Raw genomic sequence first — 72089 nt, forward strand, 5'->3', positions numbered from 1 at the left:
ATGGAGCTTCAGGCTTTGCATGCTGATTTGGTGAGTTCTAGATGATCTCCACCGCCTTCTTTTGATGATGAGTCTTGATTGCCCTTTGGCAATTCGTCACAAAAAGGGGGAGTACATATGGATGGAGATAAGGGGAGATTTTGTCTTTTGGTGCTTTGGAGTTTTAGATTGTATCTAGGTGCTTCATGATGTATTTTTTTTTTTTGGCTCATGACGTATTTATCTTGACGTATTTATTTTTATGTGTTGTATATGTTATGGGGAGACATTATGTTTTTTTATTTATGTTTCTTGTTTCACATTGTACTACATTACCTATTGATTTATATTATGAGGTTATTCATGATATATGTCTTTTATTTTCTGTTTTGTGAAATCAAGAATTTATTTTGTTTTTACTTGTATTTTCCACACAAGCATTTATGTGTTTGTTAAGTGTTGCAGGAATATACAGGTTGATTCAGTCGTGTTGCTGTCTACACTTGCAACTGATAGATAGTAGTTAGGTTGAATTGTTTATTGGGCATTTTATTGTAATGGACTATTTTGTAACTTTGAGCATTCTATTTTGGTATGTGTTTTGTCACTGTAAAGTTGTGATTTACAACAATGTCTTATGTTGGCTTTATTCCATGACAAAAATTGTTGTAATTGCCTCAATTTATTTCCTTGTATTTTGTGGGATTTTATTGTATAGGGTTTAGTATCAAGTTGGTGAAGACTCTAGCTTAAATGAAGAATCAGTGGATCTCGTGAGTGTCTCGCTAGAAGCTAACCCGTGAGAGAGCCATGTGAGAAGCACATGCTGGAAGCTGAAGAGTTATGCCAAGCTGAAGAGTAAGGTCTTCCCGCGAGATAGTCGCAAAACATTCTACCTGGAGGATTTTAATGAGTGACTTTCTTACCCTTCACCCGTACTATATATACCCTCATTACCCACAAATGTTTAAGAGGGCCATTCAAGAAGAAAAACCCTAGAGAGGTTTTCTAAAACACACACACCCATCTTTTGAGAGAGAGCTACTCATCCTTAGTAAGAAATCATTGTAGCCTCTTCTCCATCCCTCTCCCACTTGAGAGGAGATTTGTACCCAAACAAAACCAACACCTATTTAGAGTGTAGAAAGTGTTTTGGAGCTGCTGGGAAGTATTAGAAGAAGTCAAGGATGGCAAATGCAACATGAAACTTGTTACGGGATCTGGAGAACTAAGACAAGACACGGTTCCGAGAAGCCTTGTTGGAGTAGGAGCTTGGAGGGCTTGGGTACATCGGGTAGATTAGGCTTGGAGGGTCTTTTGCTAACCCATGTATCTCAACTGATTGTCTAGTAGATCGATTTTCGCTTGGAGGGTGGCGGAGAGATTTTTCACCGAGTTCTTCGGTTTCCTCTTCGATAATACGTCTCGGTGTTATCTGTGTTTGCATCTCTCTTCCTTACTCTTATTCATTTCATTTTTACTGTTGTGTTGCTTTAAATATGAATTAGAGTAGTTGTCTTGCTTATACGCTTGTGTTTACACTATTCTGCACTTAGTATTTAGTTAGTGTAAAATCAACCAAGCCGTAACTTTAATTTGGGGGTCTAAACTACTCGTGTGTTTTCGACACATATATAAACTTTCAATTGGTATCAGAGTGGGTACACTTGTTTTGTTTTCATTACCTAAGTGCGATCCTTAACCCCTTGTGTGTTTTGCTATGGATAATGCTTTACATGCTTGTATGGATGTTGTTGATTGAAACATGTCATGTGTTTGTGAAAATGCCTCTATGAGTATTTATCCTTGTGATTGTGATGCCATATTACATGAATCTATGGGTGTTGTTGATATTCCTAACATCAAACTCTTGAAGAAAAATGCTAAGAAGTTTCATAAGGATTTGAGCAAATTATTTTGTGAAAATGATGATTTGATTTCTAAGCTCAATGAATCCAACAAATTGGTTGAGAAATATAAAAAACTTGCTAAAATTTCTCTTGAAAAGCTTAAAAAGTTTGAATGTTTAAATATGGACTTGGATGCTAAACTTGTTTTGTTTAACAAACTTGTTGATGATCTTAAATGTGAAAATGAATCTCTTAAGATACATGCCAAGTGTTTGATTGCTGAATCTGTTGCTAAAAAGGAAAATAATATATGTTGCAATCATGTTGTGGTACCCGATATTGTGCCTATTGTGTGTTCTACCTCAAAGGAAAAATCGGTGTACATTCTCCCACATAAAAGAAATCAAAAGGTGGAGAGAAAGGTTGTTAAGTCAAAGCCTCTGTTTAGGTCTCAACCTAAGGCTTTGGATGGATCTAAGTTTGTTCCAACTTGCCACCATTGCGGTGTGAGTGGTCATATAAGACCTCAATATCATAAGCTGAAGAGAGAACAAAACCATGTTACTAGATCCCTTCCTAAAAAGCCTAGTGAACCTAAATACATTATTTGTCACCATTGTGGTGCCTTTGGTCATCTTAGACCACATTGCTCTAAGTTTCAAGCTCTTAAAAGAATAAAAAGTAAAGAGAAACTTGAGCTTCTTGGAAGTTGTGCTTTGCATGATAAACTGGATTTGAGTGAAAATAGCATGTTGTTAAAAAAAGTGTTTAATGCTTTTAACTCCTTGACTATGTATATCTCTGATTCTCATTCTTCTAACCCTCGTCTCACTTCTCTTGAGACACTCACTCCAAACAATCATTCCGTTTGGATGAGGAAAGGTTCCTATGGTTAAGCTTTTGCTCTTTTGGTCCTTGATCTTATTCTTTCGATCTTTGTAGGACCCTTCATGCATTGATTGTCATATTTTCATGCATTTTGTACATCTTGCATTTTGTTATATGCACTGTTTTGTTTTGATCTTACTTTTATGTTTTAGTTTTGTGTGAGTAAAAATCCAAAATCACATAAAATGTGAAAAATTCAAAAAGTTTGATCGTATATGTTTGAGTACTTTTCACATGTGAGTTTGGCCTAGTACCTTCGTACTAATGGCATAGTGCATTTACGAGCTTAGCTTGTTTTGTATGCACGTTTATCTTTGTGGAAGAAATCTTGAAAATTATGTGTGATTGTTATAAATAGATTTTCAAGTTTGTCATGAATGATTAGTCAATAGTCTTGATTATCTTGATACTTGCATAGATTTGTGTCTATATCTCTTCCTACTTTATTTTTTTGTTTTTGCAAAAGAGCTCACTAAATGTAAATCTCCAAATGAAAAGAGATATCGAGCTGCAAAAGCCTGTCGTACATACTAGTATTTGACTAGGAAAAAGGGAAAGCGACTTTTGTTTTGAAATGTATGGTGCTCAAAAAGCCAAAAGCTAAGTCTAAATGTTGGTATATCAAAAATATCAAGCACCGATCTCAAAAAGATATGTATTATCCAAAATGGATCAAATGTTATGATTTATTCAGAAGCCAAATGAAAAGCTTCTAAATTGTGTAATCAATTTGTGGGAGGTCATATATGTTCATTTCTATAATTGAGATAGATCACTTGACTTAGTACTAGTTGTGTATGACTTGATTGAATTGATTATTGAAGTTTCACTCTGGTCTAAGGAATATTCCACACTTGATCCTCACCCACAGCACACAAGACTTTGATTCAATGAATGCTTATCTCATTTGTGTAACTGTACATGTTCAAATGTGATGTGTGTGTGTGTGTGTGCCCGCTCAACCATATGTGGATCAAACCAAAAAAAAATTTGTTCTTTTTGTTTGCTTTTGGAAGTGATTTGTATCACTTATGTTTTTCAAAGTTTTTAAAATGATTTTGTGTGAAAAACATGTCTTTTGGGTGTTTTCGTGACTTATTTCATGTATAGGCTCAACTAAGAGTTAAATGATCCAATTCTCAAGTTTTTCAGCTTTGGACAGAGAGTTTCACGGCTGTTTCAAAAGTAATGCTTACCTGCGAGATACCTGCGAGAGTTCGCGGGATTCTAACCAGCGAGATACCAGCGAAAATTTCCAAATCAGCTTTTTAAAGAGTATTTCGTGGGTCATTTGTTTTAAACGCCTCCCATCTTCTCCCAAACCCCTGTTTTAATGTTTCTATATCAAAACCTAACTAATTTCAAGTGTTTTACATTCTATAAACATCTCTAAGGTAATCTTTAACTCTTTTCGTTGATTTTGATCCTTAGATTACGTTTTTGGGGGTTTTATATTCATAGTTGGGATTTTCTCAAATGGGAGTTGGAAAACTTAATTTTTGTTAATCTTTTTGATTGGGCTTTGTTTTGAATGATGATTTGCTTTGGATTTTGGCCCCTTGTGGAAAAAATAACATGTATTTAGGCAAGTTTTTCATATGTTCTTACATTGTTTACCATATATGTGTAGTGTGTGCACCTAAGTGTTTGATAAAATGCCCAAATGGCATTTTCTCGTTGTTTTGGACTCCGATGAGTACCAAATTTTGGGGATCACCATAATTATTCATGTTTATCATGTTTTGATCTTTGGTGGTGTGTTTTATACACTTTGCCCCGTGAGTGCTTGTTCATGCATTGATCATGCATCTCACATGCACACTAGATGCACCTTTGCTGCACAAACTTGAACACTTGACATGTTTTTGCATTTACTTATGCTAGTTAAGTCTTTTTAGACCTTTTAGCATATATAACACGTTTTTGTGACAATGTCATGCCTAGGTCCTTAGCATGTCATGTCCCTTATGCTTTGTAGCATTTTTTTAAATGTTTTTGACTTTTGTTTGAGTTTCATTTTCTCATTCATCTTGCACCCCTCATGCATCATCTTCATATTCTTTTCTTTCCCTCCTTCCTCTTGCTTCATTTGTCTATTCGTTACAAAAAGGAGGAGACTATACCGAAGAGTATACCAGTGTATTTCGTCACTTCTATATGACTCATGTGCACATTCTTAGAGGGAGAAATTCTACCTCGTGCACATTCGTAAAAGGAGAAAGCCATAGGGGAGATGCATATACCAAGGGAGAGAAGACATTTTTTTTGAAAATCTTGATTTACTTTATGTTTGTTTTCTCGTTGCTTTATGATGCTTTGAGTTACTTTTAGTATCTATGCTTTGTATCGTGTTTATGTGTTGGAACACACTTGTGCCCTTGTAGGATTGTTCCTAGATGCATATATGTTTTTATGCATTGGTTGAGTGTTGGACATGCAAATGAAAATTTGCAATTGAGCTTATTAGCTTGCATGTCTGGATGTTCATTCCTTGTGTGAATGAGCATTGTGATCACTATTGTATAGTGATTGCGTGTTTGGTCAAGCCATGGTCTATTGCTTTATTCCATTTTGCTTAATCGCATTTTATTTGTTACATTATACTTGTCTTTTTATCACCAGATTTACCTTGAGGGTCTAATGTGTTTTGTGCAAGTGTTTCAAGTTACAAGTATACATGTTCCAAGTTCATCCCAGCTTCTAGATTTAGGTGTGAGTAAGTTTTGCCATTGTTCCCAAACTAGAGTCTGTTATAGGGTGTTTTGTCACAGAATAGCCAAAGAGGGAGATTGTAAAGTTGTGATTCACAACTATGTTTTATGTTGGCTTTATTCCATAACAAAAGTGTTGTAATTGCCTCAATTTATTTCCTTGTATTTTGTGGAATTTTATTGTATTGGATTTAGTATCAAGTTGGTGAAGACTCTAGCTTAAATGAAGAATCAGTGGATCTCGCGAGTGTCTCGCTGGAAGCTAACCTACGAGAGAGCCATATGAGAAGCACATGCTGGAAGCTAAAGAATCAAACCAAGCTGTCGTTTTCGCGAGTGTCTCGCGGGTAAGGCCTTCCCACGAGATAGCCGTAAAACATTCTACCTTGAGGATTTTAATGAGTGACTTTCTTACCCTTCACTCATACTATATATACCCTCATTACCCACAAATATTTGAGAGGGCCATTCAAGGAGAAAAACCCTAGAGAGGTTTTCTAAAACACACATACCCATCTTTTGAGAGAGAGCTGCTCATCCTTAGTGAGAAATCATTGTAGCCTTTTCTCCATCCCTCTCCCATTATCATACCTTGAAAGGAGATTTGTACCCAAACACAACCCACACCTATTCAGAGTGTAGAGAGTGTTTTGGAGCTACTGGAAAGCATTGGAAGAAGCTAATGATGGCAGATGCAACATGGAGCTTGTTACGAGATCCAGAGAACTAAGACAAGACACGGTTCTGAAAAGTCTTGTTGGAGTAGGAGCTTGGAAGGTTTAGGTACATTGGATAGATTAGGCTTTGAGGGTTTCTAGCTAACCCATGTATCCCAACTGATTATCTAGTGGATCGATTTCCGCTTGGAGGGCAGCGGAGAGGTTTTTCGCCGAGTTCTTCAGTTTCCTCTTCGATAACACGTCTCGGTATTATCTGTGTTTGCATCTCTCTTTCCTACTCTTGTTCATTTCATTTTTACTGCTGTGTTGTTTTAAATATGGATTAGAATAGTTGTCTTGCTTATACGCTTGTGTTTACACTATTCCACACTTAGTATTAAGTTAATGTAAAATCAACCAAGTCGTAACTTTAATTTGGGGGTCTAAACTGCTCGTGTGTTTTTGACACATTTCCGAGCTTTCAGTCACGGATTGTCAAAGGGGGAGTTTGTTAGGTTCTAAGAAATTAGGAACTAATATATTAGAACTGTAATGTGTAATGTTGGCAAACCATGATCAAAACGTTTATTTTAGATTTAGGCTGCTCAAAGTGTGTTTATGTGTAAAGTTGGAATCGAGTGTATTGCAGGATTTATTGTGTAAATCTACAAAACTCGATTGATCAAAAATTAGACTCGATCGATCGAACCTCGTGCAGATTGTTTTTCTGCAGAATTTTCCAACTCAATCCCAAGCCCATATGACGTGTAGGGTTTTATGTTTTGCCTTAAGTATAAAAGGAAAACTCAAGCCACGTTTTTATGTTGTTGTTTATGCTGTGTGTATAAATCCCTTCTGAGATCTAGAGGCATTTGCCTTCATACATACTTAGAGTTATCAAGATCAAGATTGATGTCGAGAGCTTGGTGATTGTTTCAGTTGCTACATAAAGTGTTTAAAGAAAAACAAAAGTGGGAGTTCTTATGGTTGCTATGAATCCAAGAAAGAAGTAGTCTGTGGACTCAGAGTTGTCATGTAATCATGATAGTAAGTTATCTACTCGAGATAGAAATAGGATGTTAGTGGTCTAAGTCACTATTGTAAAACTTCAATTCTTTCATAGTGGATCTGTTTTACCTTGAGGATAGCTTAGTTAAATCCTCCCCAGGTTTTTTACCAATTTGGTTTTCCTAGGTTATCATTTCGTTGTGTTCTTTATTTTTTACATTGTTTACATGATATGATTTACTTGTGTTAACCTAGATTTGAATAATTTACCTAAGTAATTTAATAGTTTTTAGACCTCTTAATACAACTGGATTAACCTAGTTAATTAGCCAAGTGATTAACTTAGTCAAATTATGTAAATCTAGGTTATCACAATCAAACAATCATCAAGTATATAGCAGCAGAAATATAAATAACACAAAGATATGATGATCTAGGAAAACCAAACCAGTAAAAAACCTGAGGAGGATTTAACCTAGCTATCTTCAAGGTAAACTTGAATCCATTATCTTGAAAGAATCGAAGTTCATACAATAAGACTTACAAGCCCTCACATTCGACTTCTTATTACTACCCACCAGTAGAACTTACTGACATAACCACGTGCAAGATCCGAGACCACGGACTCCTTCTTTCTTGGATTCTCCAGCAAATACAAGCACACCCGCTTATGTATCTTTAAGCTCTTATGGCAACAACTGAATGATCATCAAGGTCTTGAAAAAATCTCCTCTTAATAATCCTAAGCTTGTTTGAAGGAAAGCTCTTCACAGATCTTACAAGAGATTCACACAAACAGCAATATGAGCAACAAGAGCTACACCCAAAAACGTGGGTAGGGTTTGCCTTATATACCTAGGGCAAAAACATAAAACCCTAAACGTTTTAGTAGTTAGGGCTGAGTTGGAAATTCTGCAGGAAAAACATTCTGCCCGAGATTCGATCGATCAAGTCTAAGTTTCGATCAATCGAGCTAGGCCGAAAGTCACTAATACTTTCTGCAGCCACTCGATTCCAACTTTACATACAACACACACTTTGAGCAAGTCTAAACAACTTGTTTTGATCATGGCATTACACATTAGAGATCTAAATACATAAATTCTTAAATCTTTAGAACTTAACAGTAATCACTTGGCTAAATAACTAGGTTAAACAACTTGTGTTTTAAGGGGTCTAAAAATGTACAGATCATATATCAAACTCTCCCCGGTTATAACTATGGATTTCATAAGAAAATAAAAAGTAATAGCTATGTACTCTCAAATCTTCATGTGAAACGTAGGAGGAGATTGGAACTTGGCATTGGCAGGCCTAGGATAGTGATAGCTATAGTGTTCTATTTTTGGTGCAGGCCAATTTAATTTTAAATTCTAAAAATGTAGTAACTCATGATTTTTGGGCTTTTACCAAGAATTTGATAACTTTAGATATCAATATATTACTTCATGAATCACGACAATTTATATATTTTACAATTAGTATGAAATGTTGTCAAAAATGTATTCATTCTTGATAAGGTTTTTCTTCCTTTGCATATAATGTGGTGGTGAAAGCTGTATGATTGCACATTTTTGCCAAAAGTTTTGTGGATTGGATTCATTTATGAATGGCTAAATTATAGAAGAGGTATATCATGCATCGGATATAAGTCTTCCCTCTTATATAGGGGTGGATCCCATATTTATGGGGACTACCCCCATGTGAGAGGGATAACTCAAACATCGGATGCATGATGTATTTTACCCAAATCATAAATGAGGGGTAACTTGATAAGTTCAATTTTTTTTTTTTTTTTTTAATGAGGGTTCAAATCAAAATTATGAAGGCCAAATTGTAAAAAACTTTTAAAAATACATGTTAAAGTAATTTAAAATTTTAAGGCTTCATCCACCCCCTAATTTTTCTTTTAACATTTAATTTATTTATTCATTTACCTTTTTCTATTTGTTTATTTGCATCAATTAATATAAAATAAAAAAGGTAATCAATTTTACACATTCAATACCCAAAATCACCCACATCAATTAAGCTAAAAATGTGTGATTTTGCAAAGTTGTTACAGCAAACTGTGTAAATTCAAATTGACACTATTCACTTTGCATTTTATTTTTTATTCTTTTTTCTTTTTTACGTATCTTGGGGCAGAACGAAGAGAGTGGACTATGGTTATTGTGTGTAAAAAAAGAAAAACAATTAAAAAAATCAAAAAATTTTGATATTTTAATGTAAATATAGTATAAAATAGATAATCTAATATAAAGTGTTTTGAAAAGTATTTAAAATAAAAAATAAAAGAAGTAGGTTTTTCTACTAAAAATAGACGGAATTTTTTGCACAAGCTAATGTGGATGCTCTAATGTAACAAACTTGTAAATTTACACAATTATACACAAACTGGTGTGTGTCATTTTTAAGCAAAACTATTTAAATTCTACACATTTTTCTATTATACATAAACTGATGTGAATGGTCTCTTGCTGATTGATAGCTGAGATGGTAAACAAAAGAAATTTATATTTTGTGGAGGTGATAATATTAAGTTAAATGCCTTAAAATTTAAGGTAGGACAGAAATAATACTTAGAAGTAAAACCAATACAGAACCTACAATATATTTCTGTTGGGTCTAAAAGGCGAAGAATGGTTAAATAACCCCATAGTTACCAACTATACTTTATCTTCAAATTCGAAAGCTATCACAAACAATAATCCTTCATACTGCATGGAAACTAAATATTTGAATTCTATGAGCATTAGTTCAATTATCAAAGTACTACATCATAAAAAGGAAGTAGAAAAGCAAATGACTATCTCCTTGATGCTATTACCCCTTGATTCAACTTATGCAAAGTTTTAAAATATTTAGATTCTAAGTTTTTTATTACAATTGACAGAAATCAAACGAACTAAGTTATTGTTTAGGAACAAAAGAAGAAATGTAATCAAAACTTAGTCTTGATAATTTTTTACTTATAAAAAGGTTTCACATAATTACCTTCACATGGTAAAGGTTCTACAATTTTTGACCATAAAGAAACTCACCATCCTCTATTTCTAGTAAAGAAGGTGGCTTTAGAAGCTAGTGTGATGACGGAATATTCGTACTTCAAATGACATTAAGAGAGAATAGCACTCAAGAAGGGCCTCGCGACTGGCAAGTCGCCAAAGGTAGCACACGTGTGAAGTATGCAGGGGAGCTAAAGAGTCACGTCAGCTGTTGCACTACATGACAAAACTTCCAGTCTGGCCAGGCTGTTAGCTCACGACTCAAACTTGCGACTCATTCCAGTCACAAGCTCGAGTCGCCAGAACACCCTTTTTGTTACAAAACTGATTCTTTGCATTCCATACACACCCCACTATAAATACCCTTATACCCACGAATTGTAAAGAGATTCCAGAGAGAATTTTGAGAGAAAAACCCTAGAGAAAAACGAGTTTGACTTATCCACAATCTTCATCATTTGATTCTCCAAATTTCTCTATTCTCACCCTCTCCATTGATACATCCTTGAGAGGTACATCAGCCAAATTCTAATCTCACCATACCCATATCTATGAGAAGGCTTTTTGGTGCTTGGGAAGTAGTTAAGAAGGGACCAATTAATTTTGGTTGATGCAATGGACAATTGCGGGATCCAGTAAGGTAGAGAAGACAAGGTTCAGCATAACCATGTTGGAGCAAGAAGCTTGGAGGGCTTAGGTGCACTGGGTAGATTAGGCTTTGAGAGTCTTCTGCTATTCATGTATCCCAACTATATTCTCTAGTGGATTATTGACCGCTTGGAGGGCGGCAGAGAGATTTTACGCTGAGGACTTCAATTTCCTCTTCGATAACACATCGCTATGTTGTCTTTGTGTTTGCATCTCTCTTTCCTTAATCTTTGCCTTTTAATTACTGCTATGGTTGTGATTAATTTCGGTTTAGATTGTTTTACTAATTCTGTTTTAGCTTATTTTCATATTCCGCATATACATTGTTTAATAATAAGCTTATGTTGGTAATTTGTAAGTTGGGAGTCTAAACGTTCATAGGTGTTCTATGCACATTTTGAACATTCAAGGTTGTTAGCCAACCACCATTCTAAAGCACCAAGAATTGATTTTGAATCCTCTACATATATAAAAACACCTTATTCCTAGATAACATCTAAAGCTCATTTCATAGTGTTGGATGTTTTCAGTACTTCTGAAAAACACGTCCACTATGCCTCTAGTTTTAACCTTTGAATCATTACTGCCAACACTAGCAATAGAACGGCCACTACCTTATCTATCTGTAGATACACTCTTATCAATGCTGCTTGAGCATAGTTTGCAAACCCTCATGAATAGAAGTAATGTTTCTAGCAGGTTCTAACTCTTGATAGATCTTTTTTTCTTATCAAAAAAGTTAAAATTCTATCTGTTTCAACTTGAACAAAGGATTTAACACCATTTTGGATGTCACTTGATCCATCTTTTTTCAGGAAAAAAATGATATGTGCATAGCAATGTACAAATATCTTGCCACCCAACATGATTAATTTACGCTTAATCATTAGTACTTGCATAAGCCAAGGTTATTACTTGCATTAGTCAAGGTTATAATATACACCGTATTTAATTAACCAGAAAAATAAAAAATCAAACAGTTAATTAGAAATTTAGAACACCATACCAGAAGAGAAAATAAAAAAGAAAATATTAACATATAAAACTAAAAAACGTAGGTACATATATAAGGATATCATCGATCATTATGAACAAATACTGGAGCTAATTCCTATTCCTAGACTAATAATTTTTTTCCCAACAGTAGTGTTCCTCAGAATCAATTAATTTCTAGAGGCCTAATTTAGACCTTCCAACGTTTGTTGCATTTGACACAAGTGACATAAGTTGTCATGGGTTCATCAGCACTCCGGGTCTGCATTTGGTAATAAGTACACTTGCGCTCGCGACACTGGCTACACTAAAACATATCAGTGGTGGCCTTTTCTTCCTCATCAACATCATGCACACATCTTTCAACTGTATCTGTATATTCTCACTCTGCCTTTTGTTACTAGCCATCTCTCCAACACTCATGGTTACAAGATTCTCTGGCTTGATCTCTCCAAGAAGTACCTTCCTCCTCAAGTCTAGGTTCTTTGGGTCTTTGAGATTGAACAAGTTGGATTGATAACTAGCCTTCTTGATGGGATTAGACCACCCAATCCTTTCAAACATAACAGACTCTACTGAAGCAGCGACTTGAATCGGGTCTATTGCTAGTGATATGCTCTCATCAGTTTTAGAAGAAACTCTAGAAAAGGCCTCTGTTAGAAGTTTCCTATCCCTCTCATGATAACCAGAATTTTTGTTGTTGATGGGCTTGGAATCTTGATGAGTCTTTTCTGTTTTTGCCTTCGGATTAGGAATGCGAAACTTGATTATCAGCCTCTTTCTATTTGGAACCCTAGAATCCTTTTCAAATCCACCATCTTTGTTCTCTTTCATGATAGATGCCTTGGAATCTTGATGATCAAGAAAAGCCATACCCACATCTGTTTCTAGCTTGGGAAGTTGAAACTTGAAAACTTGTGCCTCTGTGAAATTAGGCTCAAACAATTGAACCTCGTGTAGATTAATTTTTTGCAGATTTTTTCAACTCAGCCTAAGCTCGGTTTGAAGTGTAGGGTTTTAGGTTTTATTCCAAGTATAATCAACCAAGTCTTGATGCAAATCAAAGATGAAGGGGCTCTAACATTTCTCGGCAAGTTGAAGGGAGATCCCAATAAGAGATCCAGAGGCAATTACTGCCGCTTCCACCGTCTATCATTATGATGATTATCAGTGCTACCTTCTTTCTCTCTGCCAAGAACACAACCAAATTAGAAGTACTATTTTTTAGCAACTTTTTATAATTTTAGAAACTCAACAAGAAGGATCATTACATGTATTATAATTATGATTGCCTTAAAATTCAAGGAATTCGAGTTGGACTCGGATTTGGATTAGCAAATTTGAAATTGATGAAGCAGGGTGGTGATGTGTTATAGCCGTTGGGACTTGGGACTATTGGGCATTTGGTTTAGAGTGTTAAAATGAGAGAGGATATTTAGTGAAACATGTTTGCCGTTTGGTTTGGGCTGGAGGTGAATTTTAATTTAATTTAATTTTTCTTTTGCTTATTTACCTTTTTTTTACTGTTGGAAATAGAGTGGTTTTGACGTTTTAATATTTGGATCGCACCGTGCAATTACACTTAAAAAAAAAAATTTAAAAAGGTAAAATATTAAAATGTAAAAGAAAAAAATAAATCACTTGATGATTGACTTAAGTATTGTACCGGATCTCAATCCAAGATTTAATACTAATTTACTAGGTAGCTTTTAAATTTTTAATGGGTACCCTACCCGCTACAATTGTGTTTCATTAGGTTTTTTAATTAATTTTCACTACATAAGAAAACATTGTTTGTGTTTTATTGGTCAATACAACATATGTTTTAAATTAATTGGGAAACCTAATATACTGTATATAAGTTTTGCCTTGTGTGTGTAAATATATATTTCCTTTGTGATATTTACACTGTTTGTTTTGACAAGAAAAAAAAATTACTCATTTTTGGAAACTTTTTTATAGAAAACATACTAGTTTTCCTTGTTTGGATGTCACTTTGAAAATGAGAAAGGAAAGTTTTTTTTGGTGTGGAATATAATTGTGATAGTTTGTTGAGGATGATGTTTTGGAAAACGTTTTCTGTTATATTGAGTTTATTTTTAGTTGACCACAAAAGTGTTTTCTAGTAATTATTTTTTTGTTGTACTAAGCACCAAAACATACATATAATTTTTCCTGGAAAACATTTTCCGCCAAAACAAACAAAGTATTAATTTTTGTTAACCACTTATTGGTATTTTCAGTCTTAAAATCACTAGGGATGAATTTGCTAATGGCTTTTATAAGTAAAGCACATCAAAAAATAGATGGTGTCTAAGTTTGGAAACGGTCTGGCTCTGCATTTGATAAAGGGGTGGAAGCATTACAATTCTATCCATTTCTGGTTGGAGTACATTAAAAGATTTATTTATTGCCAAAAAGTTAAACACGTCTTGCTAAATGTTTTTATGATATCTATGTATATTGTATTTATATTAGCTTCCATCATGTTAGGATAGGCTCTGTGAGAACAAATCATAAATTGTAAAATTTTAGCATTTGAGAGCTTTTGAATTGATCGTGCTTGTTTCTTTTCATTGAATAATTAATTAGTTAGTCGCCAGCTGAAAAAAAATTAGTTAGTCAATTTTAACAAGAAGCCCTCTTGGTATAAGGGAAATACGTTAATGACTAGAAATTTATACCAGAAGGTAAACATAATTTTCCTTTCTTAGTGCTTCTTCTTTTTTTTCTTTTTTCTTTTTCCAAACGAATTAGATGGATCACAAAACCCACTCAAGAAGAATTATGTACATCATGAAGCCCAATCCATAGAGTGATGAAATGCATTAGTTATGCGAGCCTATCTCGTGAAGCGAGAAATAAAGTGGATCACGAAACCCGATATATGACCTGAAGTGATTGAGATTTGAGATTAATGAAAGACTCGTTACAAAAAGCCCAACACGTATGGGTAATCATCCATAAGATTATTGGGCTTTTTAAGAATTATGCTCAAACAATACTCAGGCAGGAAAATTTCAATGGCACATAATAATTAGAATAACAATTAGAGCACTCACATCAGCTGGAGTATAATTAAAAAAAAAAAAAAGTCAACCTTATACAGTTTTGGCTAGAAATGACCCACCTTATTCTTTGATGGAGTATAAATCTCATTTCATAGGGTTGGATGTTTTCAGTACTTCCAAAAAACATATCCATTATGTCTCTAGTTTTAACCTTTGAATCATTACTGCCAACACTAGCAATAGAACCACCACTACCTTATCTATATGTAGATACACTCTATCAATGCTGCTTGAAGCATAGTTTGCAACATAGTCATTATAAAGCTCACAAAACCCCTCATGAATAGAAGTAATGTTTCTAGCAGGTTCTAACTCTTGACAGATCTTTTTTTCTTATACAAAAAAGTCAAAATTCTATCTGTGTCAACTTGAACAAAGGATTTAACACAGCAATGGGCATTAAAAGTTTCACTTATGCCAGTACTTGCCAAACTTTAACTGCATCTTGCGCGCTAATACTCTCATGTAGTAATCATTTTCAGCAGGACTGAATATATTTTTAGTTGGATAGTCACTATCCTAATGATTTAATCTTAATCACTAGGCAATCAATTCTATTCTACATTCATATCTTTGTACCCAGGGAACACGTTTCTAAACTCTAAGGTAGAAGCCAATATTGCATAGGTTGTATTCCAACGTGTGAACATTTAAGATCAGTTTCTTTGAAGGTAATTGCAATTTCTAGTGCAATCAACTACTTCAAGCTTTCATGAACACTGAGCCACCATTTTGGATCTCACTTAATCCATCTTTTATCATGAAAACAATGATATGTGCATAGCAATGTACATAAAATATCTTGCCACCCAATATGAGCTTCCTTTTAATTCACGCTGAATCATTATTACTTGCATTAGCCAAGGTTATAATATACACCGCATTTTTAATCCCCTAATCAGGCAAGGCTTGAAAGACGGCATAAGAAATTATAGCTCCAGAGTTTGGAAGTGATATATCACATATAAGTTTAAGATACTCGTGCAATTTTCAATTAGGGTCAATAAAATGACAAGTGAGATACATGTACCCATTTGTTTTCTAGATTTTTGAAACTAACTCAATTGACACTGTAAAGCATAGCCTTCAAAAAAATTTATCCATCTCATAAGTGGCAATGCAATCATTCCTAGTACTAGTTCGTGATATTTTATGTCGATATAGAGTAGCAGTCTTCATACATACATTTAAAGATCTTAAGCTATATTAAAAGGGTATTCATGTACTGACCATATGTGCAGCTACTTCCCCAACCTCAACATGGTCGTACTTGAAGATTGCCAAGTTACTGCCCCTAAACTTGCTGGAACTACCTCTAGGACACAACTACTTACTATCTTAGGAGTCTTTCCATGCTGTCAGCACACCAACAAAGGTTGTCTCTACATTCAATTGCTTGGTAACCATCATACCATGCTGCTGCTGCCTGTTTTACACATGCACTTCTTATGCGCATGTTTCAACCCACCACTGACCATATGCAAACACACCTAGCAATCCAATCATATGCCCAAACCACACAACCTTAACCAATGCACACCAAGTGGAGGGCCTGGCCATGCCAATACCACCATCCCAAATTTAATCACAACCCTACATCCTTTCACCACACCACTCATATGTAGCCCAATCATGCTTTGCCAGGCATGCCACAGCCCAAACTCATATCCCACATGAATTAACATGTTAACACTTGTTAGAAGTGTGCGGTTAAATGATTAAATTTACCATATCCCATTAGCTTAAGCTTTTAGGAGAATCGGTAATTTAACAACTCTGTTTGGAATGCATGAGAAGGCCAAAACACGAGAAAATACATGGTCTGGGATACGTGTCGAACGACACTTGAGGGAGTAGGGAAAGTGCCAAACAACATTCAAGAAAAGCCAAACAGTACTTCCCTCCCTTCCCCAAGTGCTGAGTGGCACTCCCTTGCTGGATCAATCCAAGATTCATGGGGCAGCTTCCTCTTATTCCCCTGTGCACGTAAACCAACCTTGATGAGGCAACCCTAGGTCTAGATGGGCGAGAACTTAGAAATTTCACATGATTGGGAATGCTATTTACAAGTTAGTTGTTAGAAGATGGATTAGAGTTAGTTTGGACCCTTGCACATTAATCACATGTGTAATCCATATAAACACATGCTGAATTAGTACTTGTACATGGGAGAGTAGTGAAACAATGATATGGGGCCATGTGAGCCAATTAGATAAGGGTTGTTGTGGTATAAACAGGGGCTTGTAATTCTCATTGGCTCATTGAATAAGGAATTCTTAGTCGTGTTTTCTCTTTGGTTAATTCTCTTTGGAGGTAGAGATTCCCCCGAAGCAACCTCATCTCAGAGAAGATGGCTCTCTTGAAGTCATACACCTTCATTCATTCATCTCCCATCACATTCAAGAATCCATTCATAAGCCACCGTGGCTGAACCTGCCCTTCCCTAAATACCTCATCCAAACCCTCACATCAACAAGTATTCACCTCCACTCCACCATGTTTCCACCTACCCAAACCAAGAATCCTTTGAAACCCTAATCCATCTATCTTCCCTTATCAAGAACATACTTGAAATCCCTTAAGAACACCCAGGCAGCTAGCCCTGCCTTGCACACACCCACAGCCTACCCATTGCTCATCAATCTGCCCACGGCTAACCCACACAAAGCTGCCTAGGTTCATCATTGAACTTTATTGCCCACAACACAGAATTGGCTTGCAACTTGTCAAGGCATGACCATGAGTTCAGCATATTTACAAGGCCACGAATAAAATGACATCTCAGCCAACTCATGCAAGCATGCACCACAAAGAGGTCAGCACAGTGCCAGTCTGATGCCGCCCAAAACTTGTTGCTCAGCCCATGGGTTTGTGGGGCTAACATGAGTGCAAGATGCCACCGCATATAGCCAGTCATCTCAAGTATCAAGGATCTAACACCTAGGCATCATATAAGGACACATCACAGAGATAAACTTGTGGCCTCAAACTTCTTGAGTTACCAAATAACTAGCAGACACAATGACACATTGGCTGTGCCAAATATGGACATAAACCATCTTGCTAAGTGGTTAACAGTGGTAAACTGTAAATTGCGACTCAACCATAGTGATTTTAAGGAATTCAGAAATAAAATAGATTTCTTGAAGAGATCTTGAAGGGTTCTGATGTTTAAGTGTTTAGATAAAGAAAAGATCGAATCTTGAATATGTTGATTGGTGTTTGGTGTTAAAACAGGGAATAGAACAAGAAATATAGATTGATAAAACAATAGGCATTCACACCTAGGTTTCCTAAGCAATCACACTTAGGTAGGAGAAGCAATCACACTCAAAGCTTAAAATAAGCTGCCAGAATTTTATTAAAATCAATCTCTCTATCAATATTATTGAATAAAATAAAGTCTTTATATAGGCTATTGCTAAGTCCTTTCCTAGAAGGATTAGTGCTCCAAAGAACCTATTCCTAGAATGAATAGAATTACTAATAACAAACAAAAAGGATTAAAGATCTACTAAACCAAATAGAAAAAGGACTCAAAACATAAAATAAGACCGAGTCTTTGGTGCAACCAAGAACAGCCCATTCCAGATTCTGAAAATTAATCAAACTGCCCTTGTTCAACTGAAACCGATTCAACAGTTTTCTAACCTTTTTTTTTTATAAGTAATAAGTATATTGATATAAAAAAAGGAACATCCTAGTACACAGGAAGTGAACAAGGGAAAGGAAATCAAATACAAAAATTGCAAGAGTCTAGGAAATCAATAAAAGAAGGGAATGATTGTTGTTGCAAAGCAAACAACCAATCCCTTAAAGTTCTAAAAAAGAGAAGCTTGAGGTCTAGAATAGATCGCTCAATATCTTCAAAACATCTACTATTTCTCTCCCTCCAAAGACACCACATTAAGCAATGAGGAATGATGGACCAAATGTAACCATTTCGATGACGACCAAAGCTGCCTTGCCAACACCCTAACAGCCCCAAAACAGTGTGTGGCATAACCCAAGTAACTCCAAATAGACCCAAAACCATAGACCATAGATCCATAGCAAAAGGACAATGAAGGAATAGATGGTCAACTGATTCACCATTTCTCTTACACATGTAGCACCAATCCAAAATCCACACCTTCCTTTTTCGTAAATTATCAATCGTCAAGCATTTCCCTAAGGCAACAATCCAAACAAAGAAAGCTACTCTAAAGGGAATCTTCTGCATCCAAATACTTTTCCAAGGAAAACCAAAGAAAGTGTTGCCAACTAAAATTCTATAATAGTCTCTAACCAGGAAGCCCTTATCTTTGCTATGAATCCAACACATTTTATCCTCACCTAGCCCCCTTAAATGAGAACCATATATGGTTTCCATGAAGTCTGACATAGCCTCAAGATCCCGCTCACGCACCCCCCCTAAAGAATCTCACGTCCCAAAAGAGGACACCATTGGCGGACTTCATAAGCTCAGCCACACTGGCATCCTTATTCCTGCAAAATCTAAACAAGTTAGGATATCTAACAGCAAGAGAAGACTCTCCACACCACTGGTCTTGCCAAAACTTCACTCTAGACCCATCACCAATATCATATAGAATATGGCGCGAGAAAGAAGGCCAACTGTGACTGATATTTTTCCATAAACCAACACCATAAGGGCCAAACACAGACCTGGTACACCAGCCCCCCCACACACATCCATACTTTATCTCTATCACTTGTCTCCAAAGGGCATCTTTCTCAATCCCAAATCTCCAAAGCCACTTTCCAAGTAAAGCTTCATTGAAAAGTCTTATCTTCCTTATTCCTAAGCCACCTGAAGAAATAGGAGAACAAACAGTAGCCCATTTAACCAAATGAATTTTAGGACCATCTACAAAACTGCCCCATAAGAAATTCTGCCGAAGCATCTCAATTCGGTTAGCCTCTCAACAGTTTTCTAACCTAAAAGAACTTAATACTAAGACTCAATAATAACTGAAAAATAACCTAGAAATTCTCTCGTCCACACGACACTGGTGGAGGAGATAGCAGATAGAACTTGATGTGGTTCTCCAAAACTATCAATTAAATGAAACTGTAGTATCTAGGGATGCAATCTAAATACACCCCTGAATGCCTTAAGAATGAATTTGTGTTTAGATTAGAAGCTTTCTAGCTTGAGAGTATGAATATGTGTCCCTCAATTTGCACCTGGCAGCCTGCAATTTTACTTTGCATCATCCAGCCACCACCTCGTATACAAACTACAAAGCCATTCAATGCTAAGTTGAAGAAATTCTGATTTTATCTTCCCTAAAGCAACTGCTTTCAATGTCATCTCTTCATCAAGACCATTCCAACGAGCCACAACTCCATTTTAACCCCACAGAAAAATCTCAGTTTCTTCAGCAACCATAAAGCAGAAAGGGCAATGTGCTTTAATGCTACTTCCTGAATCTCAACTAGCCGTGAATTCTCAGTGTTGAAAGGATGGAGTACCTAGAGCTAGAATTTGTGTTTAATAGTTATAAGCTAACCTGCACCTATTCTTTTGTTAAATACACTACAATTCCACAGTACTATGCTTGTAGTGTATTTGGAATGCAGAATTGTTCAGCCAAGGATTAACTAGAAACACTTAATAGACAAAGAATAAGAGACAGCATGCAGTAATCTGAAATGTCCGAAGTGTTTATGTCACATAGAATCTCTCATCACATACAGCCATGTTTTGAGTAACTAAAATTAGTAAAAGAACTTTCACCAAAAGAATAATTTCCAAGTGTACATAACCCAATCAGGTTCATTTCTCATGCTTGATAGATTACACCTAAGGGACTAACTTTTTTTTTTTGGGATAAGTAATAAAGATGTATATTCAAGAACACTACCTCATGCAGAAAGTCATAAGGGACTAACAAATCATAAAAAACCAAAAACATTGGATAGCATTTCCACCATAGAATAAAAAATAATGACAATACCGCTGAGCTTCGCTCTGAGGGCTAAAACTAATAAGGATATGAGAACTTATAAGAATATTAAACCCACTATGGATACTTATCAAAAAAAAAAAATGAAAACCCACTATGGACATTTGCTGCAGGTCATTTGTTGTCGTACCTGATTGATGACAGAGCAGGACAGGCATTTAATTAGAGGCCAAAATTGCACATCTGCACAAACTCCATATCATTGTCCACATATTTGGTCCAGAGATTCTTATATTGGTTCAGAGCAATGTCAAGCCAAGGTTTCATGTTGCCATTGTAATGAATGACTGCAGCATTGTTGATCTCATCCATGCTAATGCTGGGATTATAGCCAAGCCCCAGAACGTGCCAGGATTTGTCCAATGACTTAGTTGTTGAGTAAAAGGTGATCAGGCCAGGTGGAAGAGTACCCGACCTCCATAAGGTGTCATCTGCATTCTGATAACAGAATTCATAGAGGGAAAAACACTTAGACAGTGACTTGACAATTCTAGTAACATTACAACTGTACAACTATTTTTTTGATAACTAAACTATATAACTAACTTGTTTAATGATAATTTATTAAAGACAATAGATATAGTACACATGCATTATATAGCACCACCTAAATTAATATCGACACAAATAAGTCCAACAAAAAGAAAACAATCACTTACCAAGTTCTGCCAGCGATGGTACTGCTCTGTGCATTTCTCATGCCTCCAACTATCAAGATCAAATATATTCATCCCATAAGCCCAAGCACAAGCCTTAGGATTGAACTTCTCCATAATACGAGGATGCGAGAAATTCAAATACTGAGCATAGCGATGGAAAGACCCAAAGCAAGTCTCAACAGCCCCATTCACTTTCCCATCCAAATCAATCTTCCACAACCGTGTTAAATCTTTCTGAACCACAACATCATCATCCAAAAATAGGATTTTGTGCAATTTCGGATACATCTCCGGCAAATAAAAGCGAAGGTGATCCAACATTGACAAGTACCTTGATCTCCTAACTTTCTTGTTATGTGCTTCCTTAGTAGCATTCTCTGCCTGGTTCTCAAAGTAAAACCTCTGCAACTTTGCTGACTCCAGTTGCCTCAATACTGGCACATATGATGCATTCAAGAAAGTAAAATCCTCTACCGCCTTCATCTCCAAGTGGGCACCCCCTTCCACCGGCCTCATCTTAAACCAAACCTTCATTGCTTCAAGATTCATCCGATCAGTAACAACATGAAAAACATGTTTCCAAGGCTCCTGTGCATTCTTCACCACAGATCTCACTACCACAGATACAGCAATCACATTATCTGAAAATATCGCATAATGATACAAACTCGGATCCTCAAACTCTGGCTTAGGCTCTTCATCATCCGTATAATTTTCTGGATGTGAAACCCTCTCCTCCACAAGCCTCATTGCCAAACAATGCAAGCTCTTTGGAATTGATTTGGCTGCAATGTAGCTCGCAAATGCCCCATTCTTCTTTGCCTTAATCAGCAACTCATTAACCGCAAAGATTGTATCTTGCAACTTCTGAATCTTCAATTGATTATCATAATTCTCTTTTGACTCCGCAATCATCAACCGTGCAGTCTTAACTTTGTCCTTCACCTCCTTCTCAAACTGCTTTAGAACTTCTTCATCTACCGGGCCATCAGACTCGAACAACGATGCCCGGGAAGGGGGCTTTATCTGAAGATCAGTGAAATTTTGTGCCAGATCATTAAACATCGCCAATTGCCTAGAAATCTCAAGCTTAAGCTTCCTGGCATACGCAGCATACGCATTCACAAGCGTAATGTGATCACTCGCTTGCTTATATATCAAATCCAATCTTGTTTTAAGGGGGTCAGAGTTCAACGCTAAAAATGTGCGATGTACATAAGCATTTCCGGTAGTCGGGAGCCCCTGCATCCAAGGTTGAATCAAATCGTCAATGCATGCAAAAATGTTAACTGGGTTTTGCTTAATGTTTGAAATCACCATCTGGGTCTTGCTTAATTTTTGAAATTACCACCTGGGTTTAGCTTAATTCGTGAAAATGCTATCTGGGTTTTGCTAAATTTGTGAAATTGCCATCTGGGTTTTGCTTATTAAATTGTAAAATCTCCATGAGGGTTTTGCTCACTTGAGAAAAACGGTTTAAAAAGTGTGAAAATGAGAGGAGACTTACAGAGTTGTGGTCAGGGGTGGAAGGATTGGTTAAGACAACAGAGAGAGTAGCGATGAAGAGAAGAGAAAACATGGCGGAGACGAAGATCCGGAAAGAGAAGAAGCTCCGGAGACTGAATCCACTGAGACAGAATCCTCCTCCTCCGCCGCCGCCGCCTCGGCTTCCTCTGACAGCGACAGCCATTCAGTTCAGATCCAACTTCCCAGATATCGATCTCTTTTGCTTTTAACCTTTGTTTGTGCAAACACTTTAACACAAAGTTTTGTGTGTGTGTGTGTGCAGTGTGAAAGAGAAGAAGCTAATTATTAAAGAGTTTAATTTTAATGTGTGAGACTGAGATCTGAGTCGAGTTTGAGACAAAGATGGAAAGAAAAGTGTGAAAACAAATGAATGAATAAAAGAAAGGAAAGATAGAGAGAGTAAAGAATTCCAAGTTGGAGCTAGCAGAGTCTTGGATCATGCTTCACGCGCAATGAATAATGATGATAAGTTATTAATTGCTTCCTGCATCAGCATCTGGTAACAAAACAGGACTACCCATATCTTGCCAAGTCAGCATCCAGTTTCACTCATGCGGGTCCTAGCTGACGTGGATAATTGTCTCAATTTTTTTTTTTTAAAAGCAAATTTTACTCCTAAATTATATATAAGAGTTTAACTGTTACCTAACTACTGTAGTTTTTTTTTTTTTTTTTAATGACCACCTACCTAGTTTATTTTAATACTACTATTACCTACCTGGTTTATTTTAATTAGTATTAGATAAATAATAATGAGATGTGTTTTATTTATTTAAATAAATTAGTTTGTATTATTATTCGTTTTATTGATAGGTTTGATGAGGTTAGTATTTATCTTTATGTATTTGAAAGATGGGTCTGGTTTCTGTCCAGTGGCCAGTGTCATTGGACACATTGGATACACGACACGTGTCCAATTTTGAACATGTGTTGCGTATCTAACGTGTCCAGTGACCACTGGACAAAAACTGAGTCCTTGGAAGACTATTTAGAGTGTCTTGTATAATATAAATTCAAATTATGACAATGAATAAAGAGTTGTCATGAATTTTTAAGAAAAAAAATATATTTTGTTAGCTAGTTTAATGCAGAGGTCCTGACTCTTGACTCTCTCAAAATAGTATATTTATCAACCTAAGAGGTCTTAGTTCCTTCAATGCAACAAACACAAAAAAGGTATATATCAATCGGTATTAGAGCAGGTTCTGATAGAGGACCATTACATGAAAAGATTGGAAGCCATGGTGAGTAACTTGGCTTCTGTGAATTCAAGATAGTAGCAAATGTTTAAAGAAATGAAATAGATGCTGAGATGCTCGTTGTGATGCTTGCCCGCCTTGATCAAATTGCAAGTAATCAAAATTTGGATCATGCAAAAAGTTTACATAACTGAGGTGAGACTGAAAAATCCAACCATGAATTAACAAGTTCGAGTTATTGTTAAGAATTCAATGTGTCATTTGATATTTTCCTAAATCACTCATGTGTCAACTGTCAAGCAACTTTATTGATTTGTATCAAGCTAATTAAATTGATTCCCAATGGGCTTTTAAAAGTTTTGATCGGAAGCAAAACAAGATATTCATATTATAATGATATGTTTCAAAGTACATTTATTTATTGGTTTACCTGAGTGTTAGTGTACCCTAAATTTCGAAGATGATTTTAGGGGAAATTGCACTTAAGCCACTTGTGATTTGGTCTGATTTAACAGTGCCTACCTATGATTTAAAACTTGTCACTTAACCCACTTGAGCTTTAATCTGTTAGCAGCCATTACTCATCTCTCTCATTGCCGTTAGAAAAACACATTTTATCTCAAAAACATAAAAGAAATCAAATCAAACACCTCTAAAGAAAAAAAGCAATTCTAAAGCCAAACCGTTCAACCCATTCCATGCATAACAGGAGAGCAATGAAGTTCAAGACACCACATTTCTCTCACCCATCTCATCAAAAACTCTCCTCCCATCTCCAACATTCTCAGTTTTCATGTACGTATCAACAAGAGCAGTCCCAACACTAACATCATCCACAAACCCAGATTTTATACATTGACAATGCACCTGCCTACCCACATTTTGATCAAACAAACATCCACAAATCTTCAACACATACAACATGGTCGACCCATCAACAAGTAAACTCGAATGATGAAGACCCACAAAGATATTGAGAGCCTCTTGGTTACATGGTGGCCCATTATTTGAAACTTCAATTTTTGCTCTCCTAAAATTTCAGAGACCTAGAGTTTTTTGTTACAATTTAAAAATTATAAATAAAATAATTAGATGGCCCCAACCCCAAATTTCATGGCCTAGGCTTTCCTATCAAAGAAAATCCAAACACCTGGGTTTTAAAAATTACCCGAAAAGAAATTACTTGGCCTAGACTTTCTCATTGAAGCAAATTCAAAAATCATCAAATCAAAAAGAAAGTCAAACCAACCCAAAAAAAATTGAACCCACAAATCCATTAAACCCAGAAAATTCAAACGTACTTTAATTTCTTCAACTCTTTCAACCATTTCTCCTCCAAATGAAATTGAGTTTTGTGTTTTTACTTCTTTAGTGGAAATGGAATCCCACTCAAGCCCTTTCTCGTTGTAATCGTAGCCCTAACCTTAAAAAAAAGAAGAACTTGAAGAAGAACATGAAGAGGAAGAAGAAGATGATTTACAATAACATTAACTCCACTTACCTTGCTTACAAATCCATTTTGTACGTTGTCTATTGTTGTTGACTTGTTTCTCTATTTCTTTTGTTGGAGATGGGATATGAGATTTGTGAAATTTTAATCTAGAAGATTTTAGGATAATTGTGTTTTTTTTTTTAAATTATTATGTGGAGAAGAAGAAGAATGAGAGAAAAGAGGAGAGAGAGACGTAAAATATAATGAAAAAGACACATTTACCCTTATTTTTAACGGTAGAAAGGGAGAGGTGAGTAACGGCTGCTAACAGATTGAAGTTCAGGTGGGTTAAGTGACAATTTTTAAACCACATGTAGGCACTGTTAAAACAGACCAAACCACAGGTGGGTAATGTGCAATTTCCCCATGATTTTATGATGATCTTGCAAGTGTAAAATGATATCTTGAGGGCCTTATTTTGGATTTGAAACCCTAGATTACATAGTGTAAATGATTAAACCCTTGCTAATAGGGGTTAAGTCATTGGCCTTCATGACCTCATTAAACAGATCCAATGCTTATTTTGGATTTTGAAACACTAGATTAGATACGGTGTGAATTGTTAAACCCTAGCCAAAAGGGGTTAAGTGGGACTTCAAATGTAGTCTCGTGGCTAATAGGGGTTAAGTTAAAGTTAAGGTAGAATAAGTAATGCGGCCATGGCTAATCGGGGTTAAGTTGAACTTAAGGTAGAATAAGTATTTATTAGTCTAGTCACATGCCTAAATTCATGTAGTTGGGGTTGCAATTGGGTTTGGGTCGTTACCGTTTTAGGACTCAAGTTATAATTAGAGGTTTTCAAAATCACATATAAATCCAAGATCCACCTAATAAACATCCAAGTTGGGACTCAGCATACACTCACATAACACAAAAGTAAAACAATCCAATCCAATCAAATTCACTCATTTTGGAATATCATAACCATAGACTTTAGCACGCTCATCTAATTCAAGCAAAATATGAAAAATGTGCAAGGATATTGTAGAAAGTGAAATTTTCTACCAATCACAAATTGCCACATCAGACCACTAAATTGCTAATTACAAGAAGCCACGTATTATTTAGTGGGTGTCACTATCATTATTCAGAGGCCAATGACAATATTCCAAGTGTCAAAGAATGAAAATTACAAAGAATACCTGAGAACCAATCAGATGTTAGCATGTGTTAATTTAAATGGCATAAGTAATCTAATTAAAAGTTGCCATGTGTTATTTTAAATTAAAGCACTATGGTTAATCAAATAATGTCATGCGTCCCTTGGAGGATAAGATATAAAGTCCCTCCATTTAAATTATGACACATGTCATTAATGATAGTCAATCACATGTCATCACATCTTCCCAAGACTCCTATAAATAGAGACTCTTCTAAGTTTTATAGGGAGATTTTCACACATATTCAGAAGTCTCGAAACTCTACCGGAATTAAGCTCCAAAGCCTCCAAGAATTTCAAAAACTTCAACCTTCGAATCTTAACAGCATTCAAAGAGAAATCATTCAAGTCATCTTTCTAGATCTCAAAGTGCATCGGAATCAAGTCCAAAAGTATTCAGAAACTTCAAAAGATTGCAAGTTAGTAAAGATCTACGGATTTAAGCCTCCAAAGCCATGAAGAACTACTACAATCTTCGAAGATGAAGAACACACAAAGAACGCATGAAGAATACAAATAACATTCAAAGAATACATGAGGAACACAAAGAACACATGAAGAACGTGAAAAATGAAGGATTCCTAACAAACACATAGTTAGAGATTCATTGTAATTCTACTTCAAAGATCTTTTGATCCCGTTCTTAATCAAATTGAAAAGCATTTGGTGTTTGAATCAAGTTTATACTTGAATCAAAGATTTTCATGGAGAACGAATCAGATGAGTATTCTTTTGTAACCAGATTCAATTTTAGAGAATTCTACTTACTCATACATCAATACAAATTTACACTTGTGAAACATTGTCAATTGTTTGATTTTCAAACTTGGAGATTTTGTGTTTATAGATATGTCTATGGGCAGGTCAATGAGTACGTCATACAACATCCAAAGCTCTATATGGGTGAATGTCAGAGTGGTGAAAGTTGGGATATAGATTGGAGTACACGATCCAATTCAAGGTCCTAAACTCAGGGAAAAATTTATTCGTTAAGCATGTTCCTACCCAATGGGATTTTACTATATTGTTCAGGTCTTTACATGTTTGTTTGTATATGCCAATTCTCATGTACGATGGTGGAGTCTTGTGGTGGACCAAAATACTTCTAAAACCTCTAAAATGACCAAATAGCTCTGAAACCTCTAAAATAACCAAAAATGCTCTCAAAACTGCTAGATTGAGCAAAAAAAAAAAACCTCAAAAACTCTAAAATGACCAAAATATCTCAAAAATTTTAAAATGATTAAAATACCCCTGAAATTGCTAAAATGACCAAAACGCTCTCAAATCCTCTCGAATGATCAAAAAAATTGAAACTTTTAAAATGACCAAAATACCTCAAAATTGTTAAAATGACCAAAATACCTCAAAACCATTTGAATGACCAAAATACCTTGAACTTTTAAACTAGCCTAAAATATTTGAAACCTTCAAAATAACCAAAAGTTTTGGGTTATTTTTGTTCATTTTGAGGTTTCAAAGGTATTTTGGTCATTTCGATGGTTTTGGCTTATTTTTGGTTATCTTAGAGGTTCAAGGATATCTTGGTCATTTTAGAGGTTTTAGGATATATATTTTGGTTATTTTAGAGACTAAGGAGTATTTTGGTCATTTTGGAGATTTCAAGATATGTTGATCATTATAGAGATTTCAAGGGAATTTGGGTCATTTTTTAGGTTTGAGTATATTTTGGTTATTTTAGAGGTTTTCGGGAAATTTTTGGTCATTTTAGAGGTATCATTTTTTTTTTTGTGGTCATTTTGAGATTTCTGAGGTATTTTGGTCATTTTAGAAATTTTGCAGGTATTTGGGTCATTTTAGAGGCCTTAGGTTTTCTTTGCTCATTCTAGAGGATTTGAGAGCATTTTGGTTATTTTAGCGATTTCTAGGGGTATTTTAATCATTTTAGAGTTTTTGTGGTGTTTTGGTCATTTATGAGGTTTCGGGGATTTTTTTCTCATTCTAGTAGTTTCAAGGTTATTTCGGTAATTTTAGAAATTACGGAAGTATTTTGGTCATTTTACAAGTTTTGGGGTATTTTTGGTCATTTTAAGAGACTTCGGGGCTATTTCGGTAATTTTAGAGGTTTCAAAATATTTTTGGTTGTTTTGAGGTCTCGGGAGTATTTTGGTCATTTCAGTGATTTCGAGGGTATTTTGGTCATTATAGTGATTTCGTGGGTATTTTTATTGGATTTATGGTATTTTTTTTGGGGTAATTTTAGAGGTTTCATGTGTATTTTGGTCATTTGCTAGGTTTCAAATTTATTTTTGAGGTTTTAAGGGTAGTTCGGTTATTTTGGGTCTTCCAAAGGTATTTTGTGGTTAAAGGGTAATTTTGACATTTTAGGTGTTGAGGCTATTTTTAATCAATTTTTTATTATAATAATTTTAATTGTTTATAAGAACGTTTATGAATCAAGTATATGAATGTTACATTTTTGGATTATGATTGGAATGTAATTAATGAATCAAACACTTTAATCTTGTATTGTTGTAATGTGATTACATGAATCTAAGATTACAAGAATGTAACATTATACTTTGATGTAACATCGAGCGAATCAAACGCGCCCTTAGTGTGTATTCCCGTTCACTATCATTATATTTTATCCTATGTATTTCACTTAGGGTTCGTTTGGTTTTGGAGATGGAAAAGTGGGAGAAAAAAAGAAAAAAGAGAAAGGGATGGAAAAGTGGGAGAGTAGAAGAAATTTTACTTTCCCCCCTTTGTATTTAGTTGAGAGTGGAAAAATGAATAGATGGGAAAAAAATGAGTTTGTATAAATTTACTCATATGCCCTTGTTAAAAAATAATGTCCAATTAAAACAAAAATTTGGAAAAAAGAGACAGGCAATTATCCAAATTTATTAAAAAAGAAAAATCAAGCCCACAAAAAAAGTTTAAAAAAAGAAAGAAAACAAAAGAAGACACTATCACGCACAAGAAAGAAAGAAAAAAAATTAAAAGAATAAGAAAAATGGAAGAAGGCACTATCACTCCTAGAAACACCCCCCCCCCCCAAAAAAAGAGTAACGTTCAACACGTAAGAAGAGTAGAGAGGGTAGTTCAGTCATTAACTGCAACTATTCTTATCCCCTCTATTTTCTCCTCAAATTTGGGAGATAGAATTTTGATAGATTAAAAGAGAAAACACATAAGTCTCACTAATTTTCCGTCCTCCTCCCTTCTCTCCAATCAAATACTCATAAAATCAATTTTCTCTTCTTTATTTTCTATTTTCCCTATTTCACCCCAACCAAACATACCCTTAATTTTTTTTTTTCTCATTTACAAATTGTTAGTGAGGTTTAGATTTAGTGCATCTAGTGCACTAGACCCGTTCAAATGATAACACATATTCAAAAGTGAACACGTTATTATCTCAATGAGTCTAGTGCAACTAGGCACTCGACCAAAATCTCACCCACAAATTGTATAGAATTGTCCGTCATTATAAACCATAACACATATTTAAAAGTGGACACGTCATTATCTCAACAAATCCAGTGGACACGTCATTATCTCAACAAATCCAGTGCAACTAGGCACTCGACTCAAATCTCATCCACAAATTGTATTGAACCGCCTGTCATTGTAGACCATAGTTTAGCCCCATTTCGAAGGTACACATATGGATGTAATCCCACACTCGGTGACCTCAAACCATCACAAACTCCACACTACAACCTCCAAAAAAGACACCCATCTGAAAATCTTCCGGACCCACATTAATGTTGCCGCAGAGGCCCATCCGAAAGCCATCCCTCCACGTCTCCAACTCCCATTCTCGATCAAAGAGAGAGAGAGAACCAAAAACTGGGGATGATGTAAGCCGTTGATTATTACCACGTCATGATACATAGTGACATGGCAAAATCAGGTAGGTGGTGGATCACTTACTAAAATAAAGAAATTCCCACCTAACACAAAAATAAAGTGCTAGCCAAATTTGACTCGCTTGTTTCTGTGTTCTTTTATGTGAACAATAAACACGTAATTGGTTTGGTATATAGCCAATAGTTGGTAGGACTACCCTTCTCGTTGATATATTTCCAGATCTTTGCTCTCTTGGGTTTTGCTTGTTCTTCCTCAATTTCATTCCTTGTATCAATCAAAGAGGAAATACTTCAGGTTTGGATCATTTTGCCTTTTGGGTATTAGTTTATGTATTGTATAGGCATGATATTTGTGCTGTGTAGTTAGATTTCTGATCTGGGTTTTCTTTTTTATGTTTAGTTTATTGGTTTATTGTCACTTAATTATTAATTTTTTGTGTTAATTCTGTATTGGGTATGTGTTGTTTGTGCATGATCTTGGTGATTTGTGGGGTTTATGTTTTTCTTTGTTTAAAAATGATTGGTTGATAATTTTTTTTTTAGAGATGTAAGATTTTATTTATTATGACTTATTATTTGGATCAGTTCTGTAATTAGATTTCTTTTGGTTGTAACTCACCAGTCATCTGTTATATAATGGGGTTTGGATCTGTGGCAGTGGGTCTTTGCTTGTTTGGTCAAAATTATTTTTTGATGAATGGTAATATTTGATCCAAAGAACACATTTTCAAACACCAAAACCACAGAAGAAAACTGCTTCACATGCAGCAAAGGAACAAATATCCCCAACCACTCAACATGATCTGTTTTCAGAACAGACACAGATAAATTTCACCCCCCCCCCCCCCCCCCCCCCCCAAAAAAAAGAGTAACGTTCAACACGTAAGAAGAGTAGAGAGGGTAGTTCAGTCATTAACTGCAACTATTCCTATCCCCTCTATTTTCTCCTCAAATTTGGGAGATAGAATTTCGATAGATTAGAAGAGAAAACACATAGGTCTCACTAATTTTCCGTCTTCCTCCCTTCTCTCCAATCAAATACTCATAAAATCAATTTTCTCTTCTTTATTTTCTATTCTCCCTATTTCACCCCAACCAAACATACCCTTAAATTTTTTTTTTCTCATTTACAAATTGTTAGTGAGGTTTAGGTTTAGTGCATCTAGTGTACTAGACCCGTTCAAATGATAACACATATTCAAAAGTGAACACGTTATTATCTCAATGAGTCTAGTGCAACTAGGCACTCGACCAAAATCTCACCCACAAATTGTATAAAATTGTCCGTCATTATAAACCATAACACATATTTAAAAGTGGACACGTCATTATCTCAACAAATCCAATGCAACTAGGCATTCGACTCAAATCTCATCCACAAATTGTATTGAACCGCCTGTCATTGTAGACCATAGTTTAGCCCCATTTCGAAGGTACACATATAGATGTAATCCCACACTCGGTGACCTCAAACCGTCACAAACTCCACACTACAACCTCCAAAAAAAACACCCATCTGAAAATCATCCGGACCCACATTATTGTTGCCGCAGAGGCCCATCCGAAAGCCATCCCTCCACGTCTCCAACGCCCATTCTCGATCAAAGAGAGAGAGAGAGAACCAAAGACTGGGGATGATGTAAGCCGTTGATTATTACCACGTCATGATACATATGACATGGCAAAATCAGGTAGGTGGTGGATCACTTACTAAAATAAAGAAATTCCCACCTAACACAAAAATAAGGTGCTAGCCAAATTTGACTCGCTTGTTTCTGTGTTCTTTTATGTGAACAATAAACACGTAATTGGTTTGGTATATAGCCAATAGTTGGTACGACTACCCTTCTCGTTGATATATTTCCAGATCTTTGCTCTCTTGGGTTTTGCTTGTTCTTCCTCAATTTCATTCCTTGTATCAATCAAAGAGGAAATACTTCAGGTTTGGATCATTTTGCCTTTTGGGTATTAGTTTATGTATTGTATAGGCATGATATTTGTGCTGTGTAGTTAGATTTCTGATCTGGGTTTTCTTTTTTATGTTTAGTTTATTGGTTTATTGTCACGTAATTATTAATTTTTTGTGTTAATTCTGTATTGGGTATGTGTTGTTTGTGCATGATCTTGGTGATTTGTGGGGTTTATGTTTTTCTTTGTTTAAAAATGATTGGTTGATAATTTTTTTTTTAGAGATGTAAGATTTTATTTATTATGACTTATTATTTGGATCAGTTCTGTAATTAGATTTCTTTTGGTTGTAACTCACCAGTCATCTGTTATATAATGGGGTTTGGATCTGTGGCAGTGGGTCTTTGCTTGTTTGGTCAAAATTATTTTTTGATGAATGGTAATATTTGATCCAAAGAACACATTTTCAAACACCAAAACCACAGAAGAAAACTGCTTCACATGCAGCAAAGGAACAAATATCCCCAACCACTCAACATGATCTGTTTTCAGAACAGACACAGATAAATTTCCCATTGAACATTCTAGCATTTTACAAAAAAAAAAAAAAAAAAAAACATTTTGCGGAGGATAGATGTGACATCCTCTTTATCCACGACATCTAATCCCCAGTTTGGTAAATCCACACTGATTTGTACACTCAGATCTATTAGATAAGACCAGATTCTACTAGTAAAAGAACATTTGAAAAACAAATGATGTTACACTCTCCAACTTATTTCTACAGAAAACATATAGGATGTCCTCTCCATCACCCCGTTTAACCAGACCTTCCCTAGTTGTTAGGCTATTTTAAATAGCTAACCAACAAATGAAAGGAGTGTTTAGGGATAGCTATGTGATGCCAATCTATTTCCACAATCAACCTCTTCATTGTTTGATCCTAATTTCATTCCAAGCTGAAGAGCTAATAAATTTCTTAGATTTGGCAAGTAACCACCGTACAGAATCCTCATTTGCTAAGTCAATTTGTGATAACCCAGACTGAAAATTCACCATTGACTCAGATCTAGTTGTAGGGCAGAACCAGTAACACCCTGTTTCAGTATACTAGAAATTTTGGCATTCACATTACTTGCAGCTTCCAAGATCTTGGCCTATTCTGTTGGGTTTAACAATTTGCTATAGGTGAATAAAAGTTTGATTTATTTATTTATTTATTTTAATCTTACTATGAGAATCAGGTTGTTCAGGACAAGAGACTTTACCAATTGGTTTATCATCAAACCAAGCCACCGATTGGTTTTTGGTGTAAAAGGGGATTGAACCCCAGATCTCTTATTCAAGGATAAAAGACTTTACCAATTAAACTAACTGGAACCTCCTCATATTTGTTCATTTTGAGATGCAAATATGCTGGTAGTTTTTATTCTTTCATCTGAATTTTATGGGATATTAAGGGTTCGTACATTCTCTGTTGTTATATTGGACATATTGATTTCCTTTTTCTTAAGGGAACACTCAATTTGATATTTTTGAAAGAAGGACGGAAAATCAGGAAAAAATTAAAATAAATAAATAAAAACTAGAGCCCTCCAACCAAGCCTCTGACCCAAAGCCCATCGTTGCTATTAAGCCCAAAATAAACCCTTCAGTTGGCCAAAATTCAAACCCAAAGCCCAATGGACGTTTTAAGCTCAAACATAAACCTGTCTTTAAATGGAAACCCAAACACTCCCAGCCCGCTTTGACCCACTCACACATAAATCTGACCCACTCACACACTTTATCCTCCTCGCCTGTCACTCCTGCCCAGATTACCTCATCGGCATCTTCTCTTGCTATTATCGCTGATAACCCATCGCTGACCCTCTTTGAACCGTTAAGCACCGAGACGATTCCTTCAATGATCGTCAACCTTGATGCCTCCGTGAATGAACCAAAGTGCTCCGACGTGGAATCGACTTGCTCCGAGACAATTCCCTCGGTGCTCGACAACTCAGAGGCCTCCGTGACTGAGTCTATGTGCTCCGATGCTTCCGTGGATGAGTCCCTGTGCTCCGATGATGAAGCGGCCTTGCATCGTGACATTCAACGGATCATCCATGAGCACACAGACAACGTCATCAAGAAATGGGGGGAATTCTGAGCAATGGGTTCTTGAATTACGTGATGGGAAGAGGGTGGCTATCCCGATCAAAATTTCTTTACCGCCGGGAGATGTCGTTTTTGGAGTGGATGAATCAGACCAGTGGCCGACGGTACCGATTGTGTCAGCGGAATGTAAGGAGCCTAATCCAAAATTGGATAAAGGAGATTTTTGCTCCGAGGATGCTTCTCAACTTTCTGATTCTTCGCCACCTCTTAATGTCGAACCACTGGCTATCTCTTTGCCTAGGGGCGTCATGGATATTTCTGAAGGGTCAGCAACTCAGAATGAGGAGAGTTTGCTAGGTAAGGACAACTTCTCAGAATGGTTTCAGGAAAAGTTCAATGGCTTTGATGATTTTCTTGGGACATCCCTCAAAGGTTTGGAAGAGCCAGCAACCAATTTCCTGTTGGCTGTTGAAACTGAGTTACAGAAGAGGGCCATTAAGGAACAAACTGAAAAAGCCCTGAAGAGCTCAGGTTGGAAAGGAATAAGGGAATTGCGGGGTTTATTTAGCTCTGTCAACTATGGTCCAGCTTCTCCAAGACGCATTGGTTTTGGTAAGGATAGGGCTCTACTTACTCTCCAATGAATTTGAAAATTTTATCTTGGAATGTTAGAGGGTTGAACGAGAAGAAAAAACGGCTCAGGGTGTGTAATTTTCTACGTTCTTGGAAGGCAGATATCGTTTGTTTGCAAGAGACAAAGTTGGAATGGATTACAAGAGGAATTGTTAGAAGTATTTGGAGTTGTCCTTACATAGATTGGCTTTATTTGGGTTCTGAGGGTGCTTCTGGTGGTATTTTGCTCATGTGGGATAGAAGGGTGGTTGAAAAGATAGAGGAAGCAGTGGGGTTTTATTCGATTTCATGTAGGTTCAAAAATGTCAGTGACCAATTTGAGTGGGCTTTCTCAGGTATCTATGGTCCAAATTTGAACAAGAATCGTCTATTTATGTGGGAAGAATTGGCAGGCTTGAACAGTTGGTGGAATTTGCCTTGGTGCCTGGGAGGAGACTTTAATGTCATCCGCTTTCCTTCGGAGAGGTTAGGGGCAGGAAGATTTTCTCGCTGCATGTATGATTTTTCGGATTTTATATCTCATCATGGGCTTATGGACAATTCTCTGGAGGGAGGCCTATTCACTTGGTCTAACTCCACCTCAGCCTCTAGAATTGACCGGTTTCTTCTCTCTCCAGACCTGGCAGACTATTTCTCTCATTTCTCCCAAAAAAGGCTTCCTAGAGTGTTATCCGATCACTTCCCAATTCTTTTGGAGAGTGGGAGTCACCGCAAAGGGCGTATTCCTTTTCGTTTTGAGAACATGTGGTTGAAGGCGGAAGGGTTTTTAGATAAGGTGAAGGCTTGGTGGGAAAATTACCATTTTCAAGGGACTCCTAGTTTCATTCTAGCCAAGAAGTTGGCTGCCCTAAAAGCGGATCTTAAAAAGTGGAATGAAACAGATTTTGGCAATATCACAGCCAAGAAACAGCATTTATGGAGCAAGTTGAATGCTCTAGATGTAAAAGAGGACTTTCAACCTCTTACGGAAGAGGAGAAATTGGAAAAAGCATCTTTTCGCGCCAATCTTGAAAAGGCAGCCTTATTAGAGGAGACTAGCTGGAGACAAAAGTCCAGAATGCTGTTTTTAAAGGAGGGCGATTCCAATACAAGGTTTTTTCATAGGATGGCTAATTCTAATAGAAGGAATAATCATATTGAAAATCTTATGATTGATGGGGCCTTGTCTTCCAATCAGGATAGGATTTCTGACCATATTGTTCATTTCTATATGAACCTTTACTCTGAGCAACAAGAGAAGCTTCCTTTACAGGAGGTTCTAGACTTTCCAAGGATTTCTGGGGATAATGTGGACTGGTTAGAGAGCCCTTTCGAAGAAACTGAGATTTTTGAAGTCATCAAGGAGTTTAATGGGGACAAATCTCCTGGGCTGATGGTTTTTCGATGGCTTTCTTTCAAGCTTGCTGGGGGATTCTCAAACCAGACATCATGGTTGTGTTCCACCATTTCCATGATACTGGTCAGTTTGAAAAAAGCTTGAATGCAACCTTCATTGCTCTCATTCCTAAAAAAGCTGCGGCAGTGGAGGTAAAAGACTTTCGGCCTATCAGTCTTGTTGGGGGGGTTTATAAAATTCTTGCTAAAGTTTTGGCGTCTCGTCTTCGTATGGTTTTAGGAGAGATCATCTCAGCTCCCCAGAACGCCTTTGTTCTAAATAGGTAGATTCTTGATTTCGTTCTTATTGCTAATGAATGCCTTGATAGTAGATTGAAGTCTGGTCAGCCAGGATTGTTATGTAAATTGGATATTGAAAAAGCCTTTGATCACGTGAATTGGGGACTTCTTTCTACCTTGCTTGAGCGTTGTGGTTTTTCTAATAAGTGGAGGCAATGGATTTCTTTTTGTATATCAACGGTTCGCTTTTCCATCCTCATTAATGGTACTCCCCATGGGTTTTTTGGAAGTTCTAGGGGGTTGCGGCAAGGTGATCCTTTGTCCCCCTTATTATTTGTTATGATTATGGAAGCAGCCGATAGAATGTTGGATAAGGCTGTTCATGAGGGTCGTTTGTCAGGCTTTAGCGTTGGAGCTTCCTCTGGAAGATCTTTGATGATTTCCCATCTTCTTTTCGCAGATGATACTCTGATTTTTTGTGATGCTAATATTGATCAAATTTTGATTCTCCGTATGGTGCTTATTTGGTTTGAGGCTGTGTCTGGTTTGAAGGTAAATTTGGGCAAGTCTGAGCTAGTGGCTGTGGGGGCTGTTCATAATATGGATCTTTTGGTGGCTGTTTTAGGTTGCAAGCAAGGTTCTCTCCCAATGAAATACTTGGGTCTTCCTTTGGGGGCAAAATTTAAGGACAAGTCTATTTGGAATCCAATTCTAGAGAAGATGGAAAGAAAATTAGCAGGGTGGAAAAAATTATATCTCTCCAAGGGAGGTAGAGTCACTTTGATTAAAAGCACTCTCTCTAACCTCCCTACTTATTTTCTTTCCTTATTCCATATTCCTGCTTCTGTGGCCAACCGTATTGCTATACTCCAGAGAGACTTTCTGTGGGGTGGCTTAGGAGACGAGCCCAAATTTCATTTGGTTAATTGGTCTACAGTATGTTCTCCGCTCTCTTCAGGTGGGCTGGGGATTAGAAACCTGAGAACCTGCAATGTAGCGTTATTAGGGAAGTGGTTATGGAGATTTGGGCAAGAAAGGGATGCTCTTTGGCGTCAAGTGATAGAGGTGAAGTATGGTTGTGATGGGGGCGGTTGGTGTTCTAGCTCTTTCTCTAGCCCTTATGGTGTTAGTTTGTGGAAAAATATTAGAAGAGGGTGGCACTCCTTATCTCGGTTTATTCTATATGAAATTGGAGATGGATCAAAAGTGCAGTTTTGGCTTTATCGTTGGTGTGGATCTTCTCCCCTTGCAGACCGTTATCCTGATTTATATAGGATTTGTTGCAACAAAGGGGCAAATGTAGGGGATCTTATGAAGTTCACCAATGGAGTACTCCACTGGGATCTTCAGTTCTGTAGGGAGGTGCATAACCGTGAATTGGAAGCTTTCAGGAGTTTCACGGTCAGTGCTTACTACCATCTTCTAGCTGGCCATAGTGAGCAGTTTTTCCCTTGGAAAAGCATTTGGAAGTAGAAGATCCCCTCTAGAGTGGCTTTCTTTGTATGGACAGCAGCCTTGGGGAAATGTTTGACTATTGACAACTTAAGGAAAAGAAAGATTTGCATTTTGGACTAGTGTTTCATGTGCAAGTGTAATAGTGAAACTATTGACCATCTTTTCCTTCATTGCACGGTTGCTCTAGAGTTGTGGGATATGGTTTTTGGGTTATTTGGAGTTTGTTGGGTTATGCCTTTCTCTGTTGTTGGGCTTTTGGCTTGCTGGCAAGGTCGTTTTGGTTGCCATCGTAATGGAGATCTTTGGATGGTTGTTCCTCATTGTTTGATGTGGTGTATTTGAAAGGAGAGAAATAGTAGGTGTTTTGAAGACAAGGAGCGTTCCACGCCTGATCTCAAGCTTCTTTTTTTTAGAACCTTACTTGATTGGTTTTCTGTGTGGAGAAACCATCCTTTTTCTTCTATTTTGGATTTTCTTGATTTTTGTAATGTTCGTTTTTGATTTGTTCACCTCTGTATACTCCCTGTGTACTTCGGTGTTCCTCTCTTTTTGATTTCAATGAATCTATTACTTATCAAAAAAAATACATTCTAACACAAATCAGTATTTACCCCACTCCAAAAGACATCTTCACTAAAAAAAGGGGCCATAGAATGGATCAATTCAATAGAAAACTTAAGAAAAGTAGCAGGATCTGCAAAACACAACCGGGAAAAAAAAAACATAAACAAACTTCAAGCAATTAAACAGAATACTTGTGATAAATTTCACCAAGTAGAGGTAGTGTCAGCTCTGCCCAGCAGATTCATGAGCAGAAATTTATTAGAACTATTATGAGTTCCATTCAAGTAAATACCACCAAAACTAAAATCTTACATTTTGGCAAGCTTGAACCATTCAGTATGGAAGGATCCTCCACATCAGTCCTTTCATATGTATGAGCACCAAAATAGTCTCGCTGAGCTTGGACCAGATTAGCTGGCAATCTTGCCCTTCTGTAAGTGTCAAAATAAGCAAGACTGGCAGACATGCCCGGGGTGCTAATACCAGAGTTGATAGCAAGGCACACAACTCTTCGCCAGGCAGACTGTCGCTGATGATTTCCTTAGCAAACTCTGGATCCACGAGAAGGTTTGCAAGGTCAGAGTTCCTATCATATGCCTTCTTAATTCTATCAAGGAATATGGCTCTGATGATGCACCCCCCTTCCAAATCCTAGCCAATTCCCCAACTCCAAGTTCCATCCCTTCTCAATACTCTTTGCACGGATCAGATTCATCCCCTGTGCATAACTACATATCTTAGATGCATAGAGAGCTTGCCTCACATCATTGATCAACTTCTTCTTGTCCACTACTTGGTCGGTCAAGATATCACCAAAGCCACCTGATTTGAAGACTTCAGCAGCTTTGACCCTTTCCTCCTTTAACCCGCTGAGGAACCTTGCATCCAAAGAAGATTCAATTGTGGGAGCTGCAACTGATAGTTCAGCAGCNTCTCAAAAGACATCTTCACTAAAAAAAGGGGGCCATAGAATGGATCAATTCAATAGAAAACTTAAGAAAAGTAGCAGGATCTGCCAAAACACAACCGGGAAAAAAAAATACATAAACAAACTTCAAGCAATTAAACAGAATACTTGTGATAAATTTCACCAAGTAGAGGTAGTGTCAGCTCTGCCCAGCAGATTCATGAGCAGAAATTTATTAGAACTATTATGAGTTCCATTCAAGTAAATACCACCAAAACTAAAATCTTACATTTTGGCAAGCTTGAACCATTCAGTATGGAAGGATCCCTCCACATCAGTCCTTTCATATGTATGAGCACCAAAATAGTCTCGCTGAGCTTGGACCAGATTAGCTGGCAATCTTGCCCTTCTGTAAGTGTCAAAATAAGCAAGACTGGCAGACATGCCCGGGGTGCTAATACCAGAGTTGATAGCAAGGCACACAACTCTTCGCCAGGCAGACTGTCGCTCGATGATTTCCTTAGCAAACTCTGGATCCACGAGAAGGTTTGCAAGGTCAGAGTTCCTATCATATGCCTTCTTAATTCTATCAAGGAATATGGCTCTGATGATGCACCCCCCTTCCAAATCCTAGCCAATTCCCCAACTCCAAGTTCCATCCCTTCTCAATACTCTTTGCACGGATCAGATTCATCCCCTGTGCATAACTACATATCTTAGATGCATAGAGAGCTTGCCTCACATCATTGATCAACTTCTTCTTGTCCACTACTTGGTCGGTCAAGATATCACCAAAGCCACCTGATTTGAAGACTTCAGCAGCTTTGACCCTTTCCTCCTTTAACCCGCTGAGGAACCTTGCATCCAAAGAAGATTCAATTGTGGGAGCTGCAACTGATAGTTCAGCAGCTTGCTGTACAGTCCATTTACCAGTACCCTTCATGCCGGTTTTATCCAGAACCTTGTCAACTAAATATCCCTCACCCTTATCGTCCTTAATTCCAAATATATCTGCAGTGATTTCAATCAAGAAGCTCAGAAGTTCACCCTTGTTCCATTCTGAGAAAACACTTCGTAGTTCCTCATTTGACAACTTTCCAACTGATTTCAATACATCATATGCCTCTGCAATCAGCTGCATATCACCATATTCAATTCCATTATGAATCATCTTTACAAAATTTCCAGATCCACCTTTTCCAATGTAAGTCACACAGGGCCACTGTCTGGAACTTGAGCAGCCACCTTAAGAAGAATGTCTTCGATATACTTGTAAGCCTCGAAAGACCCTCCAGGCATCAAAGAGGGTCCATTACGAGCACCCTCCTCACCACCTGAAACTCCCATTCCAAGATAGAGCAAACCCAATTCAGCTGCAGCTTTCTCTCTCCTCTCAGTGTTCTCATACCACTCGTTACCACCATCAATTATACAATCACCTTTCTCCATGAAAGCAGAGAGGTCTTTATGGTTTGGTCCACTGGTGCCCAGCCTTAACAAGTATAATTATGACACGAGGCTTCTGAACTGAGTTTACAAAAGATTCAGGATCATGAAAACCAAATACAGGAAGATTCCCTTCCTTTTTAGCTCGTTCAACAGTCTCATCAACTTTGGAGGTAGTTCGATTGTATACAGAAATAGGGAAGCCTTTCTCAGCAATGTTGAGAGCCAAATTTTGGCCCATGACAGCTAGGCCAGTAAGGCCTATTCTTGTAGGCTTGGGGGGTGCAGCCATATTTTTTCCTGCCAAAAATGTGGGACGCCAGTAAGACAAATCCAATATTTTGATTATAAAAAAGAGTGATCCAAGAGCATTAAGAAAAAACTTGTTTTGATTCTTTAATAAAAGCCTGAGAATTACTGTAGTTTATGAAGAATGAAACTTGATAAAATCACATGAGCAATGAATCCAGGAATCTCTGAATGAACAGTACAATCCATTTTCTTCAGTAAATATATGCATAAGAAGAAAAGAACAGAAACAAATCACATGGCCCTACTCAAAACATGAAAAGAAACCCATTTGGACATCAATGGAGGAAATTAAAAACTAGAAAGGTCAGTACATCCACTGAGGGAAGCTTACAACAAGCAGAAAGGAAAACAATGACATACAAAGACCAAAAGCTTTAGCCTGAACTAAAGATATTACATCAGATTTGCCAAGATATTTGGAGTACAGATTCTGTTGAATTCTTTGTACTTTTCTCAATGAATTCAACCCGCCCCTTATACAATCAACATTTTGATAATGCTTAAATAACTAGTTTTTTTTTTTTTGATCATGAAATGCCATAAAGAGCCTTATATACATCATTTGGTGTTATTCTTTTTCTACTGCATATTCCTATCTCTTTAGCTTACACAACCTATTGAATGCCTCATTGTTCCTAAAAATTCCTCGCGTATTCCACCATGGAGGTGCGACTAGTCTGAATGACAAGCTAGCTTGTTGCCTGATTAACCAAACGAGGGAGAAAGACACTGGATATTTCTTGTATCTTATAGTAAATGAAATGGTGTGTTCCGAAGGGTAGGAAAAGCCTCGTTCATTTATGCTGTATATCATTTTATTCTGCCTTAACTTCGCTTTACTTTAAGATTCTGATTCTCCACAAAAATAAAAAACCTCAATACTCGATTCTAAACTGTATATTTAGCCCAACCCGATTTTACAATCAACCCAAACTGGTAAACCCATGGGCTAAGCACGAACCCGAGCGGCCCAATTGGTTATCCCAAATTCAAATTTCACCAAATTACATAAATGCCACACCTTTTCCAAAAGTTACAAAAGTCCACTCTACTATTAGATATTACATAATTGCCTACACCTTTCTCAAAATTATCCACACTGCCTCTTGGCTGGACCAAAATTACAACAATAGCCCTCGACTTTATAAAAATTATCAAAATCTCCTCAAAACCCTCCAAACTTAACAAATACACCAAAATCTTCCAAAATTACAGAAGTACCTCTACAAACCAAAAAATTGCTAAAATGTTCTTCTAAACCTTGGAAAATGCTCCACATCCCTAAATAGCTCCAACAAGTCTAAATCATGCTCAATCAATCCTAACACTCAATGGTTACCTCTTTAAAGGTGTGTAGTTATGCATAATAATAGACAGTGCACCTCCAATTGAGCACTCCATTGATCCTAGCCGCTTGATCAGAACAATGACAATAATCTGCCAATTGGACATATTGAGAAATGAAAAGGTCCTTACAAGTTACAACAGGCGTGTTGCATGCTAAAAGCAATCAAGATTGGACACGCATGAATTGCCTCTTCCTTCATCTACCAGGGAAATCATTACCATCGGGTCCGTCACTAAAAATACAACATTCCCCCTAAAACATGATTTTCCCTATCAGGCAGATTAGATTTCAAAATGAAGGGCAATTGATACAAATGTGCTTAATGTTTGATTACACATCACCTACTTGGCTCAGCCTTGCCAAGACAAACTCAGCAAATGACCAAATTAGGACGATACAACTAAGACAACAGTGACCCTTAATGTGCACAAAATATATTAATTAAAGTATTTCCATATGCGCATTGTTAGTCTTAGTTTTATGTTATTTCATATCTAATTCTAAATTATTTATATTCTCTAAGTAATGGAGGCTTAACATTCTTATAGGCTTTATCTAAGGCATTAGAATGGACTCTAACTAAAGTGGGTTTCATCAAGTAAAAGCGCCATCAATATGATGAGTCAAAAGAGGAGTGGGAGTTAAAAGGGGAAAAGAAAGAAAAGAAAAGGAGAGGTGAAGTATAAGAATTTAGTGAATAGAAAGAGGTATAAATGTAGAAGTGAAAACTACAAGATGGTTCAAGGGTTTTTATCTTTCAATTAAAAAAGCTCCTGTGTGGCTTTGCTCTGTCAAGTTAATTTGACCTGACCCATAAAAATGTGAGTCAAATATGGATTCATATAAGATTTTGAGATTTTACTATTTTACATATCATTAATTTGATTTTTTTTATTAAATATAATTGTATTTTACATTTAAACTCTCCATTATAATTACATCATTTTTTTAAAATTATTAAAATATATAATTTCATAAACAAATCCAATCATAATAAATGCTATTAATGGTTATCATAAATCATATTATATTAAACTTTCATGTACATATATTTTCATAGGTTGGAACATTTTTCCTTGAAAGAATATTAGAAAATCTTTGAGTTTGGAATAGATTCTCTTCATTTCATGTATAAATAACTTTGTATTAAATACACTTTTAAATATACCAAATTTAATTTGAAAAACCAAATGCAAGACGTTTGGGTTGGGTTTACTTTTTATTGTTTTTCCAAGTCTTTCATTCCTTTTTTTTTTTTTTTTTTTTTTTTATAATGAGGAAAAAAAATCTTATTACATACTCCCTATTACACACTTCATATACAATACCTTTTGAAATCATATTTCAATTAAAATGGTGAAACTGTGTTTTAAAAACATGATTTTACTATTGTAGTAATGTGAGTACGATAAATATATGTAATAGAGAGCATCGGACTATCATTACTCTTAAAGTTTTCTAATTAATTTTATTTACAAAAATAAAGTTTCTCTTCAAACTAGTTTGAAAAAAAATCTTTCAAATTTTTCGTATATCTTTTTTGTTGAGTGTGAATTTTAAAAATATAACCGTTATATTATATGTTATCATTATATCATCAAAAAGTTTTTTTATTTTTTTTATTTTTTCCTCGATCAAGGTGCATTGTAGTTTAGGAAACGACCTCGGCAAATACCAATGAAGCGCGGAACATGGATCACTATTCACCGCAAGTTCTGAATCTCCCAACATTCACTTCGTATTCCCTGTTTTTCACATCAATTCAAGTTCAAAGGTTGGGAAGACTCTCTCATTCTCTCAAGCTGAACTCATTGCATGTTCATTTTTCTATGTTCTACTATGCTCTTCTTTTGGTCAAACTGCTTAATTTTTTTCTTAACACTCTCAAACTCTGCTTGTGTGTGTGTGTTTTCCTTTTTAATGTCTGGGTGAGTCTCACTTCAGTTCAGCTCCTTGGTTTTCTGTTTGGTAGCTGTGAAGCTGGTGGAAAGAAAAAAGAAAAGAGAAAAAACCAATCTTTTCTTGTGCTTTGGTTGCTTAAAAGTTTAAAAATAAGAAAAGTTACTCACCCACATTCACAACCAGCATTCTACGGGGAACCACACATGGGATAATGTAAAGATCTCAAATATTAGCTTGAATTGAATTGCCAAGAGCAAAACATATTTCACCAATCATATGTTGCAAAAAGTTTCATTCTTTGCTGGTGAAAATGAAACAAGCATTTAAAAACAATTAGATTTTTTTTGGTACCAAATGTTTTCTTGCAATGAAATGGATTTCAATTCTTGTTATCCATGAATTACAATTGTAGGGTCTCGTTTTACAACCCAAGCCCAAAAGATATGGGATATGGGCCNAACAAGGAGCAAAACAATGTCAGGGTTAAAGAGTCTAAATCTATTTTTAGGAAATCTAATTCTAAGGCATCCCACTTGGCTCTCCCTCTCGGACTTGGCAATGAAGACCATCATGCCACACCCTTGAAGCAATTAGGTAGTCACCTTTCATCTCCTTGTTAGATTTGGGGAGACACAAGATGAGCCTGACAACATCAGATTGGGATTCGAAGTAAAATCCCACCCTTTTTTATTTGTGACACTCATACATGTGGACCACATCATGCCAAGTGAGCTTCAAGCCTAAATACTCGTTCAGAGCATCAACACTTCCTAGGACCCTAAAAAGGTTAGGTGCACACTGGTAGTGGCATACCTTATGATTCAAGAGGTAGTCCCTTGTTATTCTACCCATAGGGAGTGTTATTCCCCCTTCTGTGAAGCCTATCATGGGGATTATGACTTCTGCCTCTTCTTGGTCTGTTACTATTTATTCTAGGGGACAGTATTTCAAAGCAATTTCCTATGGTATGTGATATTTTTCCTTAAAGGCCTTTATTTTGGCAAGGGAGTCCACTAAATGCTTAAACCTACCTATCTCAACAAACTAAAGGGGAACCATCGAAATTGATAAGTGGACAAATAAGAACTGGAAGGCCGAGGAGATTGGTCGAGAAGAAAAAAGAAAGGTTTAAAGAAATTAAAACTTACACGAACTAAGATATATGATAATCCCTAAAACCTTTAGAGAAACTCTCAAAGATTTCTTGGAAAAAAAGGTATGGAAAGCTTAATGACTTAGCAAGCTTTGTGAGTTTGAATGCTTAAGATTGCTGAAGAGCTTCAAAGTTTGAAAAATGAAGGGAAAATTATTTCCCTCAAGGCTTTATATAGAAGGCAAAAATGAGTGGGAGTTATCCCGCTCGAAATTCTAAAGAGAAAGGTCAACCGTTCAATCTAAGTCTCACCATTAGATATAAGGGACATAGCGCCGCCTGGAGCAATTAATGACGCCTCACGGGCTCTGAAGCATCGGTAGCAATTATGAGGCACATAAAATCGTGCCCCCACACGTGTAAACTCAAGGATTTAATATTCCTAACTCTTAGCAAATCAAAACCCCACTTTTTCTCCTCGGATGCGAGGGAAAAACCAAAGTTTTAAGGGGCTATTGTAAGGATAAATGCCTAAAATTGTATATTGGGCTTTGGGCCTCATCCAAGGACGTGAGTATGTCCGAGGAGGGGCAAATGGCCATGAGAAGTTCCAAGTCTAAAGTCTAGTAAGGAAGGAACAGGGGAGAGTGGTCCGAGGAGTAACTCCTCCTCGGAGTGGATGAATACAGTTCAAATTTGAATTCCAACAACCTAGGTGATTCTCCAGAAGGCTCCCACAATAAGGACGTGCATCATACATGTCTAAGAGCAATAAGAACTCAGAAATATCTAAGGAAAAGCTACTACACCATATTAAATACATTGCATCTACTTTTATGGCCGCATTTATGTGGAGAAGACCATTTAACAGTGTATTCTTGACTGTCACAATTCACAGAGAGCCAAAGTAGATGTCTGATGGGACAGGTACTCAAGTAAAGTTTCAGATGATTAACAAGTGTAAGATCAAGATGGTTGAAAGAGAATTATATAAAAGGAAAGAAGCTCCAAGAGAGGGGGATCCAAAAACTAGAGAAAAGACTACTGTAGCAATCAAAATTGCATTTGTAATCAGTTCTAGTTATTTCTATCATGACTTACCTCTCGGACAATGAATTTATCCAATCCTATATGTTATGATTCTTGTTTGATCATCATTTAAATCTATACTAGCTGTTATTAAATTCATAGAATGCTTAGTTCTTTGACCCACTCTCTACAAATTTATTGTACTGGCTCATTAGGCCCATATCCCATATCTTTTGGGCTTGGGTTGTAAAACGAGACCTTACAATTGTAATTCATGGATAACAAGAATTTGAAATCCATTTCATTGCAAGAAAACATTTGGTACCAAAAAAATCTAATTGTTTTTAAATGCTTGTTTCATTTTCACCAGCAAAGAATGAAACTTTTTGCAACATATGATTGGTGAAATATGTTTGCTCTTGCAATTCAATTCAAGCTAATATTTGAGATCTTTACATTATCCCATGTGTGGTTCCCCGTAGAATGCTGGTTGTGAATGTGGGTGAGTAACTTTTCTTATTTTTAAACTTTTAAGCAACCAAAGCACAAGAAAAGATTGGTTTTTTCTCTTTTCTTTTTTCTTTCCACCAGCTTCACAGCTACCAAACAGAAAACCAAGGAGCTGAACTGAAGTGAGACTCACCCAGACATTAAAAGGAAAAACACACACACAAGCAGAGTTTGAGAGTGTTAAGAAAAAATTAAGCAGTTTGACCAAAAGAAGAGCATAGTAGAACATAGAAAAATGAACATGCAATGAGTTCAGCTTGAGAGAATGAGAGAGTCTTCCTAACCTTTGAACTTGAATTGATGTGAAAAACAGGGAATACGAAGTGAATGTTGGGAGATTCAGAACTTGCGGTGAATAGTGATCCATGTTCCGCGCTTCATTGGTATTTGCCGAGGTCGTTTCCTAAACTACAATGCACCTTGATCGAGGAAAAAATAAAAAAAATAAAAAAACTTTTTGATAATATAATGATAACATATAATATAACGGTATATTTTTAAAATTCACACTCAACAAAAGATATACGAAAAATTTGAAAGATTTTTTTTCAAACTAGTTTGAAGAGAAACTTTATTTTTGTAAATAAAATTAATTAGAAAACTTGAAGAGTAATGATAGTCCGATGCTCTCTATTACATATATTTATCGTACTCACATTACTACAATAGTAAAATCATGTTTTTAAAACACGGTTTCACCATTTTAATTGAAATATGATTTCAAAAGGTATTGTATATGAAGTGTGTAATAGGGAGTATGTAATAAGATTTTTTTCTCATCATTAACACATACAACTACGGTTCTGTTTAAACACTTATAAAGATACCATTGAGTGTTAATTTCACTCAAGTATGTGGTCCGAGAGATTTGGCATAGCTTAGGATCTGTTTAAACTTATAAAGATGCCATTGAACGTTAATTTCACCCAAGTATGTGGTCCGAGAGACTTGACATAGCTTAGGATCTATTTAACAGTTATAAAGATGCCATTGAGTGTTAATTTTACCCATCTATGTGGTCCGAGAGACCTGACATAGCTTAGGACTTGTTTAACACTTATAAAGATGCCATTGAGTGTTAATTTCACCCAAGTATGTGGTCCGAGAGACCTGAAATAGCTTAGGATCTGTTAACAGTTATAAAGATGCCATTGAGTGTTAATTTTATCCAAGTATGTGGTTCGAGAGACTTGACATAGCTTAGGATCTGTTTAACACTTATAAAGATGCCATTGAGCGTTAATCTCACCCAAGTATGTGGTCCAAGAGACTTGACATAGCTTAGGATCTGTTTAACATTTATAAAGATGCCATTGAGTGTTAATTTTACCCAAGCATGTGGTCTGAGAAACCTGACATAACTTAGGATCTGTTTAACACTTGTAAAGATTAACTAGTAAGAAGTATAATGCCTTTAAATAACAAAAGAATATATTGACAAAGTGACTTTTCATTAATAATAATACCTTTTCAGGTTGTTTACATTCCAAGGGTGCGGTATTACATGCTCGTTTAAGTCGTCCAGAAAATATTCCCTTATACTAGCCACCGAGGTGATGTGGTATAGTCCTTCCCAATTGGGTCCTAACTTTCCCCATGATGGGTTTTTTGTAGTGTCTAGAACCTTTCTCAGTACTAAGTCACTAGGGACTAATGGCCTTGGCTTCACACTGACATCATAACCTTGTTTGAGTTTATGTTGATAGTATGCTAATTGAATCATTGCACTTTCTCTTCTTTCCTCGATCAAGTCTAGGCTTTTTTCTAGCAGCTCGTTGTTGTTGCTCGGATTGAATGAGCGAGTCCTTAGTGTTGGGAAGCCAGTTTCTAAAGTAATGATAGTCTCTGCTCCATATGTCATTGAAAAGGGAGTCTCTCCTGTAAACCAATGAGGCGTGGTTCGATATGTCCAAAGGACATGTGGTAGCTCTTCCACCCATTTCCCTTTGGTGTCATCCAACCTCTTCTTAAGCTCGTTCACTATGACTTTGTTAATGGCCCTAGCTTGTCCATTCCCTTGGGGGTATGCTGGGGTAGAATACCTATTCGTAATTCCTAGATCGTAGCAATATTTTCTAAAGGATTTGCTATCAAACTGAAGACAATTGTCCGAGATGAGAGTACGAGGGACCCCAAATCGGGTAACAATATTTTTCCAGACAAATTTTTTGGCGTCTACATCTCTAATATTTTACAAGGGCTTGGCTTCAACCCATTTGGTGAAATAGTCCGTGCCGACTAGTAAATATCTTTTGTTCCCTACTGTTTTAAGGAAAGGACCAACGATATCCAAGCTCTATTTAGCAAATGGCCAAGGGTTGGATAAGGGATTAAGAGTTCCTCCTAGTTGGTGTATGTTGGGTGCGAATCTCTGGCATTGATCGCACTTTTTCATATATTGTTGTGCTTCTTTTTGCATACTTGGCCACCAATAGCCCTAAGTGATGGCTCTATGGGATAAAGATCTGCCTCCCGTATGGCTTCCACAAATCCTTTCATGTAACTCCTCAAGGAGTAGCTCGATGCCTTAGGATGGATGCAGAGTAGATAGGGCCCTGAAAAAGAGCGCTTATACAATTTTTGGTCATCGGACAGCCAGAACCGAGGTGCTTTTCTTCATACTTTGTCAGCTTATGATTTATCCTCTGGCAAGACGTCCTCTCTTAAGAATAGTATTATGGGGTCCATCCAATTGGGCCCTATTTTGATTTGGTGAAAATGAGCCACCTTTCCCTTTATCTCTGTGGGTCTGTGCAGGTCTTCTATAAGGATGACCCGAGGTAAGCCTTGCTTCGAAGATGTTGCAAGCGTGGCTAGAGAGTCCGCATGTGTGTTTCCACTTCTAGGAACGTGCAGCAGGCTGAAGGATTCAAACCCTGATTGCAAATGTTTGGCTTGACTTAAATATCCTTGCATTCTTTCATCTCTTGCTTTTAGTTTACCATTCACCTGGCCGACGACTAGTCTTGAGTCAGAGAACATCGTTATTGCCTTTCCTCTCATTTTTTGAACCATGGACATTCGCTCTAGTGAGGCTTCATATTTAGCCTCATTATTAGTGGCCCAGAAGTCCAATCTTAATGATTTCTCAATGGTGAGTTTCTCAGGTGAGATCAGAACTAGCCCCACTCTGGATCTCCTTTGGTTGGCTATCCAATCAACATACACTTTCCAACATAAAGGTGCTTGTAGAGAAAACAGTGTCAATCGATTTTTCATCCATGTGTTGTGTCTCTATGACTTCTTCTAATGAAGGCTCAGCGAATTCAGTCACTAGATCTGCGAGGACCTGGCCTTTGATAAAAGTACAAGGCATGTACTTGATGACAAAGGCTCTTAGGATGGTACCCCACTTAGCAATCCTTCTTGTGTAATCAGCACTCCACAATATAGATCTGAGTGGAAGTTGGGTGAGGACAATAACCATGTGTGCCTGGAAATAATGGGGGAGCTTTTGTGAAGTATGTACCACTGCTAAGATGGCCTTTTCTAGTGGTAGATAACGAATCTCGGCTTCTTGTAGGGACTTACTCACATAATAAACTGGCTGTTGTATGCCATTGTCAACACGTATTAGCACTGGGCTTACTGCATGAGGAGCCACAGCGATGTAAGCAAATAGGGCTTCATCTGCCTTTGGATTAGACATAATAGGTGGCCAAGATAGATATTCTTTGAGTTGTTGAAAGGCTAAAACACATTTCTCGGTCCACTAAAATCCCTTCCACTTATTCATTAAGAGGAAGAAAGGTCTGCATCTATCAGCTGATCGAGAAATAAATCGATTCAGGGCAACAGTAATTTCGGTAAGCTTTTGGACCTCTTTAGGGTTCCGAGGTGGTTGTAGACTGTCAATAGCTTTGATCTAGTTAGGGTTAACCTTAATTCCTCGGTGAGTTACCATGTAACCTAGGAATTTGCCTGATCGCACACCAAATGAACACCTGGAAGTGTTAAGGCACAATTTATGTTTCCTTAAAATTTCAAAAATACTTTCGAGGTCCCCCACATGCTCAGACACTACTTTGCTCTTCACCACCATATCGTCTATATAGATTTCAACAGTCTTGCCCAGCTGGGGCTCAAACATTCTGGTTATCATTCTTTGATAGGTAGACCTAGTATTTTTTAAAACAAAAGGCATAACCTTGTAATGGTAATTTCCAAAGGGAGTGACAAAAGCCGTCCTCTCTTGGTCATCCAAGGCTAACAGTATCTGATGATATCCTTGAAACGCATCCAAGAAACTCATCCGAGGATGACACTACGGTTGCATCTACCAATTGATCGATCCGAGGCATTAGGAAAGGATCCTTTGGGCAAGCTTTGTTTAGGTCCGTGAAATCCACACACACTCGCCACTTCCCCCTTTTTTTTTTCTTCGTACCACCACAGTATTAGCTAGCCATTCAGGGTAGAAGACCTCTTTGATAGCCCCTGCTTGTTTGAGTTTAGTCACCTCGTCTTTAACAGCATTAGTATGTTCCTTGGAGAGGCGCCGAGGTGGTTGCTTCTTAGGGGTGACAAATGGGTTGACATTTAGATGGTGACAGATGAAATTTGGGTCCACCCCTGGGGCCTCGTACGCATTCCAGGTGAACACATCCATGTTTCTTCTAAGAAACTCTAACAGTTCTTCCTTTTCTTGAGTTGGCAATTGAGACCCAATTTGAAAAAACTTCTCAAAGTCTCCACCAATAACAACTTTTACTAAATCCTCGCATCTTGCATCCTTGGCTGGCCTGCTTGCAGGTAGCGCTAGAGCCTTAATTGCTATAAGCTTCCTTTAGCATGGGCTGAGGACTCAGCTTCGGGCTGATGCCGGATGGCAGCCAGCAGGCATTGTTTAGACATGGACTAACTCCCAACAAGTTCTTCAATCCAGCCTCCTGATGGAAATTTTACCTTTTGATGTAGGGTAAAAGAGATAGCCCATAAGGCATAAAGCTAGGTAGGGATGGCAATTTTTGCCTGACCCGAGGGTACCCGGCCCGGCCTGACCCTAATGGGTTGGGTTTTACCCGGTCTGATTAGGAATAGGATTGGGTCTGGGTTTTATTAAAAAACCTCGAGACCCACCTCGAAACCCAGTCCGAAACTCGGCTCGATAAAAATCGGTACCTTGAAATTACCAAAATACCCTATATATATATACCTATAATCTAACCTTAACTAATCCCTCATTTCTTCACTCTTCACTCTTCAGCAGCCTACTCATTTCAGCTCACTCAGTCCGTGTCCGACAGTCCCTCTCCCTCATTTCAGCTCACTCCCACACTCCTTCTTCCCTCACGCCTCAGTCCGACCCTCCCACACTCCCTCAGTCACTGAGTCAGTCACGCCTCCCTTAGTCCTTGATCAGCTTCAGCCTTCAGGTACTAATCTCAAACCACAGTCTGGGTATTCATCACCTAATCACTGAGGATCTTGGACTTTCGGTTTCAAAGGTGTGAATCTGTATCATCTTTTTTTTTTTTTTTTGTGATTTAGATCTTGAATTTAATTAGCACTCAACATCTCAAGTGTTATTTTATTTTTGCAGCGTCAACATCTGTAGAATTATTTTGTGGTAATCTTTGAACAATAAGCTATTTTGATTTCCAGACACTAAAGAAGGCAACCAAGAATTTTCATCCTACTAATCTTCTTGGAAAAGGTGGATTTGGGCCTGTTTATCTGGTATTTATACTGAATCCAAGAGAGCACCTTTTGGGGTATGAAATATATGTTAGCGGTTCAAAATATTCTCACGCATAATTTTAGAGTAAACAAATGGAAATCATCTATGACATATATGTGAACAGATGGATATAATCTAGGAATGACCAAAAGGCATTGATTATTTTGTTAATTCTATCTCCAAGTCAGATGTTTAGTCACAATAATCAATTTTCAATCATCACTACTTAGTTTAACTATCTTTGTTGAGCCCTGCACTGTTTAAGAAGTTTGTTAGCACTCATTTACAATGATTGGAATTTTTATGTGTCACCAAAATTCATATTTCCTTTTTATTAGGGAAAGTTAGAAGACGGGAGGTTGGTAAATATAATTTCAACTTGGATTGGGTCCTTAGCAGTCTATGATTATAAATATGGTGGATGGATTGTACTGTATTGAAAAGAGATTTTGTTTTGCTTTTTGTTGCTGTAATGTTTATGGTTTGCTTAATTTCAAAATTTAATCACTTGACCAAAAAGAAGAAAAGATAAACAATAGCATTTTATTGTTCTCCTTTTCAACCTTGGTTGGCCAGCTCAAATTCTTTAGCTTCTATGAAACTATGTGCATTAATCCTCCCAAACATTTGTGGTGTAGCTCAATATGCATGCTGAACAGTGCTGACATGATAGATTATGTCCTTATAAAGTCTAAATTTCTACTTATAATAATCCCATCAAAATATGACATACATTTTATGATGAATTTTTATTAATTATATAAATGGTTAAATAGGGTTTGATTTTATGTTTATTGGTTGAGTTAATTGTAACTCCATTCTATCATTGTGTACTCTTGGTGTAAGGCTGAATTTTTACTCTGTTAATTTGATTCACATTGATTTGGATTTAATGTTAATCATAAATTAACTCTGTTTTAAATTTATTTTCAAATTAACGCTGTTAACTTGCATTTCTTGTTTTCTTATTGTGATTTTGTATTTGTTGGGAATGCAGAGCCTAAAACGGAGATGGAAGACACAAACACAGACACAAACAAATCTGGTTCTTCCTTGCCAAGCGGCTCTCCCTTAAGAACCGGACGTTGTCCCTTGCCAACTATGCGGTCTCCTTCACCATTTTCACGATCACCCTCGCCATTGTCGCCTAACAGCTCACCTTCAGGATCATCATCACCTTTATGCCCATTAAACAATGAGTAAGTGTTTGAATTTGTTGTTAATCATGTTTAATTTGTGAATTTGTGTAATTATGAATTTGTGCCTATTAATTAATGAGTATGTCTAATAATAAATTTGTGATAATTTGTTTTGATTCTGAATCCCAAACTTCTGAACCAATTAGGAGTCCAAAATCCCCGATGGTGGACTTAGAGGTAGAGGAACAAGAAGGGAGTCAAGGGAGTCTATGGACAGAGGAAGAGAGAGAGCAAGAGCCTACAAATGAGGACTTGGATACAAGTAAAAAAAGAAAAACTATCTTAGATGTTTGGGCTCATTTTACAAGGAAGAAAGTTGAAGGAAAAGTTAAAGCCCAATGCCATTATTGTGGCAAACTTTACTTGGGTGATTCTAGCCAAGGTACAACCTATTTGCATAATCATTTAGCAAGATATTCACGGATGAAGTATAAAGATATACGACAACAAGTTTTAATTAAACAACAAAATAAGGTGGATGGAACTACGAGTTTAAATACTTACCAATTTGATCAAGCCAGAGTGAGGAATAAGCTTGCTTGTATGGTCATCCTACATGAATATCGCCTTTTAATGGTTGATCACATTGGGTTTAGAAAATTTGTGACTGATGTTCAACCTATGTTTAAACTTGTCACAAGAAATACTTTGAAGAGTGACATTCTTAAAATCTATGATAATGAGAGGGAGAAAGTTTTGAAGATCATAGATAAGAATGGAAGTAGGATGGCAATTATAACTGATATGTGGACTTCAAGTAACAAAAAGAGAGGGTTTATGGTCATTACCGCACATTTTATTGACCATACTTGGACGTTGCAAAGCCGGGTTTTAACATAAATTTTTTTATCTATAAATTGAATGTTAAAGACTTTACATTTAGAATGTTTATTGAGTTATGTTAAATTGAATGTTTAGTTAGTTATGTTATAATTATTCCTATAATTTTTCTAGGTTTGTTTATGTTCCTTCTCCACACACGAAAGATGTCCTTGCTGAAGTCCTTGTTGATTGTTTTTTAGAGTGGGACATTGATAGGAAATTGTCCACAATAACCATAGATAATTGTAGTACTAATGATGCCATGATAAGACTTCTCTTGAATAATCTTGATACTAGTTCTCTTATGTTGGGTGGGTCTATGTTGCATATGAGGTGTGTTGCACATATTTTGAATTTGATTATTCAAGATGGGTTGTCTCTTATTGGTAATAGTATTGAAAGGATTCGTGATAGTGTGATTTATTGGATTGGATCACCAAAAAGGAGGCAAAAATTTGAAGAAAATGCACATCAATTGCGTGTTCAATGCACCAAAGAGTTAGTCTTAGATTGTAAACTCGTTGGAATTCAACTTACTTAATGCTTTCTACTACATTGATTTATAAAGATGTTTTCTTGTGTTTGGCTAAACGTGAAACATCTTATACTTTTTTGCCATATAATCATGATTGGGAGGTAGCCAAAGATATTTGTGGGAGGTTGGAGTTGTTTCATAGTGTGACTGAGTTTTTCTTTGGTGGTAAGTACCCCACAACTAATATGTATTTTACTTTGGTGTGTGAGTTGAAAATTGCATTGAATGAATGGAGTTTATCTTCAAGTGAGATGATAAGTACGATGGCAAAAAGCATGCTTACTAAATTTAATTCTTATTGGGCTAATGTTAGTGTTGTTATAGCTGTTGCTGCTATCTTAGATCCAGATATAAAATGAAGTTATTAAAGTTTTATTATCCTAACATTTATAGTGATAATTCTGATTTGAAGATTGAAAAAATTAAGAATCTTTGTTATGATTTGCTTGATGAGTATGAAGATGTAGATGAGTCTCCTATAGGTAATGAAGGAAGTTCTCATTTGCCTGCAAGTACTTCAAATCAAGTGGCACAAATAAAATTTAGGTTGATTGGGTCAATGTCAAGGTTTGATGGGTTTGTGAACAATAGTTCAAGTAGTTCAAAGAAACATGGGAATGGTAGAATGGAATTTGATCATTTCATTGATAAGGGAGTGTTGAAGAGGAGTGAAGACTTTGATATTTTGGCATGGTGGAAAAGTAATGGTCTCAAGTATCCTACTTTACAAAGGATTGCAAGAGATATTTTAGCCACTCCCGTCACAACTGTTGCTTCAGAAGTTGCCTTTAGCACTAGTGGGAATCTTTTAAGTCCACATCGTAGTAGGCTACATCCCAAGACTATGATGTGTACTCAGAATTGGTTATGGAGTGAAATCAACGGTTAGCAATTGTCTAATTTCTATTTATAAAATCAAAATTGTGTTTTTATATTTGCTAGTTACAATTTAATGAGGTTTATTTCATTTTTAATTCATTATTGTTGTAGGTTCTTCAATTATATATGGAGAAAGTACATTTCAATCCATTCTTGATGATGGCGAGCCAAATGAAGATGATGGGAGTTGTGCCATAATTGATGGGAGTTGTATCACAATTGATGAAGATTAAACATTTTGTATTAATTTAGTAGCTTTTTTAATTTCTTAGACTTGTTGGATTAATTTGTTGGTTTGTAATTATTCTAAACTTGTGGGATTTATTTTGTAGTTTTTTTAATTTTTTGGACTTGTTGGACTTTTGATACTTATTTCTTAGACTTGTTGGATTTATTTTATTTTTATGTTTAGCTGGTGATTTTAGTTATGATTTTGTTGATTAATGATTAAATGGTTATCTTAGCTAGGTAATTTATTGATTTAAAATCTTAGTTATGATTTATTGAATTATGATTATGATATTAGTTATGGTTTATTGATTTATAGATTTATAATTAACAGGTGATTTATTGATTTATGATTAGTAGCCTATGAGTTGGAGTTTGGACTGATTTGGCATTTGGGCCACGTTATCTAGGCTTGAATTAGAATATGCAGGCTCAATGTAGGCAAAAAAAAAAAATCTAGGCTTAATTTTTTTTTTTTTTTTGGTTGGGCCACGAATTGGGCTCAATTCCTAAACGGGGCCCGTGGGGCCTGGCTGGGGTGGGTCCGGGCCCCGAAAAAAAACTTGGTACCCTAAACGGGTCGGGTCTGGGCCACGAGTCTTGCCTCGCGGGTCGGGTTCAGGTATGGAAAAACCCGGCCCGAACTCGACCCGTTGCCATTCTTAAAGCTAGGGCTTGCCCACTATGGCCATATAGGGGGAATAAGCATCCACCACTATGAAGTCTACCTCCACTGTTTCTAAGCCAGTTTGTATGGGTAGCCTGATCTAACCCTTCGGAATGACAACTTTCCCATCAAAGCTTACCAAATGAGAGGTGTAGGCTTTTAGATCCTCGAGCCTCAAGTTTAGCCCTTTGTATAAGTCAGGGTACATGATCTCGACGCCACTGCCTTGATCCACCATTACCTGTCTCACATCATAACCTCCAATTCTAAGGGTAACCACCAGAGCATCGTCATGAGGCTGTATAGTTCCGACCTTATCTTGATTTGAGAATCCCAAAACCAGTTGAATTTCTGTTCTAGCTCTCTTGTGCTCCGAATTAGAGTCCTCGGTAGGTTGCCGAGCCACAGACATCACTCTAGAGGGACAGGAGCCGGTTCTTCCCGAAGCCGCGAATATGACATTGATCGTTCCCAAGGGAGGTCTTGAGGAATCATCTCTCTTGGGCTTTGAATTTATCTGGCCCCCTTGGCTACTAGAGTGATGCAAGAGATGTTTTTACCTTTCCTCACATACGAGCTGATCTAGATGATCCCATAGATTTCTACAATCTTCTATGGTGTGTCCTTGGTCTTGGTGGTACTGGCAATAAATGTTTTGATTACTTCTTGCGGGGTTTCTCACCATTTTATTCAGCCATTTGAAGAATGGTTCATGCTTAATCTTCTCCAGAATACAACGGTTCTCAGAATACAACATTGACTGCTTGAATATTAGCAGATCCTAACTGCCTCGAAAAATCTTTTCGTGGCCGGTTGTTATATCGATCTGATCTGAAATCCCTCCTCTCCTGAGGGATGACCTTCTCTTTTCCTCTCCTTTGTTGCTGGTTTTTCTTTACCCTTTTGTACTTATCAATCCGATTCATGAGCTGGTGCACACTAGTAACAGGCTTGCCTGTCAAAGATTTCCTTAGCCCGTGCTCGGCTGGAAGGCCGAGCTTAAAAGTACTGATGGCCACATTGTCAAAATCACCTTCAATCTTGTTAAACATCTCCCAATATCTATTTGAGTATGTCTTCAGATTCTTTCCCTCTCGCATGCTCAAAGATAGGAGGGAAGTCAACAGCCGAGGAACTCTCCTGCATGTAACAAATCAGGAGCCAAATGCTTGGGTGAGCTCTTTAAAAGAGCTTATGGATTCTGCCCTTAGGCTGTCGAATCATCTCATTGCAACGGGTCCTAGACTAGATGGGAGAACCTTACACATCAAGGCTTCGTCCTTAGAATGGACAACCATTTTCTGGTTAAAATGACTCACATGCTCCACAAGATTTATTCGACCATTATAGATGGTGAACGTTGGCTGATGAAAGCGCCGAGGAAGCCTTGCCTCTTTGATCTTACGCGTGAAAGGTGACCTAGAAATTTGGTTCAGGGCCTTGCTTATAGCGTCGTTTCCCACACCTTTATGTGGTGGGCTTTTAAGCCGTTGCTCACGATGGTGCTCCTCTTCATAGGAAAAAGACTAGCTGGGCAGGGTTTGAGACCTCTGCTTGTAGTTAACGTCCCTTTCGTCCTTAGAAGAAACATAAGAGTTCGGGAAAGCTTGCCTCCTTCTTGCATGGCGCAATTCCCTCTTTCGCTGGTCGATCTCCAATTGCATGCCCTTATTGCTCTTCGTATGGGAGATATGGCTTGCACTTCTAGGTTGACTCCTGTCAATATGTGTGGTATGCACACTTCCTTCACGGTCACCTCTCTGCTCAAGATTGACAAAAGGGTTATCGTGTTGGGATCCCCTCGACTCTACTTGTTGTGGACCTGGTTCTGCCATAGTTGACCGTTGCCTTCGCTATCAACCAAGTTCTCCCCATAGACGGCGCCAATTGTAGGGTCTCGTTTTACAACCCAAGCCCAAAAGATATGGGATATAGGTCCAATGAGCCCAGTACAATAAATTTATAGAGAGTGGGTCAAAGAACTAGGCATTCTATGAATTTAACAACGGCTAGTATGGATTTAAATGATGATCAAGTAAGAATCATAACATATAGGATTGAATGAATTCATTGTTTGAGGAGGTAAGTCATGATAGAAATCGCTAGAACTGATTACAAATGCAATTTTGATTGCTACAGTAGTCTTTTCTCTAGTTTTTCGATCCCTCTCTCCTGGAGCTTCTTTCCTCTTATATAGTTCTCTTTAAACCATCTTGATCTTACATTTGTTGATCATCTGAAACTTTACTTGAGTACTAAGTACATGTCCCACCAGACATCTGCTTTGGCTCTCTATGAATTGTGACAGTAAAAAATACACTATTCAGGGGTCTTCTCTACATAAATGTGGTGGTAGCAGTTTTTCCTTAGATATTTCTGAGTTCTTATCGCTCTTATACATATATGATGCACGTCCTTATCGCAGGAGCCTTCTAGAGAATCACCTAGGTTGTTGGAATACAAATTTGAACCGTATTCATCCAGTCCGAGGAGGAGTTACTCCTCAAACCACTCTCCCCCGTTCCTTCCTTACGAGACTTTAGACTTGGAACTTCTCACGGCTATTTGCCCCTCCTCGGACAGACTCACGTCTTCGGATGAGGCCCAAGGCCCAATATACAATTTTGGGCCTTTATCCTTATAACAACTATATTTTGTGTTAGCATTTTTTATAACCTTTTAAACGAGTTTAAGTATGATAAACACAATTTTGATGTGAGGTCTAGGAATTTTGAGGCTATGAATTTAAAAGGGAACTAGTAATTGACCTTGACTTCATACTTGACTGTATTTGAATTGTGATATCTTATGCATGTTTCTAATGAATGGCAAAGTGGTAAGATGTGAGTTGGATGCTGTAATGAGAGCTAACCTTATGCATTGAGTCTGAATCTTAGGTTACCCTAGTGTCAAGTTAATGAGAGTTAAGGTATTTTACTTGAATCTTTGCCTTTTGGCTAGAACTATGAAGCACGGGTGCGTTTCAGGACTCGGGTGCGGGTGCGGGACTTGGCAATTTTTGAAAAAGGTGGGTGTGGGTGCGGCAGGACTCGGCGATTAAAAAATTATTAAAAATATTTTTATTTATATTTTTAATATATTGCTAAGCATGTTTTTATATATAATAATAATAGAAAACTCATATAATAATAATAATAATAATAATAATAAAATAAATAGTAATAAGTACACAAAAGTTTTTGACGCTTGAATTATTGATAAAAGTATTAAAATAGATGAGGCTTCCCATAAATAAATAAATAAAGATGTGAAACAACTATATTTTGTGTTAGCATTTTTTATAACCTTTTAAACGAGTTTAAGTATGATAAACACAATTTTGATGTGAGGTCTAGGAATTTTGAGGCTATGAATTTAAAAGGGAACTAGTAATTGACCTTGACTTCATACTTGACAGTATTTGAATTGTGATATCTTATGCATGTTTCTAATGAATGGCAAAGTGGTAAGATGTGAGTTGGATGCTGTAATGAGAGCTAACCTTATGCATTGAGTCTGAATCTTAGGTTACCCTAGTGTCAAGTTAATGAGAGTTAAGGTATTTTACTTGAATCTTTGCCTTTTGGCTAGAACTATGAAGCACGGGTGTGTTTCAGGACTCGGGTGCGGGTGCGGGACTCGGCAATTTTTAAAAAAGGTGGGTGTGGATGCGACAGGACTCGGCGATTAAAAAATTATTAAAAATATTTTTATTTATATTTTTAATATATTGCTAAGCATGTTTTTTTTATATAATAATAATAGAAAACTCATATAATAATAATAATAATAATAATAATAATAAAATAAATAGTAATAAGTACACAAAAGTTTTTGACGCTTGAATTATTGATAAAAGTATTAAAATAGATGAGGCTTCCCATAAATAAATAAATAAAGATGTGACTTAGTGGCTCACGTATTTGGTCTGCTCAAAAACAAAATAAAGGATATATGTGGCAGGCATTAAAATAAGTGTAGCTTCCATTAAAAAAGAAAAAAAAAAAAAAAAGATGGGGCTCAGTCACGTGTTTGGTCAGAGGCACACAAAACAAATAAAGCCTAGTTGTTAACAAAGGCATTTAACACTCCTTTAAAAAAAAAAAACAAAAACAAAAACAAAACTTATCAACAAAAAGAAACAGAACAGAACGTATGCTGGGCTCCGGCGAAAAAAAAGGAAGAAGAAGATGAAGAAGCAAAGAAGAAGAAGAAGATGAAGAGAGGGGTTAAGGCCGGTGAAATTGTGACGGCGATAGTGGCATGGTATTTCTAGTGAAATTGAACCAGCTATTTCGGCGGTTTCACCGATTTCAGCCGATACGGGCCGAGTCGGCCCGATTTGAGCCGCGTCGGCGCAAGTCGGGGAATCCACGTGGCAGGACACGGCCCGACGTGGCACGGACGCGCGGTCAGTGGCGTCCCTCTCGCGTTGCCACGTCCTGCCGAGTCCGACTCGGGTGCGGCTCCTCCGGAGCCGCGTTCGTGCATTCCAGGGCTAGAATAAGTACAATTTGGAAACAGAAAAGGAAGGAAGAAATATACAATAAATAGAATGCAGAAATAGGATACAGTTGTGATGACTGATAAAATGCATTACTAGTTATCAAAGTAAAAAAAAAAAAAATAAAAGGGATAATTCAATTCATTTTGTTTTATGTGGAGCTTTATTTTCAAAGCTTAACCAATTAGGATACAAATAATTTTCCAACAAACATCCGTCTTAGGTCCAATCTAGAGTGTTCATGCAGCATAACTTTTGTACTTATTGGTTGTGTTAGTATCACTCCTCTTTATTATCTTCATTTATATTGTTAATTGATTTTAAGTTTGATGATTTCTTGCATAGAAGGTAACTAGGAAAATAATGCCTTCCAAGTAAAAGTCACTAGAGTAAAGGATGTCATGTTTCAATCTCAATGTAGCAATTAGCATGAATCCATTGTTGGGCCTATTGTAAGTTGTTCTACCTTGAGATGCCCTTTTAATTTGTCTATTTTGTTGTGATTCGAGCAACTGAAGGAATTTTCTTGTTTTACTATACGCAGATGTTGTCTCTGCAATTAGAGAGCAAACTTACTGAAGGTTATGATTAAAACTGTAACTATATTGTCACATTCTAATAATTATATGCATCTAATCTTCATATGTGTTGATTTTTTCCCCTAAATAGAAAAACTGAAATGTTGACAGAGCAACTAAAAAATTTGGCTTCAAGCTGTGTTGAAAATATGTGGTATGGTCTTCTTTATAGTGTGCTCGCTAGCAGTGCAAGTAAATTTGTAACTTTTGGGTGATCTTGGACATCTTTTATAATAGTCATTGCAGAAAATGTAATTTCTTTGAAGTTTCTACCTCATATTTTTTTCCGTTATTATTATTATTATATTAATTCAAGGGCAAATTGCTCCTTTCCACACCCTGTTTACACTTAACCCTCAAAACTGTTGAAACACATGATTGAGTGAGCCCCCAAAGTTATCACTTTGTTTTAATGTCTCTCCTGCTGTCTATTTTGGTGTTAAGTATGATAAAATTTAGTATTGAAAAACCAATTTACCCATCTCCAAAACAAATGATAGATGAGTAAATTGGTCTTTCAATGCGAAATTTCGTCAGACTTATCAGCAAAACAGAAAATAGGGGTGAGTGTAACATATTTTTAAAATTGAATAGTTGATTATGCATTTGATATTTCAAGGGGTTGAGTGTAATTAGGTTGATTGTTTATAGTGTCGTGAGTTGTAAATTGAAATTTTCTTTTCCAGACTTTAGTAGTGAGTTGTTTGAAGTAGATTGTTAAGGACTGGAAGCTATGGTTGTTGATGGGGAGGAGGTGCTTTCTCTCACTCAAAATTTAATTATCTAGCCTTTGAGTGTACTGCTCTTCTTCACTAATTCGTTTTAGTGGCAAGTTTTTTTTAACTGTGTAGCTTTGGTGGGGAGGGGGGGGGGGGGGGAATAGAAGGATGGAAACCTACAATTGATGGGTGATGTTTCAAGGTTAGATGAAAAGGAAGGTGCCTAGGGGCATACTAATGAAGAAAGGAGTAAGAGAGAGGAAATGAAGTCTGAGTTGGAGCAACTCATTACTATGGAAGAGATTTCTTGGCAAAAAAAACCAAGAGTCCTTTGGCTCAAGGAAAGGACAATAATACAAGGTTTTTCCAGCGAATGCCAAACTCTCATAGAAGGTATAATCATTTGGGGTTCCTAGAGGTAAGTAGGTCAGTTTTTGAGGAGGATTCATAGGTGAGGGGTCAAGTGATGAATTTCAACAAGAAATAGAAGGATGGAAACCTACAATTGATGGGTGATGTTTCAAGGTTAGATGAAAAGGAAGGTGCCTAGGGGCATACTAATGAAGAAAGGAGTAAGAGAGAGGAAATGAAGTCTGAGTTGGAGCAACTCATTACTATGGAAGAGATTTCTTGGCAAAAAAAACCAAGAGTCCTTTGGCTCAAGGAAAGGACAATAATACAAGGTTTTTCCAGCGAATGCCAAACTCTTATAGAAGGTATAATCATTTGGGGTCCTAGAGGTAAGTAGGTCGGTTTTTGAGGAGGATTCATAGGTGAGGGGTCAAGTGATGAATTTCAACAAGAAATAGAAGGATGGAAACCTACAATTGATGGACTATATTTTTTCTAGCATTGTTAGAGGGTGGTAGAAATGGATGTGTTGGTGTTCTTTGAGGAATTCTATGAGCATGGTAAGTTTGATGCATCCTTTATAGCATTAATCCCTAATAAAAATAATGCTTTTCGTATAAGAGACTTTTTGGCCTATTAGCCTAGTTGAGATTGTATATAAGATCCTTGCTAAGGTGTTGATGAATATGTTGAAAGGTTGTTGGACACGCGTATTTTTAAGTCTCAAAATGCATTGTGGGAGGAAGGCAAATTATGGACTCTGTGCTTATTGCAAATGAATATGTGGATAGTAGGCTTAAAAGTCATCTTTTAGGAATCATTTGCAAGTTGGATATTGAAAAAGCCTATGATCATGTTAATTAAGAGCTCTTCTTGTAAGGTTGAATTTAATCAACTATCTTGTTGGCTTTATTCCATGCCAAATTTGCTTGTATTTTAGCATTTAGTAACCCTGTATTTAGGTGGGAATCTTGTAAGGATAGTGAGTGAGAGAGTGTGAAGAAATGCTCAAGATTATGCAAAGAAACAGGGACTCGCGACTGGATCTCGTGGGTTGCTCGCGGCTTGCAAGTCGCCAGAAGTTGCACATGTGCCAACCATGCTAGAAGCTGAAGAGTTGCGCCAGCTGTTGCACTACAGGACAAAAGTTCCAGGCTGGCTAGGTCGTTAACTCGCGGTTTGAACTTGCGACTCAACCTAGTTGCGAGGTCAAGTCGCCATAATGCCCTGTTTGGGAAAAACTGATGTTTCACATTCCATTCTTACCTTAGTATAAATACCCCTCATTCCCACGAAATGTAGAGAGCTTCCAGAGAGAATTTTGAGAGAGAAACCCTAGAGAAAAACAAGATTGCCTCATCCACAATCTTCACCTAAGAGACTCTTCAAATTTCTCTACTCTCTTCCTCTTCATTGATACATCCTTGAGAGGTTCTTGACCAAATCATTTTCTTACCATATCCACGTCTGTGATAAGGTTCTTTTGGTGCTAAGGGAAGCAGTTTGAAAGGGACCAATGACTATTGGTTGATGCTATAGTTTATAGTGGAATCTGACAAGCTAGAAAAGAAAAATGTTCGGCGTAACCTCATTGAAGCAGGAAACTTGGATGGCTTAGGTACCTGGGTAGATTAGGCTTGGAGGGTCTATTGCTGTTCATGTATCCCAACTACATTTTCTAGTGGATTATTGATTGCTTGGAGGGTGGCAGAGAGGTTTTACGCCAAGGGCTTCGGTTTCCTCTTTGAAAACACATCGCATGTTGTCCCTTTGTTTGCATCTCTCTTCCCTTTATCTTTGCCTTTTATTTTCTGCTGTGGATGTGATTATAATTGGTTTAGATTGTTTATCAATTCTATGTTTAGCTTATGTTCATGTTCTGCACATTAATTGTTTAATAATAAGCTTAAATTGATATTTTGTTATTTGAGGTCTAAACGTTCAAGGGTGTTTTACACACATATTGAACATTCATTTCTATTTGTCGGAGAGGATTTGATTTGGTAGTAAATGGAGAGGGTGGATCCATATGTGCATTTCCACTATTGGTATTGGTAAAGGTTCTCATACAGGCCTTTTTGGCAGTTTGAGGAGTTTTCACTCAGGAGATCCTGTATTTTTGTTACATTTCCTCTAGTTATGGAGGTGCTAAGTAGGATGTTAAGGAGAATGGAGCATGTTGGCCTTATTAAGGTTTTTAGGGCATGTAATGGGGATGTTGATCCTTTATCTCTGTTACTTTTCCTACTGTTGGGTTAAAATGAATTGACTCATTGCAAATTAATTAATTACCTAAGTTAATTAATTAGTCAAATTACATGCAATGACGTGGTAGCACAAACAAATCACCAAATAACTAAATGCAGCGGAAAATAAATTTGACATAGGTGATTTGTTTACGAATGGGGAAAACCACCGAGGCAAAATCCCACTGGGTAAATTTAAGGTCACCACTCTCGAGAATTCACGATTATTAATTACAAGCGATTACAAGTATGAGGAATCTTACCAAACCGTTTGGCCTATCTTGAAATACCAACCTATAGTTGAACCCTTACCCCAATACCTAATTGAACTTGTATTGTAGCGGCAATCTCTCCATTCAATGCATGAATTCCAGTATGTGACTAACCAATGATGCACGAATCTCCGTATGTGACTAACACACCAACTTGAGGAAGATTGTTAGCTGCAAAGTTCTTTAGTTCATCAATAATGAAGATCAGGAAGCTCCTTGGTCACAAAACTCTTAGTATAAAGATGCAGTAGTTTCTACAGAGAGAATGATGAACTAGAGCAATTTCTGCCTCTGGTCACAATATGCATGCATTATCACTTTGCATCACCTTGTGACAACCCTTAAAATAATCCTTATATATGTCTAGAGTTGTGAGAAAAGAAACTCTACACAAATACTTAAGGATATGCATGTAATCAGATTTGGAAAATTTGATTTCATAATTCTCGACAGATACAGCTTGTGTTGAGCTTGTATCGAGCTTCAACATTAAATCTCGATAGAAGTCTTTCTGTCAAGATTGCTGTCAAGCTTTAATGAACAACACTTCCTTCACTTGTTTTTTGGTCAGACTTGCACGGCTTCAATACTTAATTTGAACACTTGTTTCTTGAAGTACTAAACCCATCCTAGATCTACCAAATTACAAGTAAAGTACGTTTTGTCAAAGGATTAGCCAATTACATAAATATATCCCTAACACCTACTAGTTATGGAGATGCTTAAGAGGATGGAGGATGTTGGCCTTGTTAAGGATTTTACAGCTAGTAATGGGGATGTTGATGGTTTATGTGTTTCTCACCTATTATATGCGGTTGATACAATCTTGATCTATGATGCTAGTATCAAAAAAATTCTCTACATTAAGTTGTTGATGACTTGTTTTGAGGTGGTGGCTAGTGTGAAGGTTAATTTGAGCAAGAGTGAGATGGCCCAATAGGAGTGGTTGAAAATATAACCGCTTTTGCAAATTTATTGCGTTGTAGGGTAGGGAGACTTCCAATGACTTATCTTGGGATGCCACTAACACTCAAAGCTTCTTTTAAGTCTAAATCAGTTTGGAACCCCATATTGGGGAAGTATGGGCATAGGTTAGCAGCTTGAAAGAGGCTTTACCTACCAAAAGGGGGTTGGTTGACCTTATTTAAGATTACATTTTTGAGTTTATCTATGTATTACCTTTTCTAATTTACCATCCCCATGAGTGTGGTAACCTAGGAAGCACAAATACTCCATTTTTGTTCAAGTACTAGTATCCATATTCGATACCTCTAGGATACTCTTGCATGCGTGTCCCAATTTTATTTTTTATTTTTTAAATGTGTCTATACATCTGGGATATGCTAGTGATGTGGTCGTAACCCTACCCTTCTATCATGAGAGATAGGCCAAACCTGTGAGGATTTTTACTTATATTTTTTTATATTGGTTTTAATGTTGAACTCTTGTCTAGTTATCTTTTGTTTGCTCTTTTGGATCTGGTTATATTCTAAACATCATTTGACGGATATGGATTCACTTTATTATCCATTATTGCTCTTAATTGATATATGCTTAACAATATATGAAAACAAATTCTTAATAATATACAAAAAACATATATATATATATATATAAATATATTTAATAATTAATTAATACAAGTATTCCCACCGTATTGTAACTTAGTTTTTCATGAATTGTCGTATTGTTGTATCTATATCGTACCATACCCGTGCTTCATAGGTAACAACACAGGAATTTCTTGTAGGGTGGTTTAGGGGAGAATTTTAAACATCACTGTTGGTTTAGGATAAGTTTTGCACTCTTATTGCTGATGGGGGGTTGGGGATTAGGAAGCTTGCAACTTTTAATCAAGCATTGTTAGGGAGTGGTTGTGGAGGTTTGGAGTAGAGGAGACACAGTTATGGAGGCATGTAATAGCTGCAAAGTTTGGAGAGGTGTGGGGTGGTTGGACCATGAAAAACCAATTCGTGGCTCTTATAGGTGTGGTGTATGGAGGAGTGTTAATCTGGGTTGGGATAAGCTTTTGCAGAACATTCAATTTATAGTACTTTTTGGTGACCAGGTTTGTTTTTGTCATGACTGTTGGTGTGGTGAACAACCCTTAAAGATGGATATGATAATTCCTCTAGTTAGCTTTAGTGGCGTCTTTGTTGGTGAGGCAAACTATGGGGGTGATGAGGAGCTGGGATGTCAGATTTGTTCAGTCTTTTAATGATCGGGAGTTAGATTTGGTGTCCTCATTCCTCCAACTTCTAGGGTCTCACATTCCCATTAGCAAGGGTGGTGCTCAGGTAAGGTGGAAACTTAAAAGGATGAGGATTTTGATATTCATTCTTTCTATAATGTTTTAAGGGGCTCCAATGCTTTTTGATTCCCTTGGAAAGGCGTTTAGGGTGTGAGAGCACCACAGAGGGTCTTCGTTTTTGTGTGGACAACAGCATGGAGGAAGATTCTTACTCGTGATAATTTCATTAAGAGAGGTTACACTTTAGTAGGGTGATGTTGGATGTGTTGGTGAGTGAGGAGATGGTAGACCACCTTTTGATTCATTATATGGTTGCATACAATCTGTGGAGCTTTGTGTTTAGATGTTTTGATATTCATTGGGTCTTATTGGGGAAGGTGATGGATGTCATGTTTAATTGGAGGAATTAGGTAGGTAAGCATTTTTTCGGCTATTTGGAATATGATTCCTTTGTGTTTAATGCAGACTATTTGGAGGGAAGGTAATCAGCATACATTTGAAGATGTGGAGTGTATGGGATTAGCAACTTTTGCTTTCTCTTTTTTTGATTGGTCCCGTGCATGGGGCTTTACTCATTGTGGTTATATTGCTACTTCTATTGACTGTCTTTTTTACATGATCCTTTTCCTTGTAATTCTTTTAGCTCCTCTGTGCACATGAAGTAGTCTTTTCTCAAAAAAAAAAAATTATTATTTAAAAAAAAAAATCATTTTGTGAACTTGAAATGCATTGAAAAACATAAGAAAAGTGATTTGTGCTGCATTCCATAAATAAGGCCCTTTCAATGAGGGGTGGTTTGTGGGGAAGGAGTTGAAGTGTAAATATAGAACTCTCTGCAGTTGATTAGTATCAGAAATTTTAATGGTCCATATGGAACGACGGTGACAAGAGTTTTAAATTACTTAGTGGCCTTGAAGACTTCATGTCTAGTATTACCATTGCTGCTGAATTGGCCTTGAAGAATCTTTCTGGCATGGTTTATTGTGAGAATAAGCCACAAAGATTATATTTTCAAACCTGTGTTGTGCATAAGTTCACAAGGGAAAAAATTTAGTCAAACATTGTAGGACGGGAAGAAAAATGTAATTAAATCCTAGTCTGTGGGATCAGTGCAGCAACTGGGAGTTGGATGGACAGCTTTATATAATCTTTGTTGGAATGACCGTTGGATGAAATTCTCACAGCCGATTGTTGAGTAAGGGGTATGTAGATCTAGCCAAAAGGATAATATATGAACAAGGAAACAAAGAAAATTGTATCCAGTGCAGGGTTTCTTCTGAGTGGAGATTGTTGTGCTTGATTTAGCATATAGGTTTTGAATATTAGTAGAGGCTTTTTAGATTGGTGTTGTCTGATAGAGCCTCCCCCTCACTTTTTTGCTTTCAGGAACTTTTTTGGTTGGAAATGAGTTGGTAGGTCCTAGTGCTTCATCGCTTTCCTTTCTCTTTTTGTATACCTGATATGCAAATATGTTGTATACTTTTTCTTTGGTATAAATTAGTTATGGTATTGGAACCATGACTACCATGTGTAGCATCCTTTTAAGCCATGCTAGGAATCTAATTAGATTCTGATGCTTCTTGACTGTGTTTGGATTGGAGTTGGTTAAGAGTTTGAGAGTTCTGTAATTATTATCAGATCTTAAAAAACGCATTACACAAGATAGGGAAATGAATTAAATAGAAAAATTGCTGTTTATGATAGAGAAATGATGTAAAATAAACAAAATATTGAGGCTTTTAGTTCTGTAGGTCTTGCTAGAAAATAATAACTTGCAGGAGAGAGAGATAGACACTGTTTATGATCGGTTACCAAAACACAGCTATGCCGGACCCAACCCGATTCAGAGAATCTATTGCAAAATTGAAAAGTAATTTCCAATTATATTCAGTCAAGGTTGCTTTCGAAAAGTACCAAAGAGCATTTGGATTTTAGTGGATAAACTTTTACACATTATTTCTTTTTATGGTAATTTTTGTTTTATTTACCAATCCACTCCACCACCTTTATTTTTGTGTCATGTCCAACTCCACACCACCCAATGCCATTCAATCCTTCCACTGATCTAGTACACCTGAAATAATTAATTCTAAATTTCTCGCAATATATGCATAGAATTTTTATTTTACTCAAATTTTTTTCACAGGCTTGCTGCAGTATTCATCTTATTGGTTCTTGTTTCAGATGATCACTCCATATTCAATGAAGGTCGTATCTATTGTACAAAGCTTTCACTATTTGCAAGGTCTAGGAGAGTTGATTATAGGTAGTGTTACACCTTTCTTTTTTAGGCTAATTTCCTGATTTGAATTCTCAACCTGTCAATTTTGGTGGAAGGCACATCGCACACTCCATATTCAATGTTTCTGAAAATATTTTTGGGCAAAAGGATCATGATGAAATCTTTGGTGGACTCCAAACAGGTGGTGCGTGCCAACAAAATGCTCAATTTTTTACTCTGCAAGCCATTTTAACGTTTACTGTTTATATTAGGATATAAAACTCAATCTTGTTTATTATAAAAGGAAACTCAGAAGACCTGCATTATTTATAGATAAATATGTGATATTCAAGTAAAATGCTCAAAAGTAAACTTATTATTTCAATTTTTCTTCAATCTCATATTGGCTAAATTGCTAAGAAAAAACTGGTTGACTTCTTTAGAAACAGAAGAACCAAAACCAGAAAGAGGATAATATAATAACTTTGACCTCCATCTTAGCCAAGCAGATCCATAGAACTAGTGGCAGACTGGTTTGAGGACTCAGCTCTGAGATAAGCTGTGTTGCAGGGAGCATCATCCAGGTCTCTTAAAGTAGGGAAAGGGCTATTAAGTTGCATATCAGTAAGCATTTGACGAAGTTCTGAAGCTTCCTCCTTGAGCTGAGCATTTTCTTGAACCACCTTGTCATGGGACTCCGAAACATGGTTCAGCTTATCTATGAGCTGGTGGTTCTCATTCCGGAGCCAAACCACCTGTGACCACAGCTCATCTAGGTGCTTCTGCTTGCGCATACGTGAACGGCGGGCAGACTCTCTATTAGATATCATCCTTCTCTGTTTTCTCTCATTGATAAGACTTAGTTGTTGCTCATCAGCTTCATCAGAAGTTGAATTACTGCTGAAAGATGAGGAATGTGGATTTATGTCTTGAAATTGAGGTGGGAGCTGGAAATTGTATAATGGATTAGGGAACTGGTTAAATTGAAATGTGGATGCTGTATTCTGAGTCATGTTAAAGTTAGCTGGGTATGGAGATGGGTTATTTGAAGAGGCTAGATAATGGAGTGCTGTAACCTCACTAGGCTGCATGCCTGGTGAAACCTATTGAGTTAAAGAATTGAAGGGTCTTGGTCCTTTTGGAGGGGGAGGTGAATTAGATATAGTTTTTGTTAGAAGGAGGAGGGAAGCGTGAGGAGAAGAGGTGTTTTATAGGATGGGAAAAGGTTGAAATGGCCCCCACTCCTGTTAACACTGAGGAAGTTTCTTAAAGCTCAGACCAATGGAACATCATGCAGACCATGTTTTTCTTTCACATGTGGCATTAGCATTACATTGATGTATGTATTGTATGATAATGAACAATTATACAAATTCTTGTATGTTTTTAGTCATGCTTGATCTTTTTTTTTTCCTGAGAAGAAAATGGGTAGAGGGGGTCAATATGAGTTGGCGTCT

At 36.9% G+C, this 72089-nt stretch overlaps 4 protein-coding genes across 8 annotated transcripts; 1 reads left to right on the forward strand and 3 right to left on the reverse strand.

Annotated features, from left to right (window-relative positions):
- Nucleotides 1–11797: 11797 nt before the first annotated feature.
- On the reverse strand, nucleotides 11798–23435 carry LOC112039684 (probable galacturonosyltransferase 9). Of its 3 annotated transcripts, none has more exons than XM_065765456.1 (4): nucleotides 22954–23435; nucleotides 21447–22688; nucleotides 20918–21225; nucleotides 11798–12932 (listed from the first exon to the last, which is right to left on the reverse strand). In XM_065765456.1, the coding sequence occupies exons 1-3, from the start codon at nucleotides 23134–23136 to the stop codon at nucleotides 20950–20952; spliced, it is 1701 nt and encodes a 566-aa protein (XP_065621528.1). In that variant the 5' UTR covers nucleotides 23137–23435; the 3' UTR covers nucleotides 11798–12932; nucleotides 20918–20949. The 3 variants fall into 3 exon arrangements, with proteins under 3 accessions (XP_065621528.1, XP_023928344.1, XP_023928343.1); XM_024072576.2 differs by lacking the exon at nucleotides 11798–12932 and adding an exon at nucleotides 14371–14636; XM_024072575.2 differs by lacking the exon at nucleotides 11798–12932 and having other exon boundaries at nucleotides 20720–21225; nucleotides 22954–23434.
- Nucleotides 23436–39884: 16449 nt separating this feature from the next.
- Nucleotides 39885–41617, reverse strand: LOC112039708 (6-phosphogluconate dehydrogenase, decarboxylating 2). Its single transcript, XM_024072606.2, is given in 6 exon segments — nucleotides 39885–40463; nucleotides 40466–40486; nucleotides 40489–41059; nucleotides 41062–41303; nucleotides 41306–41326; nucleotides 41329–41617. Coding segments are annotated over 6 exon segments (1443 nt in total). The 5' UTR covers nucleotides 41579–41617; the 3' UTR covers nucleotides 39885–40125.
- Nucleotides 41618–43468: 1851 nt separating this feature from the next.
- Nucleotides 43469–57058, forward strand: LOC136064127 (zinc finger BED domain-containing protein DAYSLEEPER-like). 3 transcript variants are annotated; one of them, XM_065765460.1, is made up of 5 exons: nucleotides 43469–43767; nucleotides 44586–44720; nucleotides 54158–54359; nucleotides 54506–54741; nucleotides 56707–57058. In XM_065765460.1, exons 3-5 carry the CDS (start codon nucleotides 54172–54174, stop codon nucleotides 56826–56828), a joined length of 546 nt encoding a protein of 181 aa, XP_065621532.1. In that variant the 5' UTR covers nucleotides 43469–43767; nucleotides 44586–44720; nucleotides 54158–54171; the 3' UTR covers nucleotides 56829–57058. The 3 variants fall into 3 exon arrangements, 2 of the variants coding, with proteins under 2 accessions (XP_065621532.1, XP_065621531.1); XR_010625793.1 differs by lacking the exon at nucleotides 54506–54741 and having other exon boundaries at nucleotides 43470–43767; XM_065765459.1 differs by lacking the exons at nucleotides 43469–43767; nucleotides 44586–44720; nucleotides 54158–54359; nucleotides 54506–54741 and adding an exon at nucleotides 54944–56600.
- Nucleotides 57059–70909: 13851 nt separating this feature from the next.
- Nucleotides 70910–71915, reverse strand: LOC112039706 (basic leucine zipper 43). Its single transcript, XM_024072605.2, has one exon. The coding sequence runs from the start codon at nucleotides 71721–71723 to the stop codon at nucleotides 71130–71132; it is 594 nt and encodes a 197-aa protein (XP_023928373.1). The 5' UTR covers nucleotides 71724–71915; the 3' UTR covers nucleotides 70910–71129.
- Nucleotides 71916–72089: the final 174 nt, after the last annotated feature.

The sequence above is a fragment of the Quercus suber genome, unplaced genomic scaffold (genome assembly GCF_002906115.3).
Source record: "Quercus suber isolate HL8 unplaced genomic scaffold, Cork oak 2.0 scaffold_630, whole genome shotgun sequence".
NCBI lineage: Eukaryota > Viridiplantae > Streptophyta > Magnoliopsida > Fagales > Fagaceae > Quercus > Quercus suber.

Bases quoted from the DNA above. Each gene is read 5' to 3' on its own strand.
- LOC112039684 (XM_065765456.1), bottom strand. From the start codon at position 23,136: ATGGCTGTCGCTGTCAGAGGAAGCCGAGGCGGCGGCGGCGGAGGAGGA. The intron at 22,689-22,953 runs GTAAGTCTCCTC...CCTTGGATGCAG, and splicing joins CCACCCCTGACCACAACTCT to GGGCTCCCGACTACCGGAAA. The intron at 21,226-21,446 runs GTAAGTGATTGT...TTCTGTTATCAG, and splicing joins ACCATCGCTGGCAGAACTTG to AATGCAGATGACACCTTATG.
- LOC112039706 (XM_024072605.2), bottom strand. From the start codon at position 71,723: ATGCAGCCTAGTGAGGTTACAGCACTCCATTATCTAGCCTCTTCAAAT.
- LOC136064127 (XM_065765459.1), top strand. From the start codon at position 56,072: ATGAAGTTATTAAAGTTTTATTATCCTAACATTTATAGTGATAATTCT. The intron at 56,601-56,706 runs GTTAGCAATTGT...TTATTGTTGTAG, and splicing joins GTTATGGAGTGAAATCAACG to GTTCTTCAATTATATATGGA.